The following is a 66,421-nucleotide window of genomic DNA, read 5'->3' as shown; positions in this document are numbered from 1 at the left end:
TGAAGGTTGCTAACCAGGTTAATAGGGCTGTTAAGAAGGCATATGGTGTGTTAGCTTTTATTAGTAGGGGGGTCGAGTTTCGGAGCCACGAGGTCATGCTGCAGCTGTACAAAACTCTGGTGAGACCGCACCTGGAGTATTGCGTGCAGTTCTGGTCACCGCATTATAGGAAGGATGTGGAAGCTATGGAAAGGGTGCAGAGGAGATTTACTAGGATGTTGCCTGGTATGGAGGGAAGGTCTTACGAGGAAAGGCTGAGGGACTTGAGGTTGTTTTCGTTGGAGAGAAGGAGGAGGAGAGGTGACTTAATAGAGACATATAAGATAATCAGAGGGTTCGATAGGGTGGATAGTGAGCGTCTTTTTCCTCGGATGGTGATGGCAAACACGAGGGGACATAGCTTCAAGTTGAGGGGTGATAGATATCGGACAGATGTGAGAGGTAGTTTCTTTACTCAGAGAGTAGTAAGGGCGTGGAACGCCCTGCCTGCAGCAGTAGTAGATTCGCCAACTTTAAGGGCATTTAAGTGGACATTGGATAGACACATGGATGAAAATGGAATAGTGTAGGTCAGATGGTTTCACAGGGCGGCGCAACATCGAGGGCCGAAGGGCCTGTACAGCGCTGTAATGTTCTAAAATTCTAAAGAGAGTGTCAGAGAGTTTCAGAGAGTGTCACAGAGTGGCAGAGAGTTTCAGAGAGCTTCAGAGAGTGTCAGAGAGTGTCAGAGAGTGTCAGACAGTTTCAGAGAGTTTCAGAGAGTGTCAGAGAGTTTCACAGACTTTCTGAGAGTGTCAGAGAGTGCCAGAGAGTTTCTGAGATTTTCTGAGTGTGTCGGAGTGTGTCTGAGAGATTCAGAAAGTGTCAGATAGTGTCAGAGAGTTTCAGAAAGTGTCAGAGAGTGTCAGAGAGTGTCCGAGAGATTCGGAAAGTGTCAGATAGTGTCAGAGAGTTTCAGAAAGTGTCAGAGAGTGTCTGAGAGTGTCACAGAGTGTCAGAGAGTGTCAGAGAGTTTCAGAGACTTTCTGAGAGAGTCAGAGAGTGCCTGAGAGTTTCTGACAGTTTATGATGTGTCGGAGAGTGTCAGAGAGTGCCAGAGTGTTTCAGAGAGTGTCAGAGAGTGCTAGAGAATTTCAGAGAGTGTCACAGAGTGTCAGTGAGCTTCAGAGAGATACAGAGAGTGTCAGGGAGTGTCAGAGAGTGTCACAGAGTGTCAGAGAGCTTCAGAGAGATACAGAGAGTGTCAGGGAGTGTCAGAGAGTGTCAGAGAATTTCAGAGAGTTTCAGAGATCTTCAGAGAGTGTCAGAGAGTGCCAGAAAGTTTCAGAGAGTGTCACAGAGTGTCAGAGAGCTTCAGAGAGATTCAGAGTGTGTCAGGGAGTGTCAGAGAGTGTCAGAGAATTTCAGAGAGTGTCAGAGAGTTTCAGAGAGTGTCACAGAGTGTCAGAGAGCTTCAGAGAGATACAGAGAGTGTCAGGGAGTGTCAGAGAGTGTCAGAGAATTTCAGAGAGTTTCAGAGATCTTCAGAGAGTGTCAGAGAGTGCCAGAAAGTTTCAGAGAGTGTCACAGAGTGTCAGAGAGCTTCAGAGAGATTCAGAGTGTGTCAGGGATTGTCAGAGAGTGTCAGAGAATTTCAGAGAGTGTCAGAGAGTTTCAGAGAGTGTCAGACAGTATCTGAGAGTGTCAGAGAGTGTCGAAGAGTTTCAGAGTGTGTCAGAGAGTGTCAGAGAGTGCCAGAGAGTTTCAGAGAGTGTCACAGAGTGTCAGTGAGAGTCAGAGAGTGTCAGAGAGTGTCAGAGAGTGTCAGACAGTTTCAGAGAGTGTCACAGAGTGTCCGTGAGAGTCTGAGAGTTTCAGAGAGTGTCGGAGAGTGTCAGAGAGTTTCAGAGAGTGTCACAGAGTGTCCGTGAGAGTCTGAGAGTTTCAGAGAGTGTCAGAGAGTTCCAGAGAGCTTCTGAGAGATTCTGAGTGTGTCAGAGAGTTTCAGAGAGTTTCAGAGAGTTTCTGACAGTTTCTGAGTGTGTCAGAGAGTGTCAGAGAGTGTCAGAGAGCGCCAGAGTGTGTCAGAGAGTGTCAGAGAGTGCGAGAGAGTTTCAGAGAGTGTCACAGAGTGTCAGTGAGTGTCAGACAGTTTCAGAGAGTGTCAGAGAGTGTCAGAGAGTTTCAGAGAGTATCACAGAGTGTCAGTGAGAGTCAGAGTGTTTCAGAGAGTGTCAGAGAGTGCCAGTGTGTTTCAGAGAGTGTCACAAAGTTTCAGAGAGTGTCAGAGATTTTCAGAGAGTTTCAGAGATCTTCAGAGAGTGTCAGAGAGGCCAGAAAGTTTCAGAGAGTGTCACAGAGTGCGAGAGAGCTTCAGAGAGATTCAGAGAGTGTCAGGGAGTGTCAGAGAGTGTCAGAGAGTATCTGAGAGTGTCAGAGAGTGTCGGAGAGTTTCAGAAAGTGTCAGAGAGTGTCAGAGATTGTCTGAGAGTGTCAGAGAGTGTCAGAGAGTTTCAGAAAGTGTCAGAGAGTGTCAGAGAGTGTCTGAGAGTTTCAGAGAGCTTCTGAGAGTTTTTGAGAGTGTCAGAGAGTTTCAGAGAGTTTCAGAGAGTGTCAGAAAGTTTCAGAGAGTGCCAGAGAGTTTCAGAGAGTGTCAGAGAGTGTCAGAGAGTACCAGAGAGTGTCTGAGAGATTCAGAGAGTGTCAGAGACTTTCAGAGAGTGCCAGAGAGTTTTTGAGAGTGTCAGAGAGTGTTAGAGAGTTTTGGAGATTTTCAGAGAGTGTCAGAGAGTTTCAGAGAGTTTCAGAGAGTGTCAGAAAGTTTCAGAGATTTTCAGAGAGTGTCAGAGAATTTCAGAGAGTGTCAGACAGTGTCAGAGAGTTTCAAAGAGTGTCCGAGAGTTTCAGAGACTTTCTGAGAGTGTCAGAGAGTGCCTGAGAGTTTCTGACAGTTTCTGAGTGTTTCGGAGAGTGTCAGAGAATGTCCGAGTGTTTCAGAGAGTGTCACTGAGTTTCAGAGAGCTTTAGAGAGAGATCTCAGAGAGTGTCAGGGTGTGTCAGAGCGTGTCAGGGAGTGTCAGAGTGAGTCAGAGAGTTTCAGAGAGTGTCAGACAGTATCTGAGAGTGTCAGAGAGTGTCGAAGAGTTTCAGAGAACGTCAGAGAGTTTCAGAGAGTGTCAGAGAGTTTCAGAGAGTTTCAGAGAGCTTCAGAGTGTTTCAGAGTGTTTCAGAGAGTGTCGGAAAGTTTCAAGAGAGTGTCAGAGAGTGTCGTAGACTTTTAGAGAATTTCAGAGAGAGTCACAGAATGTCAGAGAGTATCAGAGAGCTTCAGAGAGTGTCAGAGAGTGTCAGAGATAGTAGAGAGTTTCAGAGAGAGTCAGAAAGTGTCTGAGAGTGTCAGAGAGTTTCAGAGAGTGTCAGAGAGTTTCAGAGACATTCTGATAGTGTCAGAGAAGGCCTGAGAGCTTCTGACAGTTTCTGAGTGTGTCGGAGAGACTCAGAGAATGTCAGAGATTTTCAGAGAGTGTCACAGAGTGTCAGAGAGTGTCAGAGATTTTCAGAGAGTTTCAGAGATCATCAGAGAGTGTCAGAGAGAGTCAGAAAGTTTCAGAGAGTGTCACAGAGGGTCAGAGAGTTTCAGAGAGATTCAGAGAGTGTCAGGGAGTGTCAGAGAGTGTCAGAGAGTTTCAGAGAGTGTCAGACAGTATCTGAGAGTGCAGAGAGTGTCGAAGAGTTTCAGAAAGTGTCAGAGAGTGTCAGAGAGTATCACAGACCGTCAGAGAGAGTCAGAGAGTGTCAGAGATATTCAGAGAGTTTCAGAAAGTTTCAGAAAGTGCCAGATAGTGTCAGAGAGTTTCCGAATGTGTCAGAGAGTGTCAGAGAGTGTCTGAGAGTGTCAGAGAGTGTCAAAGAGATACAGAAAGTGTCCGAGAGTGTCTGAGAGTGTCAGAGAGTTTCACAGAGTTTCAGAGAGTTTCAGAGAGTGCCAGAGAGTTTCAGAGAGTGTCAGAGAGTGCCAGAGAGTGTTTGAGAGATTCAGAGAGCTTCTGAGAGTTTCTGAGAGTTTCAGAGTGTTTCAGAGAGTGTCACAGAGTGTCAGAGAGTGTCGAAGAGTTTCAGAGAGTGTCAGAGAGCATCACAGAGCGTCAGAGAGGGTCAGAGAGTGTCAGAGATATTCAGAGAGTGTCAGAAAGTTTCAGAAAGTGCCAGATAGTGTCAGAGAGTTTCCGAAAGTGTCAGAGAGTGTCAGAGATTGTCTGAGAGTGTCAGAGAGTGTCAGATAGTTTCAGAAAGTGTCAGAGAGTGTCGAAGAGTTTCAGAGAATGTCAGAGATCTTCAGAGTGTTTCAGAGTGTTTCAGAGAGTGTCGGAAAGTTTCAAGAGAGTGTCAGAGAGTGTCATAGACTTTTAGAGAATTTCAGTCAGAGTCACAGAATGTCAGAGAGTATCAGAGAGCTTCAGAGAGTGTCAGAGAGTGTCAGAGATAGTAGAGAGTTTCAGAGAGAGTCAGAAAGTGTCTGAGAATGTCAGAGAGTTTCAGAGAGTGTCAGAGAGTTTCAGAGAGTGTCACAGAGTGTCAGAGAGTGTCAGAGATTTTCAGAGAGTTTCAGAGATCTTCAGAGAGTGTCAGAGAGAGTCAGAAAGTTTCAGAGAGTGTCACAGAGGGTCAGAGAGTTTCAGAGAGATTCAGAGAGTGTCAGGGAGTGTCAGAGAGTGGCAGAGAGTTTCAGAGAGAGTCAGAGAGTTTCAGAGAGTGTCAGACAGTATCGGAGAGTGCAGAGAGTGTCGAAGAGTTTCAGAGAGTTTCAGAGACTGTCCGAGAGTATCACAGAACGTCAGAGAGAGTCAGAGAGTGTCAGAGATATTCAGAGAGTGTCAGAAAGTTTCAGAAAGTGCCAGATAGTGTCAGAGAGTTTCCGAAAGTGTCAGAGAGTGTCAGAGATTGTCTGAGAGTGTCAGAGAGTGTCAGATAGTTTCAGAAAGTGTCAGAGAGTGTCGAAGAGTTTCAGAGAATGTCAGAGAGTGTCAGAGAGTGTCAGAGAGTTTCAGAGAGTTTCAGAGATCTTCAGAGTGTTTCAGAGTGTTTCAGAGAGTGTCGGAAAGTTTCAAGAGAGTGTCAGAGAGTGTCATAGACTTTTAGAGAATTTCAGTCAGAGTCACAGAATGTCAGAGAGTATCAGAGAGCTTCAGAGAGTGTCAGAGAGTGTCAGAGATAGTAGAGAGTTTCAGAGAGAGTCAGAAAGTGTCTGAGAATGTCAGAGAGTTTCAGAGAGTGTCAGAGAGTTTCAGAGAGTGTCACAGAGTGTCAGAGAGTGTCAGAGATTTTCAGAGAGTTTCAGAGATCTTCAGAGAGTGTCAGAGAGAGTCAGAAAGTTTCAGAGAGTGTCACAGAGGGTCAGAGAGTTTCAGAGAGATTCAGAGAGTGTCAGGGAGTGTCAGAGAGTGGCAGAGAGTTTCAGAGAGAGTCAGAGAGTTTCAGAGAGTGTCAGACAGTATCGGAGAGTGCAGAGAGTGTCGAAGAGTTTCAGAGAGTTTCAGAGACTGTCCGAGAGTATCACAGAACGTCAGAGAGAGTCAGAGAGTGTCAGAGATATTCAGAGAGTGTCAGAAAGTTTCAGAAAGTGCCAGATAGTGTCAGAGAGTTTCCGAATGTGTCAGAGAGTGTCAGAGAGTGTCTGAGAGTGTCAGAGAGTGTCAGAGAGATTCAGAAGGTGTCCGAGAGTGTCTGAGAGTGTCAGAGAGTTTCACAGAGTTTCAGAGAGTTTCAGAGAGTGCCAGAGAGTTTCAGAGAGTTTCAGAGAGTGTCAGAGAGTGCCAGAGAGTGTCAGAGAGTGCCAGAGAGTGTTTGAGAGATTCAGAGAGCTTCTGAGAGTTTCTGAGAGTGTCAGACTGTTTCAGACAGTTTCAGAGAGTGTCAGAAAGTTTCAGATAGTTTCAGAGCGTGCTAGAGAGTTTTGGAGAGTGTCAGGGAGTGTCAGAGAGTGTCAGAGAGTTTCAGATAGAGTCAGACAGTGTCTGAGATTGTCAAATAGTGTCAAAGAGTTTCAGAGCGTGTCAGAGAGTTTCAGAGACTTTCCGATAGTGTCAGAGAGTGCCTGAGAGTTTCTGCCAGTTTCTGAGTGTGTCGGAGAGACTCAGAGATTGTCAGAGAGTTTCAGAAAGTGTCAGAGAGTGTCAGAGAGTGTCTGAGAGTTTCAGAGAGCTTCTGAGAGTTTTTGAGAGTGTCAGAGAGTTTCAGAGAGTTTCAGAGAGTGTCAGAAAGTTTCAGAGAGTGCCAGAGAGTTTCAGAGAGTGTCAGAGAGTGTCAGAGAGTGCCAGAGAGTGTCTGAGAGATTCAGAGAGTGTCAGAGACTTTCAGACAGCTTCTGAGAGTTTTGGAGAGTTTCAGAGAGTGTCAGAGAGTGTCAGAGAGTTTCAGAGAGTTTCAGAGAGAGTCAGAAAGTTTCAGAGATTTTCAGAGAGTGTCAGAGAATTTCAGAGAGTGTCAGAGAGTGTCAGAGAGTTTCAAAGAGTGTCCGAGAATTTCAGAGACTTTCTGAGAGTGTCAGAGAGTGCCTGAGAGTTTCTGACAGTTTCTGAGTGTTTCGGAGAGTGTCAGAGAATGTCCGAGTGTTTCAGAGAGTGTCACTGAGTTTCAGAGAGCATTAGAGAGAGATCTCAGAGAGTGTCAGGGTGTGTCAGAGCGTGTCAGGGAGTGTCAGAGTGAGTCAGAGAGTTTCAGAGAGTGTCAGACAGTATCTGAGAGTGTCAGAGAGTGTCGAAGAGTTTCAGAGAATGTCAGAGAGTGTCAGAGAGTGTCAGAGAGTTTCAGAGAGTTTCAGAGAGCTTCAGAGTGTTTCAGAGTGTTTCAGAGAGTGTCAGAAAGTTTCAAGAGAGTGTCAGAGAGTGTCATAGACTTTTAGAGAATTTCAGAGAGTGTCACAGAATGTCAGAGAGTATCAGAGAGCTTCAGAGAGTGTCAGAGAGTGTCAGAGATAGTAGAGAGTTTCAGAGAGAGTCAGTAAGTGTCTGAGATTGTCAGAGAGTTTCAGAGAGTTTCAGAGACATTCTGATAGTGTCAGAGAGTGCCTGAGAGCTTCTGACAGTTTCTGAGTGTGTCGGAGAGACTCAGAGAATGTCAGAGATGTTCAGAGAGTGTCACAGAGTGTCAGAGAGTGTCAGAGATTTTCAGAGAGTTTCAGAGATCTTCAGAGAGTGTCAGAGAGAGTCAGAAAGTTTCAGAGAGTGTCACAGAGGGTCAGAGAGTTTCAGAGAGATTCAGAGAGTGTCACAGAGTGTCAGAGAGTGTCAGAGAGTTTCGGAGGGTGTCAGACAGTATCTGAGAGTGCAGAGAGTGTCGAAGAGTGTCAGAGAGTGTCAGAGATATTCAGAGAGTGTCAGAAAGTTTCAGAAAGTGCCAGATAGTGTCAGAGAGTTTCCGAAAGTGTCAGAGAGTGTCTGAGAGTGTCAGAGAGTGTCAGAGAGTTTCACAGAGTTTCAGAGAGTTTCAGAGAGTGCCAGAGAGTTTCAGAGAGTTTCAGAGAGTGTCAGAGAGTGCCAGAGAGTGTCAGAGAGTGCCAGAGAGTGTTTGATTTTGATTTGATTTGATTTAGAGATACAGCACTGAAACAGGCCCTTCGGCCCACCGAGTCTGTGCCGACCATTAACCACCCATTTATACTAATCCTACACTAATCCCATATTCTTACCACATCCTCACCTGTCCCGATATTCCCCTACCACCTACCTATACTAGGGGCAATTTATAATGGCCAATTTACCTATCAACCTGCAAGTCCTTTGGCTGTGGGAGGAAACCAGAGCACCTGGAGGAAACCCACGCAGACACAGGGAGAACTTGCAAACTCCACACAGGCAGTACCCAGAATTGAACCCAGGTCGCTGGAGCTGTGAGGCTGCGGTGCTAACCACTGCGCCACTGTGCCGCCCATTTTTTTTTTTTTTTTTTTAAATATATTTCAGGGAATTTGTTTAATAAATTTCCAAACTTATTTAGCACAATTTGGCCAACTCCCTCTCCTCTCCTCCCCACCCCCCCTCTGTTAAAAAATACAGCAGCCAGACAGCAGAATAACCAACAGCCAGGGTGAGGTATAATCAACAAGAAATTATGCACTTTTAAACAACATTCAGTGGATCGCTTCCAAAGTTCCAGGAAATTGAACTGTACCTCCAGCAGCCTATAAGGTATAAAAGACAATTTTCTTCCTGCATTTATATTGCTGACGGGACAGGATATGAACAGAGAGCAGTGCAACAGTAATGTTAGAATGAGAGATTCAGAGAGTGTCAGAGAGTGTCAGAGAGTTTCAGAGAGCTTCTGAGAGTTTCTGAGAGTGTCAGAGTGTTTCAGAGAGTTTCAGAGAGTGTCAGAAATTTTCAGATAGTTTCAGAGCGGGCTAGAGAGTTTTGGAGAGTGTCAGGGAGTGTCAGAGAGTGTCAGAGAGTTTCAGATAGAGTCAGACAGTGTCTGAGATTGTCGAATAGTGCCAAAGAGTTTCAGAGAGTGTCAGAGAGTGTCGGAGAGTTTATGTCAGTTTCTGAGTGTGTCGGAGAGACTCAGAGATTGTCAGAGAGTTTCAGTGAGTGTCACAGAGTGTCAGAGAGTGTCAGAGATTTTCAGAGAGTTTCAGAGTGTCAGAGAGTGCCGAAGAGTTTCAGAGAGTGTCAGAGAGCATCACAGAGTGTCAGAGAGAGTCAGAAAGTTTCAGAGAGTGTCACAGAGGGTCAGAGAGTTTCAGAGAGATTCAGAGAGTGTCACAGAGTGTCAGAGAGTGTCAGAGAGTTTCGGAGGGTGTCAGACAGTATCTGAGAGTGCAGAGACTGTCGAAGAGTGTCAGAGAGTGTCAGAGATATTCAGAGAGTGTCAGAAAGTTTCAGAAAGTGCCAGATAGTGTCAGAGAGCTTCCGAAAGAATCAGAGAGTGTCTGAGAGTGTCAGAGAGTGTCAGAGAGTTTCACAGAGTTTCAGAGAGTTTCAGAGAGTGCCAGAGAGTTTCAGAGAGTTTCAGAGAGTGTCAGAGAGTGCCAGAGAGTGTCAGAGAGTGCCAGAGAGTGTTTGATTTTGATTTGATTTGATTTAGAGATACAGCACTGAAACAGGCCCTTCGGCCCACCGAGTCTGTGCCGACCATTAACCACCCATTTATACTAATCCTACACTAATCCCATATTCTTACCACATCCTCACCTGTCCCGATATTCCCCTACCACCTACCTATGCTAGGGGCAATTTATAATGGCCAATTTACCTATCAACCTGCAAGTCCTTTGGCTGTGGGAGGAAACCAGAGCACCTGGAGGAAACCCACGCAGACACAGGGAGAACTTGCAAACTCCACACAGGCAGTACCCAGAATTGAACCCAGGTCGCTGGAGCTGTGAGGCTGTGGTGCTAACCACTGCGCCACTGTGCCGCCCATTTTTTTTTTTTTTTTTAAATATATTTCAGGGAATTTGTTTAATAAATTTCCAAACTTATTTAGCACAATTTGGCCAACTCCCTCTCCTCTCCTCCCCACCCCCCCCTCTGTTAAAAAATACAGCAGCCAGACAGCAGAATAACCAACAGCCAGGGTGAGGTATAATCAACAAGAAATTATGCACTTTTAAACAACATTCAGTGGATCGCTTCCAAAGTTCCAGGAAATTGAACTGTACCTCCAGCAGCCTATAAGGTATAAAAGACAATTTTCTTCCTGCATTTATATTGCTGACGGGACAGGATATGAACAGAGAGCAGTGCAACAGTAATGTTAGAATGAGAGATTCAGAGAGTGTCAGAGAGTGTCAGAGAGTTTCAGAGAGCTTCTGAGAGTTTCTGAGAGTGTCAGAGTGTTTCAGAGAGTTTCAGAGAGTGTCAGAAATTTTCAGATAGTTTCAGAGCGGGCTAGAGAGTTTTGGAGAGTGTCAGGGAGTGTCAGAGAGTGTCAGAGAGTTTCAGATAGAGTCAGACAGTGTCTGAGATTGTCGAATAGTGCCAAAGAGTTTCAGAGAGTGTCAGAGAGTGTCGGAGAGTTTATGTCAGTTTCTGAGTGTGTCGGAGAGACTCAGAGATTGTCAGAGAGTTTCAGTGAGTGTCACAGAGTGTCAGAGAGTGTCAGAGATTTTCAGAGAGTTTCAGAGTGTCAGAGAGTGCCGAAGAGTTTCAGAGAGTGTCAGAGAGCATCACAGAGCGTCAGAGAGAGTCAGAGAGTGTCAGAGATATTCAGAGAGTGTCAGAAAGTTTCAGAAAGTGCCAGATAGTGTCAGAGAGTTTCCGAAAATGTCAGAGAGTGTCAGAGATTGTCTGAGAGTGTCAGAGAGTGTCAGAGAGTTTCAGAAAGTGTCAGAGAGTGTCAGAGAGTGTCTGAGAGTTTCAGAGAGCATCTGAGAGTTTTTGAGAGTGTCAGAGAGTTTCAGAGAGTTTCAGAGAGTTTCAGAGAGTGTCAGAAAGTTTCAGAGAGTGCCAGAGAGTTTCAGAGAGTGTCACAGAGTGTCAGAGAGTGCCAGACAGTGTCTGAGAGATTCAAAGAGTGTCAGAGAGTGTCAGAGAGTTTCAGAGAGCTTCTGAGAGTTTTTGAGAGTGTCAGAGATTTTCAGAGAGTGTCAGAGAGTGCCTGAGAGTTTCTGACAGTTTCTGAGTGTTTCGGAGAGTGTCAGAGAATGTCCGAGTGTTTCGGAGAGTGTCACTGAGTTTCAGAGAGCTTAAGAGAGAGATCTCAGAGAGTGTCAGGGTGTGTCAGAGCGTGTCAGGGAGTGTCAGAGTGAGTCAGAGAGTTTCAGAGAGTGTCAGACAGTATCTGAGAGTGTCAGAGAGTGTCGAAGAGTTTCAGAGAATGTCAGAGAGTGTCAGAGAGTGTCAGAGAGTTTCAGAGAGTTTCAGAGAGCTTCAGAGTGTTTCAGAGTGTTTCAGAGAGTGTCAGAAAGTTTCAAGAGAGTGTCAGAGAGTGTCATAGACTTTTAGAGAATTTCAGAGAGTGTCACAGAATGTCAGAGAGTATCAGAGAGCTTCAGAGAGTGTCAGAGAGTGTCAGAGATAGTAGAGAGTTTCAGAGAGAGTCAGAAAGTGTCTGAAATTGTCAGAGATTTTCAGAGAGTGTCAGAGAGTTTCAGAGACATTCTGATAGTGTCAGAGAAGGCCTGAGAGCTTCTTACAGTTTCTGAGTGTGTCGGAGAGACTCAGAGAATCTCAGAGATTTTCAGAGAGTGTCACAGAGTGTCAGAGAGTGTCAGAGATTTTCAGAGAGTTTCAGAGATCTTCAGAGAGTGTCAGGGAGTGTCAGAGAGTGGCAGAGAGTTTCAGAGAGTGTCAGAGAGTTTCGGAGGGTGTCAGACAGTATCTGAGAGTGCAGAGAGTGCCGAAGAGTTTCAGAGAGTGTCAGAGAGTTTCAGAGAGTGTCAGAGATTTTCAGAGAGTGCCAGTGATCTTCAGAGAGTGTCAGAGAGTGCCAGAAAGTTTCAGAGAGTGTCACAGACTGTCGGAGAGTTTCAGAGAGATTCAGAGAGTGTCCGAGAGATTCAGAAAGTGTCAGATAGTGTCAGAGAGTTTCAGAAAGTATCACGGAGTGTCAGAAAGTTTCAGAAAGTGCCAGATAGTGTCAGAGAGTTTCCGAAAGTGTCAGAGAGTGTCTGAGAGTGTCAGAGAGTGTCAGAGAGATTCAGAAAGTGTCCGTGAGTGTCAGAGAGTGTCTGAGAGTGTCAGAGAGTTTCACAGAGTTTCAGAGAGTGCCAGAGAATTTCAGAGAGTTTCAGAGAGTGTCAGAGAGTGCCAGAGAGTGTCAGAGAGTGCCAGAGAGTGTTTGAGAGATTCAGAGAGTGTCAGAGAGTGTCAGAGAGTTTCAGAGAGCTTCTGAGAGTTTCTGAGAGTGTCAGAGTGTTTCAGAGAGTTTCAGAGAGTGTCAGAAATTTTCAGATAGTTTCAGAGCGGACTAGAGAGTTTTGGAGAGTGTCAGGGAGTGTCAGAGAGTGTCAGAGAGTTTCAGATAGAGTCAGACAGAGTCTGAGATTGTCGAATAGTGCCAAAGAGTTTCAGAGAGTGTCAGAGAGTGTCAGAGAGTTTCTGTCAGTTTCTGAGTGTGTCGGAGAGACTCAGAGATTGTCAGAGAGTTTCAGTGAGTGTCACAGAGTGTCAGAGAGTGTCAGAGATTTTCAGAGAGTTTCAGAGAGTGTCAGAGAGTGTCGAAGAGTTTCAGAGTGTCAGAGAGCATCACAGAGCGTCAGAGAGAGTCAGAGAGTGTCAGAGATATTCAGAGAGTGTCAGAAAGTTTCAGAAAGTGCCAGATAGTGTCAGAGAGTTTCCGAAAATGTCAGAGAGTGTCAGAGATTATCTGAGAGTGTCAGAGAGTGTCAGAGAGTTTCAAAAAGTGTCAGAGAGTGTCAGAGAGCTTCTGAGAGTTTTTGAGAGTGTCAGAGAGTTTCAGAGAGTTTCAGAGAGTGTCAGAAAGTTTCAGAGAGTGCCAGAGAGTTTCAGAGAGTGTCAGAGAGTGTCAGAGAGTGCCAGAGAGTGTCTGAGAGATTCAGAGAGTGTCAGAGAGTGTCAGAGAGTTTCAGAGAGCTTCTGAGAGTTTTTGAGAGTGTCAGAGAGTGTTAGAGAGTTTTGGAGAGTTTCAGAGAGTGTCAGAGATTTTCAGAGAGTGTCAGAGAATTTCAGAGAGTGTCAGAGAGTGTCAGAGAGTTTCAAAGGGTGTCCGAGAGTTTCAGTGACTTTCTGAGAGTGTCCGAGAGTGCCTGAGAGTTTCTGACAGTTTCTGAGTGTTTCGGAGAATGTCAGAGAATGTCCGAGTGTTTCAGAGAGTGTCACTGAGTTTCAGAGAGCTTCAGAGAGAGATCTCAGAGAGTGTCAGGGAGTGTCAGAGCGTGTCAGGGAGTGTCAGAGTGAGTCAGAGTGTTTCAGAGAGTGTCAGACAGTATCTGAGAGTGTCGGAGATTGTCGAAGAGTTTCAGAGAATGTCAGAGAGTGTCAGCGAGTGTCAGAGAGTTTCAGAGAGTGTCACAGAGTGTCAGTGAGTGTCAGAGAGTTTCAGAGAGTGTCAGAGAGTGTCAGGGAGCGTCAGAGAGTTTCAGAGAGTGTCACAGAGTGTCAGTGAGTGTCAGAGAGTTTCAGAGTGTGTCAGATAGTGACAGTGAGTGTTGGAGAGTATCAGAGATTGGCAGCGAGAGTCAGAGAGTGTCAGCGAGTGTCAGAGAGTGTCAGAGACATTCAGAGAGTGTCACAGAGTGTCAGTGAGTGTCAGAGAGTTTCAGAGATTGTCAGATAGTGTCAGTGATTGTCAGAGAGTATCAGAGAGTGTCAGCGAGAGTCAGAGAGAGTCAGCGAGTGTCAGAGAGTGTCAGAGAGTGTCAGAGAGTTTCAGAGAGTTTTTGAGTTTGTCGGAGAGTTTCAGAGAGTTTCAGAGAGCTTCAGAGTGTTTCAGAGAGTGTCAGAAAGTTTCAGAGAGTGTCATAGACTTTTAGAGAATTTCAGAGAGTGTCACAGAGTGTCAGAGAGTATCAGAGAGCTTCAGAGAGTGTCAGAGAATGACAGAGAGAGTAGAGAGTTTCACAGAGATTCAGACAGTGTCTGAGAGTGTCAAAGAGTGTCAAAGTGTTTCAGAGAGTGTCAGAGAGTTTCAGAGACTTTCTGAGAGTGTCAGAGAGTGCCTGAGAGTTTCTGCCAGTTTCTGAGTGTGTCGGAGAGAGTCAGAGAGTGTCAGAGAGTTTCAGAGAGTGTCACAGAGTGTCAGAGAGTGTCAGAGATTTTCAGAGAGTTTCAGAGATCTTCAGAGAGTGTCAGAGAGTGCCAGAAAGTGTCAGAGAGTGTCACAGAGTGTCAGAGAGCTTCAGAGAGACATCTCAGAGAGCGTCAGGGAGTGTCAGAGCGTGTCAGGGAGTTTCAGAGTGAGTCAGAGAGTTTGGGAGAGTGTCAGACAGTATCTGAGAGTGTCAGAGAGTGTCGAAGAGTTTCAGAGAATGTCAGAGAGTGTCAGAGAGTGTCAGAGAGTTTCAGAGAGTGTCACAGAGTGTCAGAGAGTTTCAGAGACTTTCTGAGAGTGTCAGAGAGTGCCTGAGAGTTTCTGCCAGTTTCTGAGTGTGTCGGAGAGAGTCAGAGAGTGTCAGAGAGTTTCAGAGAGTGTCACAGAGTGTCAGAGAGTGTCAGGGATTTTCAGAAAATTTCAGAGATCTTCAGAGAGTGTCAGAGAGTGTCAGAAAGTTTCAGAGAGTGTCACAGAGGGTCAGAGAGTTTCAGAGAGATTCAGAGAGTGTCAGGGAGTGTCAGAGAGTTTCAGAGAGTGTCAGAGAGTTTCAGAGAGTGTCAGAAAGTATCTGAGAGTGTCTGAGAGTTTCAGAGATTGTCGGAGAGTGTCAGAGAGTATCACATAGCGTCAGAGAGAGTCAGAGAGTGTCAGAGATATTCAGAGAGTGTCAGAAAGTTTCAGAAAGTGTCAGATGGTGTCATAGAGTTTCCGAAAGTGTCAGAGTGTGTCGGAGCGAGTCAGAGAGTGTCAGAGAGCTTCAGAGAGTGTCACAGAGTGTCAGAGAGTGTCAGAGATTTTCAGAAAGTTTCAGAGATCTTCAGAGAGTTTCAGAGAGTGTCAGAAAGTTTCAGAGAGTGTCACAGAGGGTCAGAGAGTTTCAGAGAGATTCAGAGAGTGTCAGGGAGTGTCAGAGAGTTTCAGAGAGTGTCAGAGAGTTTCAGAGATTGTCAGAGAGTATCACATAGCGTCAGAGAGAGTCAGAGAGTGTCAGAGATATTCAGAGAGTGTCAGAAAGTTTCAGAAAGTGTCAGAGAGTTTCCGAAAGTGTCAGAGAGTGTCTGAGAGTGTCAGAGAGTGTCAGAGAGTTTCAGAAAGTGTCAGAGAGTGTCAGAGAGTGTCAGAGAGTGCCAGAGAGTGTCTGAGAGATTCACAGAGTGTCAGAGAGTGTCAGAGAGTTTCAGAGAGTGTCCGAGAGTTTCTGAGAGTTTGTGAGTTTCTCAGAGAGTGTCAGAGATTGTCAGCGAATTTCAGAGAGTGTCACAGAGTGTCAGAGAGTTTCAGAGAGTTTCAGAGAGTGTCAGAGAGTTTCAGAGAGTGTCTGAGAGTTTCAGAGTCTGTCAGAGAGTTTCTGAGACTTTCTGAGTTTGTCAGAGAGTGTCAGAGATTGTCAGAGAATTTCAGAGAGTGTCGCAGAGTGTCAGAGAGAGTCAGAGAGTTTCAGAGAGTTCCTGAGTGTTTCTGAGAGTGTCAGAGAGTTTCAGAAAGTTTCAGAAAGCTTCAGAGAGTTTCAGAGAGTGTCCGATAGATTCAGAGAGTGTCAGAGAGTTTCAGAGAGTGTCACAGAGTGTCAGAGTGCTTCAGAGAGATTCAAAGAGTGTCAGAGATTGTCACAGAGTGTCAGAGAGTTTCAGAGAGTGTCAGAGATAGTCAGTGAGTTTCAGAAAGTGTCAGAGCGTGTCAGAGAGTTTCAGAGAGTTTCAGAGAGTGTCAGAGAGTATCAGAGAGTTTCAGAGAGTCTCAGAGAGTGTCAGAGAGTGTCAGAGAGTTTCAGAGAGTTTCTGAGTGTTTCTGAGAGAGTCAGAGAGTTTCAGAGAGTGTCAGAACGTTTCAGAGAGTGTCAGAGAGCTTCAGAGAGTGTCACAGAGTGTCAGAGTGCTTCAGAGAGATTCAGAGAGTGTCAGAGATTGCCACAGAGTGTCAGACAATTTCAGAGAGTTTCAGTGAGTGTCAGAGAGTTTCAGAGAGAGTCAGACAGTGTCTGAGAGTGTCAAAGAGTGTCACAGAGTTTCAGAGAGTGTCAGAGAGTGTCAGAGAGTTTCAGAGTGTGCCAGAGAGTTTCAGAGACTTTCTGAGAGTGTCAGAGAGTTCCAGGGAGTTTCTGAGAGTTTCTGCGTGTGTCGGAATGTGTCTGAGAGAGTCAGAGAGTATCTGAGAGTGTCACAGAGTGTCAGAGAGTGTCAGAGATTTTCAGAGAGTTTCAGAGATATTCAGAGAGTGTCAGAGATTGTCAGAAAGTTTCAGAGAGAGTCAGAGAGTGTCAGGGAGTTTCATAGAGATTCAGTGAGTGTCACAGAGCGTCAGAGCGTTTCAGAGAGATTCAGAGAGTGTCAGAGTTTGTCACAGAGTGTCACAGAGTTGCAGAGTGTGTCAGAGATTGTCCGAGAGTTTCAGAAAGAGTCAGATAGTGTCAGAGAGTTTCAGAAAGTGTCAGAGAGTGTCAGAGAGTGTCTGAGAGTGTCAGAGAGTGTTGGAGTGTTTCAGAGAGCGTCACAGAGTTTCAGAGAGTGTCAGAGATCTTCAGAGAGTGTCAGAGAGTGCCAGAAAGTTTCAGAGAGTGTCACAGAGCGTCAGAGAGTGTCTGAGAGTGTCAGAGAGTGTCAGAGAGTTTCAGAGAGTGTCAGAGAGTGTCAGAGAGTATCAGAGAGTTTCAGAGAGTGTCAGAGATTTTCAGAGAGTCGCAGATAGTGTCAGTGAGTGTCAGAGAGTGTCAGAGAGTGTCAGAGAGTTTCAGAGTGCTTCTGAGAGTTTCAGAGAGTGTCAGAGAGTTGCAGAGAGTTTCAGAGAGTTTCAGAGAGTTTCAGAGAGTGTCAGAAAGTTTAAGAGATTGTCAGAGAGTCTCAGAGGGTGTCACAGAGTGTCAGAGAGTTTCAGAAAGCTTCAGAGAATGTCAGTGAGTGTCAGAGAGTATCAGAGAGTGTCAGCGAGAGTCAGAGAATGTCAGCGAGTGTCAGAGAGTGTCAGAGAGTTTCAGAGAGTCTCTGAGTTTGTCGGAGAGTGTCAGAGAGTGTCAGAGAGTTTCTGAGAGTTTCTGAGATTGTCAGAGAGTTTCAGAGAGTTTCAGAGAGCTTCAGAGTGTTTCAGAGAGTGTCAGAAAGTTTCAGAGAGTGTCATAGACTTTTAGAGAATTTCAGAGAGTGTCACAGAGTGTCAGAGAGTATCAGAGAGTGTCAGAGAGTGTCAGAGAGTGTCAGAGAGTTTCAGAGTGTGTCAGAGAGTTTCAGAGACTTTCTGAGAATGTCAGAGAGTTCCAGGGAGTTTCTGAGAGTTTCTGAGTGTGTCGGAGTGTGTCTGAGAGAGTCAGAGAGTATCAGAGAGTGTCAGAGAGTGTCAGAGAGTATCAGAGAGTTTCAGAGAGTGTCAGCGATTTTCAGAGAGTCGCAGATAGTGTCAGTGAGTGTCAGGGAGTGTCGGAGAGTGTCAGAGAGTGTCAGAGAGTGTCAGAGAGTGTCAGAGAGTTTCAGAGAGTGTCAGAGAGTGTCAGAGAGTGTCAGAGAGTATCAGAGAGTTTCAGAGAGTGTCAGAGATTTTCAGAGAGTCGCAGATAGTGTCAGTGAGTGTCAGGGAGTGTCGGAGAGTGTCAGAGAGTGTCAGAGAGTTTCTGAGAGTTTCTGAGATTGTCAGAGAGTTTCAGAGAGTTTCAGAGAGCTTCAGCGTGTTTCAGAGAGTGTCAGAAAGTTTCAGAGAGTTTCATAGACTTTTAGAGAATTTCAGAGAGTGTCACAGAGTGTCAGAGAGTATCAGAGAGCTTCAGAGAGTGTCAGAGAATGTCAGAGAGAGTAGAGAGTTTCACAGAGATTCAGACAGTGTCTGAGAGCGTCAAAGAGTGTCAAAGAGTTTCAGAGAGTGTCAGAAAGATTCAGAGACATTCTGAGAGTGTCAGAGAGTGCCTGAGAGTTTCTGCCAGTTTCTGAGTGTGTCGGAGAGAGTCAGAGAGTGTCAGAGAGTTTCAGAGAGTGTCACAGAGTGTCAGAGATTTTCAGAGAGTTTCAGAGATCTTCAGAGAGTGTCAGAGAGTGCCAGAAAGTTTCAGAGAGTGTCACAGAGTGTCAGAGAGCTTCAGAGAGAGATCTCAGAGAGTGTCAGGGAGTGTCAGAGCGTGTCAGGGAGTGTCAGAGTGAGTCAGAGAGTTTCAGAGAGTGTCAGACAGTATCTGAGAGTGTCAGAGAGTGTCTGAGAGTGTCGGAGTGTTTCAGAGAGTGTCACAGAGTTTCAGAGAGTGTCAGAGATCTTCAGAGAGTGTCAGAGAGTGCCAGAAAGTTTCAGAGAGTGTCACAGAGTGTCGGAGAGTTTCAGAGAGATTCAGAAAGTGTCAGATAGTGTCGGAGAGTTTCAGAAAGTGTCACAGAGCGTCAGAGAGTGTCTGAGTGTGTCAGAGAGTGTCAGAGAGTTTCAGAGAGTGTCAGAGAGTGTCAGAGAGTATCAGAGAGTTTCAGAGAGTGTCAGAGATTTTCAGAGAGTCGCAGATAGTGTCAGTGAGTGTCAGGGAGTGTCAGAGAGTGTCAGAGAGTTTCAGAGAGCTTCTGAGAGTTTCTGAGAGTGTCAGAGAGTTGCAGAGAGTTTCAGAGAGTTTCAGAGAGTTTCAGAGAGTGTCAGAAAGTTTAAGAGATTGTCAGAGAGTTTCAGAGAGTCTCAGAGGGTGTCACAGAGTGTCAGAGAGTTTCAGAAAGCTTCAGAGAATGTCAGTGAGTGTCAGAGAGTGTCAGAGAGTATCAGAGAGTGTCAGCGAGTGTCAGAGAGTTTCAGAGAGTGTCACAGAGTGTCAGTGAGTGTCAGAGAGTTTCAGAGAGTGTCAGAGAGTGTCAGGGAGCGTCAGAGAGTTTCAGAGAGTGTCACAGAGTGTCAGTGAGTGTCAGAGAGTTTCAGAGTGTGTCAGATAGTGACAGTGAGTGTTGGAGAGTATCAGAGATTGGCAGCGAGAGTCAGAGAGTGTCAGAGACATTCAGAGAGTGTCAGAGTGTCAGTGAGTGTCAGAGAGTTTCAGAGATTGTCAGATAGTGTCAGTGATTGTCAGAGAGTATCAGAGAGTGTCAGCGAGAGTCAGAGAGAGTCAGCGAGTGTCAGAGAGTGTCAGAGAGTGTCAGAGAGTTTCAGAGAGTTTTTGAGTTTGTCGGAGAGTTTCAGAGAGTTTCAGAGAGCTTCAGAGTGTTTCAGAGAGTGTCAGAAAGTTTCAGAGAGTGTCATAGACTTTTAGAGAATTTCAGAGAGTGTCACAGAGTGTCAGAGAGTATCAGAGAGCTTCAGAGAGTGTCAGAGAATGACAGAGAGAGTAGAGAGTTTCACAGAGATTCAGACAGTGTCTGAGAGTGTCAAAGAGTGTCAAAGTGTTTCAGAGAGTGTCAGAGAGTTTCAGAGACTTTCTGAGAGTGTCAGAGAGTGCCTGAGAGTTTCTGCCAGTTTCTGAGTGTGTCGGAGAGAGTCAGAGAGTGTCAGAGAGTTTCAGAGAGTGTCACAGAGTGTCAGAGAGTGTCAGAGATTTTCAGAGAGTTTCAGAGATCTTCAGAGAGTGTCAGAGAGTGCCAGAAAGTGTCAGAGAGTGTCACAGAGTGTCAGAGAGCTTCAGAGAGACATCTCAGAGAGCGTCAGGGAGTGTCAGAGCGTGTCAGGGAGTTTCAGAGTGAGTCAGAGAGTTTGGGAGAGTGTCAGACAGTATCTGAGAGTGTCAGAGAGTGTCGAAGAGTTTCAGAGAATGTCAGAGAGTGTCAGAGAGTGTCAGAGAGTTTCAGAGAGTGTCACAGAGTGTCAGAGAGTTTCAGAGACTTTCTGAGAGTGTCCGAGAGTGCCTGAGAGTTTCTGCCAGTTTCTGAGTGTGTCGGAGAGAGTCAGAGAGTGTCAGAGAGTTTCAGAGAGTGTCACAGAGTGTCAGAGAGTGTCAGGGATTTTCAGAAAATTTCAGAGATCTTCAGAGAGTGTCAGAGAGTGTCAGAAAGTTTCAGAGAGTGTCACAGAGGGTCAGAGAGTTTCAGAGAGATTCAGAGAGTGTCAGGGAGTGTCAGAGAGTTTCAGAGAGTGTCAGAGAGTTTCAGAGAGTGCCAGAAAGTTTCAGAGAGTGTCACAGAGTGTCGGAGAGTTTCAGAGAGATTCAGAAAGTGTCAGATAGTGTCGGAGAGTTTCAGAAAGTGTCACAGAGCGTCAGAGAGTGTCTGAGTGTGTCAGAGAGTGTCAGAGAGTTTCAGAGAGTGTCAGAGAGTGTCAGAGAGTATCAGAGAGTTTCAGAGAGTGTCAGAGATTTTCAGAGAGTCGCAGATAGTGTCAGTGAGTGTCAGGGAGTGTCAGAGAGTGTCAGAGAGTTTCAGAGAGCTTCTGAGAGTTTCTGAGAGTGTCAGAGAGTTGCAGAGAGTTTCAGAGAGTTTCAGAGAGTTTCAGAGAGTGTCAGAAAGTTTAAGAGATTGTCAGAGAGTTTCAGAGAGTCTCAGAGGGTGTCACAGAGTGTCAGAGAGTTTCAGAAAGCTTCAGAGAATGTCAGTGAGTGTCAGAGAGTGTCAGAGAGTATCAGAGAGTGTCAGCGAGTGTCAGAGAGTTTCAGAGAGTGTCACAGAGTGTCAGTGAGTGTCAGAGAGTTTCAGAGAGTGTCAGAGAGTGTCAGGGAGCGTCAGAGAGTTTCAGAGAGTGTCACAGAGTGTCAGTGAGTGTCAGAGAGTTTCAGAGTGTGTCAGATAGTGACAGTGAGTGTTGGAGAGTATCAGAGATTGGCAGCGAGAGTCAGAGAGTGTCAGAGACATTCAGAGAGTGTCAGAGTGTCAGTGAGTGTCAGAGAGTTTCAGAGATTGTCAGATAGTGTCAGTGATTGTCAGAGAGTATCAGAGAGTGTCAGCGAGAGTCAGAGAGAGTCAGCGAGTGTCAGAGAGTGTCAGAGAGTGTCAGAGAGTTTCAGAGAGTTTTTGAGTTTGTCGGAGAGTTTCAGAGAGTTTCAGAGAGCTTCAGAGTGTTTCAGAGAGTGTCAGAAAGTTTCAGAGAGTGTCATAGACTTTTAGAGAATTTCAGAGAGTGTCACAGAGTGTCAGAGAGTATCAGAGAGCTTCAGAGAGTGTCAGAGAATGACAGAGAGAGTAGAGAGTTTCACAGAGATTCAGACAGTGTCTGAGAGTGTCAAAGAGTGTCAAAGTGTTTCAGAGAGTGTCAGAGAGTTTCAGAGACTTTCTGAGAGTGTCAGAGAGTGCCTGAGAGTTTCTGCCAGTTTCTGAGTGTGTCGGAGAGAGTCAGAGAGTGTCAGAGAGTTTCAGAGAGTGTCACAGAGTGTCAGAGAGTGTCAGAGATTTTCAGAGAGTTTCAGAGATCTTCAGAGAGTGTCAGAGAGTGCCAGAAAGTGTCAGAGAGTGTCACAGAGTGTCAGAGAGCTTCAGAGAGACATCTCAGAGAGCGTCAGGGAGTGTCAGAGCGTGTCAGGGAGTTTCAGAGTGAGTCAGAGAGTTTGGGAGAGTGTCAGACAGTATCTGAGAGTGTCAGAGAGTGTCGAAGAGTTTCAGAGAATGTCAGAGAGTGTCAGAGAGTGTCAGAGAGTTTCAGAGAGTGTCACAGAGTGTCAGAGAGTTTCAGAGACTTTCTGAGAGTGTCCGAGAGTGCCTGAGAGTTTCTGCCAGTTTCTGAGTGTGTCGGAGAGAGTCAGAGAGTGTCAGAGAGTTTCAGAGAGTGTCACAGAGTGTCAGAGAGTGTCAGGGATTTTCAGAAAATTTCAGAGATCTTCAGAGAGTGTCAGAGAGTGTCAGAAAGTTTCAGAGAGTGTCACAGAGGGTCAGAGAGTTTCAGAGAGATTCAGAGAGTGTCAGGGAGTGTCAGAGAGTTTCAGAGAGTGTCAGAGAGTTTCAGAGAGTGTCAGAAAGTATCTGAGAGTGTCTGAGAGTTTCAGAGATTGTCGGAGAGTGTCAGAGAGTATCACATAGCGTCAGAGAGAGTCAGAGAGTGTCAGAGATATTCAGAGAGTGTCAGAAAGTTTCAGAAAGTGTCAGATGGTGTCATAGAGTTTCCGAAAGTGTCAGAGTGTGTCGGAGCGAGTCAGAGAGTGTCAGAGAGCTTCAGAGAGTGCCACAGAGTGTCAGAGAGTGTCAGAGATTTTCAGAAAGTTTCAGAGATCTTCAGAGAGTTTCAGAGAGTGTCAGAAAGTTTCAGAGAGTGTCACAGAGGGTCAGAGAGTTTCAGAGAGATTCAGAGAGTGTCAGGGAGTGTCAGAGAGTTTCAGAGAGTGTCAGAGAGTTTCAGAGATTGTCAGAGAGTATCACATAGCGTCAGAGAGAGTCAGAGAGTGTCAGAGATATTCAGAGAGTGTCAGAAAGTTTCAGAAAGTGTCAGAGAGTTTCCGAAAGTGTCAGAGAGTGTCTGAGAGTGTCAGAGAGTGTCAGAGAGTTTCAGAAAGTGTCAGAGAGTGTCAGAGAGTGTCTGAGAGTGACAGAGAGTGTCAGAGAGTTTCAGAGAGTTTCAGAGAGTGTCAGAGAGTGTCAGAGAGTGCCAGAGAGTGTCTGAGAGATTCACAGAGTGTCAGAGAGTGTCAGAGAGTTTCAGAGAATGTCCGAGAGTTTCTGAGAGTTTGTGAGTTTCTCAGAGAGTGTCAGAGATTGTCAGCGAATTTCAGAGAGTGTCACAGAGTGTCAGAGAGTTTCAGAGAGTTTCAGAGAGTGTCAGAGAGTTTCAGAGAGTGTCTGAGAGTTTCAGAGTCTGTCAGAGAGTTTCTGAGACTTTCTGAGTTTGTCAGAGAGTGTCAGAGATTGTCAGAGAATTTCAGAGAGTGTCGCAGAGTGTCAGAGAGAGTCAGAGAGTTTCAGAGAGTTCCTGAGTGTTTCTGAGAGTGTCAGAGAGTTTCAGAAAGTTTCAGAAAGCTTCAGAGAGTTTCAGAGAGTGTCAGATAGATTCAGAGAGTGTCAGAGAGTTTCAGAGAGTGTCACAGAGTGTCAGAGTGCTTCAGAGAGATTCAAAGAGTGTCAGAGATTGTCACAGAGTGTCAGAGAGTTTCAGAGAGTGTCAGAGATAGTCAGTGAGTTTCAGAAAGTGTCAGAGCGTGTCAGAGAGTTTCAGAGAGTTTCAGAGAGTGTCAGAGAGTATCAGAGAGTTTCAGAGAGTCTCAGAGAGTGTCAGAGAGTGTCAGAGAGTTTCAGAGAGTTTCTGAGTGTTTCTGAGAGAGTCAGAGAGTTTCAGAGAGTGTCAGAACGTTTCAGAGAGTGTCAGAGAGTTTCAGAGAGTGTCACAGAGTGTCAGAGTGCTTCAGAGAGATTCAGAGAGTGTCAGAGATTGCCACAGAGTGTCAGACAATTTCAGAGAGTTTCAGTGAGTGTCAGAGAGTTTCAGAGAGAGTCAGACAGTGTCTGAGAGTGTCAAAGAGTGTCACAGAGTTTCAGAGAGTGTCAGAGAGTGTCAGAGAGTTTCAGAGTGTGCCAGAGAGTTTCAGAGACTTTCTGAGAGTGTCAGAGAGTTCCAGGGAGTTTCTGAGAGTTTCTGCGTGTGTCGGAATGTGTCTGAGAGAGTCAGAGAGTATCTGAGAGTGTCACAGAGTGTCAGAGAGTGTCAGAGATTTTCAGAGAGTTTCAGAGATATTCAGAGAGTGTCAGAGATTGTCAGAAAGTTTCAGAGAGAGTCAGAGAGTGTCAGGGAGTTTCATAGAGATTCAGTGAGTGTCACAGAGCGTCAGAGCGTTTCAGAGAGATTCAGAGAGTGTCAGAGTTTGTCACAGAGTGTCACAGAGTTGCAGAGTGTGTCAGAGATTGTCCGAGAGTTTCAGAAAGAGTCAGATAGTGTCAGAGAGTTTCAGAAAGTGTCAGAGAGTGTCAGAGAGTGTCTGAGAGTGTCAGAGAGTGTTGGAGTGTTTCAGAGAGTGTCACAGAGTTTCAGAGAGTGTCAGAGATCTTCAGAGAGTGTCAGAGAGTGCCAGAAAGTTTCAGAGAGTGTCACAGAGCGTCAGAGAGTGTCTGAGAGTGTCAGAGAGTGTCAGAGAGTTTCAGAGAGTGTCAGAGAGTTTCAGAGAGTATCAGAGAGTTTCAGAGATTTTCAGAGAGTCGCAGATAGTGTCAGTGAGTGTCAGGGAGTGTCAGAGAGTGTCAGAGAGTTTCAGAGAGCTTCTGAGAGTTTCTGAGAGTGTCAGAGAGTTGCAGAGAGTTTCAGAGAGTTTCAGAGAGTGTCAGAAAGTTTAAGAGATTGTCAGAGAGTTTCAGAGAGTCTCAGAGGGTGTCACAGAGTGTCAGAGAGTTTCAGAAAGCTTCAGAGAATGTCAGTGAGTGTCAGAGAGTGTCAGAGAGTATCAGAGAGTGTCAGCGAGAGTCAGAGAGAGTCAGCGAGTGTCAGAGAATGTCAGAGAGTTTCAGAGAGTCTCTGAGTTTGTCGGAGAGTGTCAGAGAGTGTCAGAGAGTTTCTGAGAGTTTCTGAGATTGTCAGAGAGTTTCAGAGAGTTTCAGAGAGCTTCAGAGTGTTTCAGAGAGTGTCAGAAAGTTTCAGAGAGTGTCATAGACTTTTAGAGAATTTCAGAGAGTGTCACAGAGTGTCAGAGAGTATCAGAGAGCTTCAGAGAGTGTCAGAGAATGTCAGAGAGAGTAGAGAGTTTCACAGAGATTCAGACAGTGTCTGAGAGCGTCAAAGAGTGTCAAAGAGTATCAGAGAGTGTTAGAGAGTTTCAGAGACTTTCTGAGTGTCAGAGAGTGCCTGAGAGTTTCTGCCAGTTTCTGAGTGTGTCGGAGAGAGTCAGAGAGTGTCAGAGAGTTTCAGAGATTGTCAGAGAGTTTCAGAGAGTGTCACAGAGTGTCAGAGAGCTTCAGAGAGAGATCTCAGGGAGTGTCAGGGAGTGTCAGAGCTTGTCAGGGAGTGTCAGAGTGAGTCAGAGAGTTTCAGAGAGTGTCAGACAGTATCTGAGAGTGTCAGAGAGTGTCGAAGAGTTTCAGAGAATGTCAGAGAGTGTCAGAGAGTTTCAGAGAGTTTCAGAGAGTGTCACAGAGTGTCAGTGAGTGTCAGAGAGTTTCTGAGAGTGTCAGAGAGATTCAGGGAGTGTCAGAGAGTTTCAGAAAGAGTCAGATAGTGTCAGAGAGTTTCAGAAAGTGTCAGAGAGTGTCAGAGAGTTTCTGAGAGTGTCAGAGAGTGTCGGAGTGTTTCAGAGAGTGTCACAGAGTTTCAGAGAGTGTCAGAGATCTTCAGAGAGTGTCAGAGAGTGCCAGAAAGTTTCGGAGAGTGTCACAGAGTGTCGGAGAGTTTCAGAGAGATTCAGAGAGTGTCCGAGAGATTCAGAAAGTGTCAGATAGTGTCAGAGAGTTTCAGAAAGTGTCACAGAGCGTCAGAGAGTGTCTGAGAGTGTCAGAGAGTGTCAGAGAGTGTCAGAGAGTTTCAGAGAGTGTCAGAGAGTCAGAGAGTATCAGAGAGTTTCAGAGAGTGTCAGAGATTTTCAAAGAGTCGCAGATAGTGTCAGTGAGTGTCAGAGAGTGTCAGAGAGTGTCAGAGAGTTTCAGAGAGCTTCTGAGAGTTTCTGAGAGTGTCAGAGAGTTGCAGAGAGTTTCAGAGAGTTTCAGAGAGTTTCAGAGAGTGTCAGAAAGTTTAAGAAATTGTCAGAGAGTTTCAGAGAGTCTCAGAGGGTGTCACAGACTGTCAGAGAGTTTCAGAAAGCTTCAGAGAATGTCAGTGAGTGTCAGAGAGTGTCAGAGAGTATCAGAGAGTGTCTGAGAGAGTCAGAGAGAGTCAGCGAGTGTCAGAGAGTGTCAGAGAGTTTCAGAGAGTCTCTGAGTTTGTCGGAGAGTGTCAGAGAGTGTCAGAGAGTTTCTGAGAGTTTCTGAGATTGTCAGAGAGTTTCAGAGAGTTTCAGAGAGCTTCAGAGTGTTTCAGAGAGTGTCAGAAAGTTTCAGAGAGTGTCATAGACTTTTAGAGAATTTCAGAGAGTGTCACAGAGTGTCAGAGAGTATCAGAGAGCTTCAGAGAGTGTCAGAGAATGTCAGAGATAGTAGAGAGTTTCACAGAGATTCAGACAGTGTCTGAGAGCGTCAAAGAGTGTCAAAGAGTTTCAGAGAGTGTCAGAGAGTTTCAGAGACTTTCTGAGAGTGTCAGAGAGTGCCTGAGAGTTTCTGCCAGTTTCTGAGTGTGTCGGAGAGAGTCAGAGAGTGTCAGAGAGTTTCAGAGAGTGTCACAGAGTGTCAGAGATTTTCAGAGAGTTTCAGAGATCTTCAGAGAGTTTGAGAGAGTGCCAGAAAGTTTCAGAGAGTGTCACAGAGTGTCAGAGAGCTTCAGAGAGAGATCTCGGAGAGTGTCAGGGAGTGTCAGAGCGTGTCAGGGAGTGTCAGAGTGAGTCAGAGAGTTTCAGAGAGTGTCAGACAGTTTCTGAGAGTGTCAGAGAGTGTCGAAGAGTTTCAGAGAATGTCAGAGAGTGTCAGAGAGTTTCAGAGAGTTTCAGAGAGTGTTACAGAGTGTCAGTGAGGGTCAGAGAGTTTCAGAGAGTGTCAGCGAGTGTCAGAGAGTGTCAGAGAGTTTCAGAGAGTGTCACAGAGTGTCAGTGTGTGTCAGAGAGTTTCAGAGATTGTCAGATAGTGTCAGTGATTGTCAGAGAGTATCAGCGAGTGTCAGCGAGAGTCAGAGAGAGTCAGCGAGTGTCAGAGAGTGTCAGAGAGTTTCAGAGAGTTTCTGAGTTTGTCCGAGAGTGTCAGAGAGTGTCAGAGAGTTTCAGAGAGTTTCAGAGAGTTTCTGAGTGTTTCTGAGAGAGTCAGAGAGTTTCAGAGAATGTCCGAGAGTTTCTGAGAGTTTGTGAGTTTCTCAGAGAGTGTCAGAGATTGTCAGCGAATTTCGGAGAGTGTCACAGTGTGTCAGAGAGTGTCAGAGAGTTTCAGAGAGTGTCTGAGAGTTTTAGGTTCTGTCAGAGAGTTTCTGAGACTTTCTGAGTTTGTCAGAGAGTGTCAGAGATTGTCAGAGAATTTCAGAGAGTGTCGCAGAGTGTCAGAGAGTGTCAGAGAGTTTCAGAGAGTTCCTGAGTGTTTCTGAGAGTTTCAGAGTGTGTCAGAGAGTTTCAGAGAGTGTCAGAGAGTTTCAGAGAGTGTCACAGAGTGTCAGAGTGCTTCAGAGAGATTCAGAGTGTGTCAGAGATTGTCACAGAGTGTCAGACAGTTTCAGAAAGCTTCAGAGAATGTCAGTGAGTGTCAGAGAGTGTCAGAGAGTATCAGAGAGTGTCAGCGAGAGTCAGAGAGAGTCAGCGAGTGTCAGAGAGTGTCAGAGAGTTTCAGAGAGTCTCTGAGTTTGTCGGAGAGTGTCAGAGTGTCAGAGAGTTTCTGAGAGTTTCTGAGATTGTCAGAGAGTTTCAGAGAGTTTCAGAGAGCTTCAGAGTGTTTCAGAGAGTGTCAGAAAGTTTCAGAGAGTGTCATAGACTTTTAGAGAATTTCAGAGAGTGTCACAGAGTGTCAGAGAGTATCAGAGAGCTTCAGAGAGTGTCAGAGAATGACAGAGAGAGTAGAGAGTTTCACAGAGATTCAGACAGTGTCTGAGAGTGTCAAAGAGTGTCAAAGTGTTTCAGAGAGTGTCAGAGAGTTTCAGAGACTTTCTGAGAGTGTCAGAGAGTGCCTGAGAGTTTCTGCCAGTTTCTGAGTGTGTCGGAGAGAGTCAGAGAGTGTCAGAGAGTTTCAGAGAGTGTCACAGAGTGTCAGAGAGTGTCAGAGATTTTCAGAGAGTTTCAGAGATCTTCAGAGAGTGTCAGAGAGTGCCAGAAAGTGTCAGAGAGTGTCACAGAGTGTCAGAGAGCTTCAGAGAGACATCTCAGAGAGCGTCAGGGAGTGTCAGAGCGTGTCAGGGAGTTTCAGAGTGAGTCAGAGAGTTTGGGAGAGTGTCAGACAGTATCTGAGAGTGTCAGAGAGTGTCGAAGAGTTTCAGAGAATGTCAGAGAGTGTCAGAGAGTGTCAGAGAGTTTCAGAGAGTGTCACAGAGTGTCAGAGAGTTTCAGAGACTTTCTGAGAGTGTCAGAGAGTGCCTGAGAGTTTCTGCCAGTTTCTGAGTGTGTCGGAGAGAGTCAGAGAGTGTCAGAGAGTGTCTGAGAGTTTCAGAGAGTGTCAGAGAGTTACAAAGAGTTTCAGAGAGTTTCAGAGAGTGTCAGAAAGTTTCAGAGAGTGTCCGAGAGTTTCAGAGAGTTTCAGAGGGTGTCACAGAGTGTCAGAGAGTTTCAGAAAGCTTCAGAGAGTGTCAGGGAGTGTCAGAGAGTGTCAGAGAGTTTTAGAGAGTTTCAGAGAGTTTCAGAGAGAGTCAGACAGTGTCTGAGAGTGTCAAAGAGTGTCAAAGAGTTTCTGAGAGTGTCAGAGAGTGTCAGAGGGTTTCAGACAGTTTCTGAGTGTGCCGGAGAGTGTCAGAGAGTGTCAGAGTGTTTCAGAGAGTGTCACAGAGTTTCAGAGGGTGTCAGAGATTTTCAGAGAGTTTCGGAGATCTTCAGAGAGTGTCAGTGAGTGCCACAGAGTTTCAGTGAGTGTCAGAGAGTTCCAGAGAGTGTCAGATATTTTCAGAGCGTTTCAGAGATCTTCAGAGAGTGTCAGAGAGTGCCAGAAAGTTTCAGAGAGTGTCACAGAGTGTCGGCGAGTTTCAGAGAGATTCAGAGAGTGTCCGAGAGATTCAGAAAGTGTCAGATAGTGTCAGAGAGTTTCGGAATGTGTCAGAGAGTGTCAGAGAGTGTCTGAGAGTGTCAGAGGTTGTCAGAGAGTTTCAGAGAGTGTCAGAGAGTGTCAGAGAGTTTCAGAGAGTTTCAGAGAGTGTCAGAGAGTGTCAGTGAGCTTCAGACAGTGTCAGCGAGTGTGAGAGATTGTCAGAGAGTTTCAGATAGAGTCAGACAGTGTCTGAGATTGTCAAAGAGTGTCAAAGAGTTTCAGAGAGTGTCAGAGAGTGTCAGGGAGTGTCAGAGAGTGTCAGAGAGTGTCAGAAAGTTTCAGAGAGAGTCAGAGAGTGTCAGGGAGTTTCAGAGAGTGTCACAGAGTGTCAGAGCTTTTCAGAGAGATTCAGAGCGTGTCAGAGAGTGTCACAGAGTGTCATAGAGTTGCAGAGTGTGTCAGAGAGTGTCCGAGAGTTTCAGAAAGAGTCAGATAGTGTCAGAGAGTTTCAGAAAGTGTCAGAGAGTGTCAGAGTGTGTCTGAGAGTGTGAGAGGGTGTCAGAGTCTTTCAGAGAGTGTCACAGAGTTTCAGAGAGTGTCAGAGATTTTCAGAGAGTGCCAGAAAGTTTCAGAGAGTGTCACAGAGTGTCGGAGTGTTTCAGAGAGATTCAGAGAGTGTCCGAGAGACTCAGAAAGTGTCAGATAGTGTCAGAGAGTTTCAGAATGTGTCACAGAATGTCAGAGAGTGTCTGAGAGTGTCAGAGAGTGTCAGAGAGTTTCAGAGAGTGTCAGAGAGTGTCAGAGAGTTTCAGAGAGTTTCAGAGAGTGTCAGAGAGGTTCAGAGAGTCTCAGATAGTGTCAGAGAGTGTCAGAGAGTGTCAGAGAGTGTCTGAGAGTTTCAGAGAGTGTCAGAGAGTGTCAGAGAGTTTCAGAGAGCTTCTGAGAGTTTCTGAGAGTGTCAGAGAGTTACAAAGAGTTTCAGAGAGTTTCAGAGAGTGTCAGAAAGTTTCAGAGAGTGTCCGAGAGTTTCAGAGAGTTTCAGAGGGTGTCCCAGAGTGTCAGAGAGTTTCAGAAAGCTTCAGAGAGTGTCAGGGAGTGTCAGAGAGTGTCAGAGAGTTTCAGAGAGTTTCAGAGAGAGTCAGACAGTGTCTGAGAGTGTCAAAGAGTGTCAAAGAGTTTCAGATTGTGTCAGAGAGTGTCAGAGGGTTTCAGACAGTTTCTGAGTGTGCCGGAGAGTGTCAGAGAGTGTCAGAGTGTTTCAGAGAGTGTCACAGAGTTTCAGAGAGTGTCAGAGATTTTCAGAGAGTTTCAGAGATCTTCAGAGAGTGTCAGTGAGTGCCACAGAGTGTCAGTGAGTGTCAGAGAGTTCCAGAGAGTGTCAGAGATTTTCAGAGAGTTTCAGAGATCTTCAGAGAGTGTCAGAGAGTGCCAGAAAGTTTCAGAGAGTGTCACAGAGTGACGGCGAGTTTAAGAGAGATTCAGAGAGTGTCCGAGAGATTCAGAAAGTGTCAGAGAATTTCAGAATGTTTCAGAGAGTGTCAGAGAGTGTCTGAGAGTGTCAGAGATTGTCAGAGAGTTTCAGAGAGTGTCAGAGAGTGTCAGAGAGTTTCAGAGAGTGTCAGAGAGTGTCAGTGAGCTTCTGACAGTGTCAGGGATTGTCAGAGAGTTTCAGAGAGAGTCAGACAGTGTCTGAGAGTGTCAAAGAGTGTCAAAGAGTTTCAGATAGTGTCAGAGAGTGTCAGAGAGTTTCAGAGCGTGTCAGGGAGTGTCAGAGAGTGTCAGAGAGTTTCAGAGAGAGTCAGACAGTGTCTGAGAGAGTCAAAGAGTGTCAAAGAGTTTCAGAGGGTGTCAGAGAGTGTCAGAGAGTGTCAGAGAGTTTCAGAGAGTGTCAAAGATTTTCAGAGAGTTTCTGAGAGTGTCAGAGAGTGCCAGAGAGTTTCTGAGAGTTTCTGAGTGTGTCGAAGTGTGTCTGCGGGTGTCGGAGAGTATCTGAGAGTGTCGCAGAGTGTCAGAGAGTGTCAGAGATTTTCAGAGAGTTTCAGAGATGTTCAGAGAGTGTCAGAGAGTGTCAGAATGTTTCAGAGAGTGTCGGAGAGTTTCAGGGAGTTTCAGAGAGTTACAGAGTGTCACAGAGTGTCAGAGAGTTTCAGAGAGATTCAGAGAGTGTCAGAGAGTGTCAGAGAGTTTCACAGAGTGACACAGAGTTGCAGAGTGTGTCAGAGAGTGTCGGAGAGTTTCAGTAAGTGTCAGATACTGTCAGAGAGTTTCAGAAAGTGTCAGACGGTGTCAGAGAGTGTCTGAGAATGTCAGAGAGTGTCAGAGTGTTTCAGAGAGTTTCACAGAGTTTCAGAGAGTGTCAGAGATTTTCAGAGATCTTCAGAGAGTGTCAGAGAGTGCGAGAAAGTTTCAGAGAGTGTCGGAGAGTTTCAGAGAGATTCAGAGAGTGTCCGAGAGATTCAGAAAGTGTCAGATAGTGTCAGAGAGTTTCAGAGATCTTCAGAGAGTGTCTGAGAGTGTCTGAGAGTGCCAGAGATTGTCAGAGAGTTTCAGAGAGTGTCAGAGAGTGTCAGAGAGTTTCAGAGAGTTTCAGAGAGCTTCAGAGAGTTTCAGAGAGTGTCAGAAAGTTTCAGAGAGTGTCAGAGAGTTTCAGAGAGTGTCAAAGAGTGTCAGAGTGATTCAGAGAGATTCAGAGAGTGTCAGAGATTGTCAGAGAGTTTCAGACAGTTTCAGAGAGTTTCAGAGAGTGTCAGAGAGAGTCAGAGAGTTTCGGACAGTGTCAGGGAGTGTCAGAGATTGTCAGAGAGTTTCAGATAGAGTCAGACAGTGTCTGAGATTGTCAAAGAGTGTCAAAGAGTTTCCGAGAGTGTCAGAGAGTGTCAGAGAGTTTCAGAGAGTGTCAGGGAGAGTCAGAGAGTGTCAGAGAGTGTCAGAAAGTTTCAGAGAGAGTCAGAGAGTGTCAGGGAGTTTCAGAGAGTTTCAGAGAGTTTCACAGAGTTTCAGAGATTTTCAGAGAGATTCAGAGAGTGTCAGAGAGTGTCACAGAGTGTCATAGAGTGTCACAGAGTGTCTGAGAGTGTGAGAGAGTGTCCGAGTCTTTCAGAGAGTGTCACAGAGTTTCAGAGAGTGTCAGAGCTTTTCAGAGAGTGCCAGAGATCTTCAGAGAGTGTCAGAGAGTGCCAGAAAGTTTCAGAGAGTGTCACAGAGTGTCGGAGTGCTTCAGAGAGATTCAGAGAGTGTCCGAAAGATTCAGAAAGTGTCAGCTAGTGTCAGAGAGTTTCAGAAAGTGTCACAGAGTGTCAGAGAGTGTCTGAGAGTGTCAGAGAGTGTCAGAGAGTTACAGAGAGTGTCAGAGAGTGTCAGAGAGTTTCAGACAGTTTCAGAGAGTGTCAGAGAGTTTCAGAGAGTCTCAGATAGTGTCAGAGAGTGTCAGAGAGTGTCAGAGAGTGTCTGAGAGTTTCAGAGAGTGTCAGAGAGTTTCAGAGATCTTCTGAGAGTTTCTGAGAGTGTCAGAGAGTTACAAAGAGTTTCAGAGAGTTTCAGAGAGTGTCAGAAAGTTTCAGAGAGTGTCCGAGAGTTTCAGAGAGTTTCAGAGGGTGTCACAGAGTGTCAGAGAGTTTCAGAAAGCTTCAGAGAGTGTCAGGGAGTGTCAGAGAGTGTCAGAGAGTTTTAGAGAGTTTCAGAGAGTTTCAGAGAGAGTCAGACAGTGTCTGAGAGTGTCAAAGAGTGTCAACGAGTTTCAGAGAGTGTCAGAGAGTGTCAGAGGGTTTCAGACAGTTTCTGAGTGTGCCGGAGAGTGTCAGAGAGTGTCAGAGTGTTTCAGAGAGTGTCACAGAGTTTCAGAGAGTGTCAGAGATTTTCAGAGAGTTTCGGAGATCTTCAGAGAGTGTCAGTGAGTGCCACAGAGTGTCAGTGAGTGTCAGAGAGTTCCAGAGAGTGTCAGATATTTTCAGAGCGTTTCAGAGATCTTCAGAGAGTGTCAGAGAATGCCAGAAAGTTTCAGAGAGTGTCACAGAGTGTCGGAGAGTTTCAGAGAGATTCAGAGAGTGTCCGAGAGATTCAGAAAGTGTCAGATAGTGTCAGAGAGTTTCAGAATGTGTCAGAGAGTGTCAGAGAGTGTCTGAGAGTGTCAGAGGTTGTCAGAAAGTTTCAGAGAGTGTCAGAGAGTGTCGGAGAGTTTCAGAGAGTTTCAGAGAGTGTCAGAGAGTGTCAGAGAGCTTCAGACAGTGTCAGGGAGTGTGAGAGATTGTCAGAGAGTTTCAGATAGAGTCAGACAGTGTCTGAGATTGTCAAAGAGTGTCAAAGAGTTTCAGAGAGTGTCAGAGAGTGTCAGAGAGTGTCAGGGAGTGTCAGAGAGTGTCAGAGAGTGTCAGAAAGTTTCAGAGAGAGTCAGAGAGTGTCAGGGAGTTTCAGAGAGTTTCAGAGAGTGTCACAGAGAGTCAGAGCTTTTCAGAGAGATTCAGAGAGTGTCAGAGAGTGTCACAGAGTGTCATAGAGTTGCAGAGTGTGTCAGAGAGTGTCCGAGAGTTTCAGAAAGAGTCAGATAGTGTCAGAGAGTTTCAGAAAGTGTCAGAGAGTGTCTGAGAGTGTGAGAGGGTGTCAGAGTCTTTCAGAGAGTGTCACAGAGTTTCAGAGAGTGTCAGAGATTTTCAGAGAGTGCCAGAAAGTTTCAGAGAGTGTCACAGAGTGTCGGAGTGTTTCAGAGAGATTCAGAGAGTGTCCGAGAGACTCAGAAAGTGTCAGATAGTGTCAGAGAGTTTCAGAATGTGTCACAGAATGTCAGAGAGTGTCTGAGAGTGTCAGAGAGTGTCAGAGAGTTTCAGAGAGTGTCAGAGAGTGTCAGAGAGTTTCAGAGAGTTTCAGAGAGTGTCAGAGAGGTTCAGAGAGTCTCAGATAGTGTCAGAGAGTGTCAGAGAGTGTCAGAGAGTGTCTGAGAGTTTCAGAGAGTGTCAGAGAGTGTCAGAGAGTTTCAGAGAGCTTCTGAGAGTTTCTGAGAGTGTCAGAGAGTTACAAAGAGTTTCAGAGAGTTTCAGAGAGTGTCAGAAAGTTTCAGAGAGTGTCCGAGAGTTTCAGAGAGTTTCAGAGAGATTCAGAGAGTGTCCGAGAGATTCAGAAAGTGTCAGATAGTGTCAGAGAGTTTCAGAATGTGTCAGAGAGTGTCAGAGAGTGTCTGAGAGTGTCAGAGATTGTCAGAGAGTTTCAGAGAGTGTCAGAGAGTGTCAGAGAGTTTCAGAAAGTGTCAGAGAGTGTCAGTGAGCTTCAGACAGTGTCAGGGAGTGTCAGAGTGTGTCAGAGCGTTTCAGATATAGTCAGACAGTGTCTGAGATTGTCAAAGAGTGTCAAAGAGTTTCAGAGAGTGTCAGAGAGTGTCAGAGAATTTCAGAGAGTGTCAGGGAGTGTCAGAGAGTGTCTGAGAGTGTGAGAGGGTGTCAGAGTCTTTCAGAGAGTGTCACAGAGTTTCAGAGAGTGACAGAGATTTTCAGAGAGTGCCAGAAAGTTTCAGAGAGTGTCACAGATTGTCGGAGTGTTTCAGAGAGATTCAGAGAGTGTCCGAGAGATTCAGAAAGTGTCAGATAGTGTCAGAGAGTTTCAGAAAGTGTCACAGAGTGTCAGAGAGTGTCTGAGAGTGTCAGAGAGTGTCAGAGAGTTTCAGAGAGTGTCAGAGAGTGTCAGAGAGTTTCAGAGAGTTTCAGAGAGTGTCAGAGAGTTTCAGAGAGTCTCAGATAGTGTCAGAGAGTGTCAGAGAGTGTCAGAGAGTGTCAGAGAGTTTCAGAGAGTGTCAGAGAGTGTCAGAGAGTTTCAGAGAGTTTCAGAGAGTGTCAGAGAGTTTCAGAGAGTCTCAGATAGTGTCAGAGAGTGTCAGAGAGTGTCAGAGAGTTTCAGAGAGCTTCTGAGAGTTTCTGAGAGTGTCAGAGAGTTACAAAGAGTTTCAGAGAGTTTCAGAGTGTGTCAGAAAGTTTCAGAGAGTGTCCGAGAGTTTCAGAGAGTTTCAGAGGGTGTCCCAGAGTGTCAGAGAGTTTCAGAAAGCTTCAGAGAGTGTCAGGGAGTGTCAGAGAGTGTCAGAGAGTTTCAGAGAGTTTCAGAGAGAGTCAGACAGTGTCTGAGAGTGTCAAAGAGTGTCAAAGAGTTTCAGAGTGTGTCAGAGAGTGTCAGAGGGTTTCAGACAGTTTCTGAGTGTGCCGGAGAGTGTCAGAGAGTGTCAGAGTGTTTCAGAGAGTGTCACAGAGTTTCAGAGAGTGTCAGAGAGTGTCAAAGAGTGTCAAAGAGTTTCAGAGAGTGTCAGAGAGTGTCAGAGAGTTTCAGAAAGTGTCAGTGAGTGTCAGAGAGTGTCTGAGAGTGTGAGAGGGTGTCAGAGACTTTCAGAGAGTGTCACAGAGTTTCAGAGAGTGTCAGAATTTTCAGAGATTGCCAGAGATCTTCAGAGAGTGTCAGAGAGTGCCAGAAAGTTTCAGAGAGTGTCACAGAGTGTCGGAGTGTTTCAGAGAGATTCAGAGAGTGTCCGAGAGATTCAGAAAGTGTCAGATAGTGTCAGAGAGTTTCAGGCAGTGTCACAGAGTGTCAGAGAGTGTCTGAGAGTGTCAGAGAGTGTCAGAGAGTGTCAGATAGTTTCAGAGAGTTTCAGAGAGTGTCAGAGAGTTTCAGAGAGTCTCAGATAGTGTCAGAGAGTGTCAGAGAGTGTCAGAGAGTGTCTGAGAGTTTCAGAGAGTGTCAGAGAGTTACAAAGAGTTTCAGAGAGTTTCAGACAGTTTCACAGAGTTTCAGAGAGTTTCAGAAAGCTTCAGAGAGTGTCAGACAGTGTCTGAGAGTGTCAAAGAGTGTCAAAGAGTTTCAGAGAGTGTCAGTGAGTGTCAGAGGGTTTCAGACAGTTTCTGAGTGTGCCGGAGAGTGTCAGAGAGTGTCAGAGTGTTTCAGAGAGTGTCACAGAGTTTCAGAGAGAGTCCGAGAGTTTCAGAGAGTTTCAGAGGGTGTCACAGAGTGTCAGAGAGTTTCAGAAAGCTTCAGAGAGTGTCAGGGAGTGTCAGAGAGTGTCAGAGAGTTTCAGAGAGTTTCAGAGAGATTCAGACAGTGTCTGAGAGTGTCAAAGAGTGTCAAAGAGTTTCAGAGAGTGTCAGAGAGTGTCAGACTGTTTCAGACAGTTTCTGAGTGTGCCGGAGAGTGTCAGAGAGTGTCAGAGTGTTTCAGAGAGTGTCACAGAGTTTCAGAGAGTGTCAGAGATTTTCAGAGAGTTTCAGAGATCTTCAGAGAGTGTCAGAGAGTGCCAGAAAGTTTCAGAGAGTGTCACAGAGTGTCGGCGAGTTTCAGAGAGATTCAGAGAGTGTCCGAGAGATTCAGAAAGTGTCAGATAGTGTCAGAGAGTTTCCGAATGTGTCAGAGAGTGTCAGAGAGTGTCTGAGAGTGTCAGAGATTGTCAGAGAGTTTCAGAGAGTGTCAGAGAGTGTCAGAGAGTTTCAGAGAGTGTCAGAGAGTGTCAGTGAGCTTCAGACAGTGTCAGGGAGTGTCAGAGAGTGTCAGAGAGTTTCAGAGAGAGTCAGACAGTGTCTGAGAGTGTCAAAGAGTGTCAAAGAGTTTCAGATAGTGTCAGAGAGTGTCAGAGAGTTTCAGAGAGTGTCAGGGAGAGTCTGCGAGTGTCAGAGAGTTTCAGAGAGAGTCAGACAGTGTCTGAGAGTGTCAAAGAGTGTCAAAGAGTTTCAGAGGGTGTCAGAGAGTGTCAGAGAGTGTCAGAGAGTTTCAGAGAGTGTCAAAGATTTTCAGAGAGTTTCTGAGAGTGTCAGAGAGTGCCAGAGAGTTTCTGAGAGTTTCTGAGTGTGTCGAAGTGTGTCTGCGGGTGTCGGAGAGTATCTGAGAGTGTCGCAGAGTGTCAGAGAGTGTCAGAGATATTCAGAGAGTTTCAGAGATGTTCAGAGAGTGTCAGAGAGTGTCAGAAAGTTTCAGAGAGTGTCAGAGAGTGTCAGGGAGTTTCAGAGAGTTACAGAGTGTCACAGAGTGTCAGAGAGTTTCAGAGAGATTCAGAGAGTGTCAGAGAGTGTCAGAGAGTTTCACAGAGTGACACAGAGTTGCAGAATGTGTCAGAGAGTGTCGGAGAGTTTCAGTAAGTGTCAGATACTGTCAGAGAGTTTCAGAAAGTGTCAGACGGTGTCAGAGAGTGTCATAGACTTTTAGAGAATTTCAGAGAGTGTCACAGAGTGTCAGAGAGTATCAGAGAGCTTCAGAGAGTGTCAGAGAATGTCAGATAGAGTAGAGAGTTTCACAGAGATTCAGACAGTGTCTGAGAGCGTCAAAGAGTGTCAAAGAGTATCAGAGAGTGTCAGAGAGTTTCAGAGACTTTCTGAGAGTGTCAGAGAGTGCCTGAGAGTTTCTGCCAGTTTCTGAGTGTGTCGGAGAGAGTCAGAGAGTGTCAGAGAGTTTCAGAGAGTGTCACAGAGTGTCAGGGATTTTCAGAGAGTTTCAGAGATCTTCAGAGAGTTTGAGAGAGTGCCAGAAAGTTTCAGAGAGTGTCACAGAGTGTCGGAGAGTTTCAGAGAGATTCAGAGAGTGTCCGAGAGATTCAGAAAGTGTCAGATAGTGTCAGAGAGTTTCAGAAAGTGTCACAGAGCGTCAGAGAGTGTCTGAGAGTGTCAGAGAGTGTCAGAGAGTTTCAGAGAGTGTCAGAGAGTTTCAGAGAGTATCAGAGAGTTTCAGAGATTTTCAGAGAGTCGCAGATAGTGTCAGTGAGTGTCAGGGAGTGTCAGAGAGTGTCAGAGAGTTTCAGAGAGCTTCTGAGAGTTTCTGAGAGTGTCAGAGAGTTGCAGAGAGTTTCAGAGAGTTTCAGAGAGTGTCAGAAAGTTTAAGAGATTGTCAGAGAGTTTCAGAGAGTCTCAGAGGGTGTCACAGAGTGTCAGAGAGTTTCAGAAAGCTTCAGAGAATGTCAGTGAGTGTCAGAGAGTGTCAGAGAGTATCAGAGAGTGTCAGCGAGAGTCAGAGAGAGTCAGCGAGTGTCAGAGAATGTCAGAGAGTTTCAGAGAGTCTCTGAGTTTGTCGGAGAGTGTCAGAGAGTGTCAGAGAGTTTCTGAGAGTTTCTGAGATTGTCAGAGAGTTTCAGAGAGTTTCAGAGAGCTTCAGAGTGTTTCAGAGAGTGTCAGAAAGTTTCAGAGAGTGTCATAGACTTTTAGAGAATTTCAGAGAGTGTCACAGAGTGTCAGAGAGTATCAGAGAGCTTCAGAGAGTGTCAGAGAATGTCAGAGAGAGTAGAGAGTTTCACAGAGATTCAGACAGTGTCTGAGAGCGTCAAAGAGTGTCAAAGAGTATCAGAGAGTGTCAGAGAGTTTCAGAGACTTTCTGAGTGTCAGAGAGTGCCTGAGAGTTTCTGCCAGTTTCTGAGTGTGTCGGAGAGAGTCAGAGAGTGTCAGAGAGTTTCAGAGATTGTCAGAGAGTTTCAGAGAGTGTCACAGAGTGTCAGAGAGCTTCAGAGAGAGATCTCAGGGAGTGTCAGGGAGTGTCAGAGCTTGTCAGGGAGTGTCAGAGTGAGTCAGAGAGTTTCAGAGAGTGTCAGACAGTATCTGAGAGTGTCAGAGAGTGTCGAAGAGTTTCAGAGAATGTCAGAGAGTGTCAGAGAGTTTCAGAGAGTTTCAGAGAGTGTCACAGAGTGTCAGTGAGTGTCAGAGAGTTTCTGAGAGTGTCAGAGAGATTCAGGGAGTGTCAGAGAGTTTCAGAAAGAGTCAGATAGTGTCAGAGAGTTTCAGAAAGTGTCAGAGAGTGTCAGAGAGTTTCTGAGAGTGTCAGAGAGTGTCGGAGTGTTTCAGAGAGTGTCACAGAGTTTCAGAGAGTGTCAGAGATCTTCAGAGAGTGTCAGAGAGTGCCAGAAAGTTTCGGAGAGTGTCACAGAGTGTCGGAGAGTTTCAGAGAGATTCAGAGAGTGTCCGAGAGATTCAGAAAGTGTCAGATAGTGTCAGAGAGTTTCAGAAAGTGTCACAGAGCGTCAGAGAGTGTCTGAGAGTGTCAGAGAGTGTCAGAGAGTGTCAGAGAGTTTCAGAGAGTGTCAGAGAGTCAGAGAGTATCAGAGAGTTTCAGAGAGTGTCAGAGATTTTCAAAGAGTCGCAGATAGTGTCAGTGAGTGTCAGAGAGTGTCAGAGAGTGTCAGAGAGTTTCAGAGAGCTTCTGAGAGTTTCTGAGAGTGTCAGAGAGTTGCAGAGAGTTTCAGAGAGTTTCAGAGAGTTTCAGAGAGTGTCAGAAAGTTTAAGAGATTGTCAGAGAGTTTCAGAGAGTCTCAGAGGGTGTCACAGACTGTCAGAGAGTTTCAGAAAGCTTCAGAGAATGTCAGTGAGTGTCAGAGAGTGTCAGAGAGTATCAGAGAGTGTCTGAGAGAGTCAGAGAGAGTCAGCGAGTGTCAGAGAGTGTCAGAGAGTTTCAGAGAGTCTCTGAGTTTGTCGGAGAGTGTCAGAGAGTGTCAGAGAGTTTCTGAGAGTTTCTGAGATTGTCAGAGAGTTTCAGAGAGTTTCAGAGAGCTTCAGAGTGTTTCAGAGAGTGTCAGAAAGTTTCAGAGAGTGTCATAGACTTTTAGAGAATTTCAGAGAGTGTCACAGAGTGTCAGAGAGTATCAGAGAGCTTCAGAGAGTGTCAGAGAATGTCAGAGAGAGTAGAGAGTTTCACAGAGATTCAGACAGTGTCTGAGAGCGTCAAAGAGTGTCAAAGAGTTTCAGAGAGTGTCAGAGAGTTTCAGAGACATTCTGAGAGTGTCAGAGAGTGCCTGAGAGTTTCTGCCAGTTTCTGAGTGTGTCGGAGAGAGTCAGAGAGTGTCAGAGAGTTTCAGAGAGTGTCACAGAGTGTCAGAGATTTTCAGAGAGTTTCAGAGATCTTCAGAGAGTTTGAGAGAGTGCCAGAAAGTTTCAGAGAGTGTCACAGAGTGTCAGAGAGCTTCAGAGAGAGATCTCGGAGAGTGTCAGGGAGTGTCAGAGCGTGTCAGGGAGTGTCAGAGTGAGTCAGAGAGTTTCAGAGAGTGTCAGACAGTTTCTGAGAGTGTCAGAGAGTGTCGAAGAGTTTCAGAGAATGTCAGAGAGTGTCAGAGAGTTTCAGAGAGAGTCAGACAGTGTCTGAGAGTGTCAAAGAGTGTCAAAGAGTTTCAGATAGTGTCAGAGAGTGTCAGAGAGTTTCAGAGAGTGTCAGGGAGAGTCTGCGAGTGTCAGAGAGTTTCAGAGAGAGTCAGACAGTGTCTGAGAGTGTCAAAGAGTGTCAAAGAGTTTCAGAGGGTGTCAGAGAGTGTCAGAGAGTGTCAGAGAGTTTCAGAGAGTGTCAAAGATTTTCAGAGAGTTTCTGAGAGTGTCAGAGAGTGCCAGAGAGTTTCTGAGAGTTTCTGAGTGTGTCGAAGTGTGTCTGCGGGTGTCGGAGAGTATCTGAGAGTGTCGCAGAGTGTCAGAGAGTGTCAGAGATATTCAGAGAGTTTCAGAGATGTTCAGAGAGTGTCAGAGAGTGTCAGAAAGTTTCAGAGAGTGTCAGAGAGTGTCAGGGAGTTTCAGAGAGTTACAGAGTGTCACAGAGTGTCAGAGAGTTTCAGAGAGATTCAGAGAGTGTCAGAGAGTGTCAGAGAGTTTCACAGAGTGACACAGAGTTGCAGAATGTGTCAGAGAGTGTCGGAGAGTTTCAGTAAGTGTCAGATACTGTCAGAGAGTTTCAGAAAGTGTCAGACGGTGTCAGAGAGTGTCATAGACTTTTAGAGAATTTCAGAGAGTGTCACAGAGTGTCAGAGAGTATCAGAGAGCTTCAGAGAGTGTCAGAGAATGTCAGATAGAGTAGAGAGTTTCACAGAGATTCAGACAGTGTCTGAGAGCGTCAAAGAGTGTCAAAGAGTATCAGAGAGTGTCAGAGAGTTTCAGAGACTTTCTGAGAGTGTCAGAGAGTGCCTGAGAGTTTCTGCCAGTTTCTGAGTGTGTCGGAGAGAGTCAGAGAGTGTCAGAGAGTTTCAGAGAGTGTCACAGAGTGTCAGGGATTTTCAGAGAGTTTCAGAGATCTTCAGAGAGTTTGAGAGAGTGCCAGAAAGTTTCAGAGAGTGTCACAGAGTGTCGGAGAGTTTCAGAGAGATTCAGAGAGTGTCCGAGAGATTCAGAAAGTGTCAGATAGTGTCAGAGAGTTTCAGAAAGTGTCACAGAGCGTCAGAGAGTGTCTGAGAGTGTCAGAGAGTGTCAGAGAGTTTCAGAGAGTGTCAGAGAGTTTCAGAGAGTATCAGAGAGTTTCAGAGATTTTCAGAGAGTTGCAGATAGTGTCAGTGAGTGTCAGGGAGTGTCAGAGAGTGTCAGAGAGTTTCAGAGAGCTTCTGAGAGTTTCTGAGAGTGTCAGAGAGTTGCAGAGAGTTTCAGAGAGTTTCAGAGAGTGTCAGAAAGTTTAAGAGATTGTCAGAGAGTTTCAGAGAGTCTCAGAGGGTGTCACAGAGTGTCAGAGAGTTTCAGAAAGCTTCAGAGAATGTCAGTGAGTGTCAGAGAGTGTCAGAGAGTATCAGAGAGTGTCAGCGAGAGTCAGAGAGAGTCAGCGAGTGTCAGAGAATGTCAGAGAGTTTCAGAGAGTCTCTGAGTTTGTCGGAGAGTGTCAGAGAGTGTCAGAGAGTTTCTGAGAGTTTCTGAGATTGTCAGAGAGTTTCAGAGAGTTTCAGAGAGCTTCAGAGTGTTTCAGAGAGTGTCAGAAAGTTTCAGAGAGTGTCATAGACTTTTAGAGAATTTCAGAGAGTGTCACAGAGTGTCAGAGAGTATCAGAGAGCTTCAGAGAGTGTCAGAGAATGTCAGAGAGAGTAGAGAGTTTCACAGAGATTCAGACAGTGTCTGAGAGCGTCAAAGAGTGTCAAAGAGTATCAGAGAGTGTCAGAGAGTTTCAGAGACTTTCTGAGTGTCAGAGAGTGCCTGAGAGTTTCTGCCAGTTTCTGAGTGTGTCGGAGAGAGTCAGAGAGTGTCAGAGAGTTTCAGAGATTGTCAGAGAGTTTCAGAGAGTGTCACAGAGTGTCAGAGAGCTTCAGAGAGAGATCTCAGGGAGTGTCAGGGAGTGTCAGAGCTTGTCAGGGAGTGTCAGAGTGAGTCAGAGAGTTTCAGAGAGTGTCAGACAGTATCTGAGAGTGTCAGAGAGTGTCGAAGAGTTTCAGAGAATGTCAGAGAGTGTCAGAGAGTTTCAGAGAGTTTCAGAGAGTGTCACAGAGTGTCAGTGAGTGTCAGAGAGTTTCTGAGAGTGTCAGAGAGATTCAGGGAGTGTCAGAGAGTTTCAGAAAGAGTCAGATAGTGTCAGAGAGTTTCAGAAAGTGTCAGAGAGTGTCAGAGAGTTTCTGAGAGTGTCAGAGAGTGTCGGAGTGTTTCAGAGAGTGTCACAGAGTTTCAGAGAGTGTCAGAGATCTTCAGAGAGTGTCAGAGAGTGCCAGAAAGTTTCGGAGAGTGTCACAGAGTGTCGGAGAGTTTCAGAGAGATTCAGAGAGTGTCCGAGAGATTCAGAAAGTGTCAGATAGTGTCAGAGAGTTTCAGAAAGTGTCACAGAGCGTCAGAGAGTGTCTGAGAGTGTCAGAGAGTGTCAGAGAGTGTCAGAGAGTTTCAGAGAGTGTCAGAGAGTCAGAGAGTATCAGAGAGTTTCAGAGAGTGTCAGAGATTTTCAAAGAGTCGCAGATAGTGTCAGTGAGTGTCAGAGAGTGTCAGAGAGTGTCAGAGAGTTTCAGAGAGCTTCTGAGAGTTTCTGAGAGTGTCAGAGAGTTGCAGAGAGTTTCAGAGAGTTTCAGAGAGTTTCAGAGAGTGTCAGAAAGTTTAAGAGATTGTCAGAGAGTTTCAGAGAGTCTCAGAGGGTGTCACAGACTGTCAGAGAGTTTCAGAAAGCTTCAGAGAATGTCAGTGAGTGTCAGAGAGTGTCAGAGAGTATCAGAGAGTGTCTGAGAGAGTCAGAGAGAGTCAGCGAGTGTCAGAGAGTGTCAGAGAGTTTCAGAGAGTCTCTGAGTTTGTCGGAGAGTGTCAGAGAGTGTCAGAGAGTTTCTGAGAGTTTCTGAGATTGTCAGAGAGTTTCAGAGAGTTTCAGAGAGCTTCAGAGTGTTTCAGAGAGTGTCAGAAAGTTTCAGAGAGTGTCATAGACTTTTAGAGAATTTCAGAGAGTGTCACAGAGTGTCAGAGAGTATCAGAGAGCTTCAGAGAGTGTCAGAGAATGTCAGAGAGAGTAGAGAGTTTCACAGAGATTCAGACAGTGTCTGAGAGCGTCAAAGAGTGTCAAAGAGTTTCAGAGAGTGTCAGAGAGTTTCAGAGACATTCTGAGAGTGTCAGAGAGTGCCTGAGAGTTTCTGCCAGTTTCTGAGTGTGTCGGAGAGAGTCAGAGAGTGTCAGAGAGTTTCAGAGAGTGTCACAGAGTGTCAGAGATTTTCAGAGAGTTTCAGAGATCTTCAGAGAGTTTGAGAGAGTGCCAGAAAGTTTCAGAGAGTGTCACAGAGTGTCAGAGAGCTTCAGAGAGAGATCTCGGAGAGTGTCAGGGAGTGTCAGAGCGTGTCAGGGAGTGTCAGAGTGAGTCAGAGAGTTTCAGAGAGTGTCAGACAGTTTCTGAGAGTGTCAGAGAGTGTCGAAGAGTTTCAGAGAATGTCAGAGAGTGTCAGAGAGTTTCAGAGAGTTTCAGAGAGTGTCACAGAGTGTCAGTGAGGGTCAGAGAGTTTCAGAGAGTGTCAGCGAGTGTCAGAGAGTGTCAGAGAGTTTCAGAGAGTGTCACAGAGTGTCAGTGTGTGTCAGAGAGTTTCAGAGATTGTCAGATAGTGTCAGTGATTGTCAGAGAGTATCAGCGAGTGTCAGCGAGAGTCAGAGAGAGTCAGCGAGTGTCAGAGAGTGTCAGAGAGTTTCAGAGAGTTTCTGAGTTTGTCCGAGAGTGTCAGAGAGTGTCAGAGAGTTTCAGAGAGTTTCAGAGAGTTTCTGAGTGTTTCTGAGAGAGTCAGAGAGTTTCAGAGAATGTCCGAGAGTTTCTGAGAGTTTGTGAGTTTCTCAGAGAGTGTCAGAGATTGTCAGCGAATTTCGGAGAGTGTCACAGTGTGTCAGAGAGTGTCAGAGAGTTTCAGAGAGTGTCTGAGAGTTTTAGGTTCTGTCAGAGAGTTTCTGAGACTTTCTGAGTTTGTCAGAGAGTGTCAGAGATTGTCAGAGAATTTCAGAGAGTGTCGCAGAGTGTCAGAGAGTGTCAGAGAGTTTCAGAGAGTTCCTGAGTGTTTCTGAGAGTTTCAGAGTGTGTCAGATAGTTTCAGAGAGTGTCAGAGAGTTTCAGAGAGTGTCACAGAGTGTCAGAGTGCTTCAGAGAGATTCAGAGTGTGTCAGAGATTGTCACAGAGTGTCAGACAGTTTCAGAAAGCTTCAGAGAATGTCAGTGAGTGTCAGAGAGTGTCAGAGAGTATCAGAGAGTGTCAGCGAGAGTCAGAGAGAGTCAGCGAGTGTCAGAGAGTGTCAGAGAGTTTCAGAGAGTCTCTGAGTTTGTCGGAGAGTGTCAGAGTGTCAGAGAGTTTCTGAGAGTTTCTGAGATTGTCAGAGAGTTTCAGAGAGTTTCAGAGAGCTTCAGAGTGTTTCAGAGAGTGTCAGAAAGTTTCAGAGAGTGTCATAGACTTTTAGAGAATTTCAGAGAGTGTCACAGAGTGTCAGAGAGTATCAGAGAGCTTCAGAGAGTGTCAGAGAATGTCAGAGAGAGTAGAGAGTTTCACAGAGATTCAGACAGTGTCTGAGAGCGTCAAAGAGTGTCAAAGAGTTTCAGAGAGTGTCAGAGAGTTTCAGAGACATTCTGAGAGTGTCAGAGAGTGCCTGAGAGTTTCTGCCAGTTTCTGAATGTGTCGGAGAGAGTCAGAGAGTGTCAGAGAGTTTCAGAGAGTGTCACAGAGTGTCAGAGATTTTCAGAGAGTTTCAGAGATCTTCAGAGAGTTTGAGAGAGTGCCAGAAAGTTTCAGAGAGTGTCACAGAGTGTCAGAGAGCTTCAGAGAGAGATCTCGGAGAGTGTCAGGGAGTGTCAGAGCGTGTCAGGGAGTGTCAGAGTGAGTCAGAGAGTTTCAGAGAGTGTCAGACAGTTTCTGAGAGTGTCAGAGAGTGTCGAAGAGTTTCTGAGAATGTCAGAGAGTGTCAGAGAGTTTCAGAGAGTTTCAGAGAGTGTCACAGAGTGTCAGTGAGTGTCAGAGAGTTTCAGAGAGTGTCAGCGAGTGTCAGAGCTTTTCAGAGAGATTCAGAGAGTGTCACAGAGTGTCACAGAGTGTCATAGAGTTGCAGAGTGTGTCAGACAGTGGCCGAGAGTTTCAGAAAGAGTCAGATAGTGTCAGAGAGTTTCAGAAAGCGTCAGAGAGTGTCAGAGAGTGTCAGAGAGTGTCAGAGTCTTTCAGAGAGTGTCACAGAGTTTCAGAGAGTGTCAGAGATTTTCAGAGAGTGCCAGAGATCTTCAGAGAGTGTCAGAGTGCCAGAAAGTTTCAGAGATTGTCACAGAGTGTCGGAGAGTTTCAGAGAGATTCAGAGAGTGTCTGAGAGATTCAGAAAGTGTCAGATAGTGTCAGAGAGTTTCAGAAAGTGTCAGAGAGTGTCAGAGAGTGTCTGAGAGTGTCAGAGAGTGTCAGAGAGAGTCAGAGAGTGTCAGGGAGTTTCAGAGAGTTTCAGAGAGTGTCACAGAGTGTCAGAGCTTTTCAGAGAGATTCAGAGAATGTCAGAGAGTGTCACAGAATGCCATAGAGTTGCAGAGTGTGTCAGAGAGTGTCCGAGAGTTTCAGAAAGAGTCAGATAGTGTCAGAGAGTTTCAGAAAGTGTCAGAGAGTGTCTGAGAGTGTGAGAGAGTGTCAGAGTCTTTCAGAGAGTGTCACAGAGTTTCAGAGAGTGTCAGAGATTTTCAGAGAGTGCCAGAGATCTTCAGAGAGTGTCAGAGAGTGCCAGAAAGTTTCAGGCAGTGTCACACAGTGTCGGAGAGTTTCAGAGAGATTCAGAGAGAGTCAGAGAGTGTCAGAGAGAGTCCGAGAGATTCAGAAAGTGTCAGATAGTGTCAGAGAGTTTCAGAAAGTGTCACAGAGTGTCAGAGAGTGTCTGAGAGTGTCAGAGAGTGTCAGAGAGTTTCAGAGAGTGTCAGAGAGTGTCAGAGAGTTTCAGAGAGTTTCAGAGAGTGTCAGAGAGTTTCAGAGAGTCTCAGATAGTCACAGAGAGTGTCAGATAGTGTCAGAGATTGTCAGAGAGTTTCACAGAGCTTCTGAGAGTTTCTGAGAGTGTCAGAGCGTTACAAAGAGTTTCAGAGAGTTTCAGAGAGTGTCAGAAAGTTTCAGAGATTGTCCGAGAGTTTCAGAGAGCTTCAGAGGGTGTCACAGAGTGTCAGAGAGTTTCAGAAAGCTTCAGAGAGTGTCAGGGAGTGTCAGAGAGTTTCAGAGAGTTTCAGAGAGAGTCAGACATAGTCTGAGAGTGTCAAAGAGTGTCAAAGAGTTTCAGAGAGTGTCAGAGAGTGTCAGAGGGTTTCAGAGAGTGTCAGAGAGTTTCAGAGAATTTCTGAGAGTGTCAGAGAGTGCCTGAGAGTTTCTGACAGTTTCTGAGTGTGCCGGAGAGTGTCAAAGAGTTTCAGAGAGCTTCAGAGAGTTTCAGAGAGTGTCAGAAAGTTTCAGAGAGTGTCAGAGAGTTTCAGAGAGTGTCACAGTTTGTCAGAGTGATTCAGAGAGATTCAGAGAGTGTCAGAGATTGTCAGAGAGTTTCAGACAGTTTCAGAGAGTTTCAGAGAGTGTCAGAAAGTGTCAGAGAGTGTCAGTGAGTGTCAGAGTGTGTCAAAGAGTGTCACAGAGTTTCAGAGAGTGTCAGAGAGCGTCAGACGTGTCACAGAGTTTCAGAGAGTGTCAGAGAGTTTCAGAGACTTTCCGAGAGTGTCAGAGAGTTCCAGAGAGTTTCTGAGAGTTTCTCAGTGTGTCAGAGTGTGTCTGAGAGAGTCAGAGAGTTTCTGAGAGTGTCACAGAGTGTCAGAGAGTGTCAGAAGGTGTCAGAGAGAGTCAGAGAGTGTCAGGGAGTTTCAGAGAGTTTCAGAGAGTGTCACAGAGTGTCAGAGCTTTTCAGAGAGATTCAGAGAGTGTCAGAGAGTGTCACAGACTGTCATAGAGTTGCAGAGTGTGTCAGAGAGTGGCCGAGAGTTTCAGAAAGAGTCAGATAGTGTCAGAGAGTTTCAGAAAGCGTCAGAGAGTGTCAGAGAGTGTCTGAGAGTGTCAGAGAGTGTCAGAGAGTGTCAGAGTCTTTCAGAGAGTGTCACAGAGTTTCAGAGAGTGTCAGAGATTTTCAGAGAGTGCCAGAGATCTTCAGAGAGTGTCAGAGAGTGCCAGAAAGTTTCAGAGAGTGTCACAGAGTGTCGGAGAGTTTCAGAGAGTGTCAGAGAGTTCCAGAGAGTTTCTGAGAGTTTCTCAGTGTGTCAGAGTGTGTCTGAGAGAGTCAGAGAGTTTCTGAGAGTGTCACAGAGTGTCAGAGAGTGTCAGAAGGTTTCAGAGAGAGTCAGAGAGTGTCAGGGAGTTTCAGAGAGTTTCAGAGAGTGTCACAGAGTGTCAGAGCTTTTCAGAGAGATTCAGAGAGTGTCAGAGAGTGTCACAGACTGTCATAGAGTTGCAGAGTTTGTCAGAGAGTGGCCGAGAGTTTCAGAAAGAGTCATATAGTGTCAGAGAGTTTCAGAAAGTGTCAGAGAGTGTCAGAGAGTGTCTGAGAGTGTGAGAGAGTGTCAGAGTCTTTCAGAGAGTGTCACAGAGTTTCAGAGAGTGTCAGAGATTTTCAGAGAGTGCCAGAGATCTTCAGAGAGTGTCAGAGAGTGCCAGAAAGTTTCAGAGAGTGTCACAGAGTGTCGGAGAGTTTCAGAGAGATTCAGAGATTGTCCGAGAGATTCAGAAAGTGTCAGATAGTGTCAGAGAGTTTCAGAAAGTGTCACAGAGTGTCAGAGAGTGTCTGAGAGTGTCAGAGAGTGTCAGAGAGTTTCAGAGAGTGTCAGAGAGTGTCAGAGAGTTTCAGAGAGTTTCAGAGAGTGTCAGAGAGTTTCAGAGAGTCTCAGATAGTGTCAGAGAGTGTCAGATAGTGTCAGAGAGTGTCAGAGAGTTTCACAGAGCTTCTGAGAGTTTCTGAGAGTGTCAGAGAGTTACAAAGAGTTTCAGAGAGTTTCAGAGAGTGTCAGAAAGTTTCAGAGAGTGTCCGAGAGTTTCAGAGAGTTTCAGAGGGTGTCACAGAGTGTCAGAGAGTTTCAGAAAGCTTCAGAGAGTGTCAGGGAGTGTCAGAGAGTTTCAGAGAGTTTCAGAGAGAGTCAGACATAGTCTGAGAGTGTCAAAGAGTGTCAAAGAGTTTCAGAGAGTGTCAGAGAGTGTCAGAGAGTGTCAGAGAGTGTCAGAGGGTTTCAGAGAGTTTCAGAGAGTTTCAGAGAATTTCTGAGAGTGTCAGAGAGTGCCTGAGAGTTTCTGACAGTTTCTGAGTGTGCCGGAGAGTGTCAGAGAGTTTCAGAGAGTTTCTGAGAGCTTCAGAGAGTTTCAGAGAGTGTCAGAAAGTTTCAGAGATTGTCAGAGAGTTTCAGAGAGTTTCAGAGAGTGTCACAGATTGTCAGAGTGATTCAGAGAGATTCAGAGAGTGTCAGAGATTGTCAGAGAGTTTCAGACAGTTTCAGAGAGTTTCAGAGAGTGTCAGAAAGTGTCAGAGAGTGTCAGTGAGTGTCAGAGAGTGTCAAAGAGTGTCACAGAGTTTCAGAGAGTGTCAGAGAGCGTCAGAGAGTGTCAGAGAGCTTCAGAGATTGTCAGAGAGTTTCAGAGACTTTCTGAGAGTGTCAGAGAGTTCCAGAGAGTTTCTGAGAGTTTCTGAGTGTGTCAGAGTGTGTCTGAGAGAGTCAGAGAGTTTCTGAGAGTGTCACAGAGTGTCAGAGAGTGTCAGAAAGTTTCAGAGAGAGTCAGAGAGTGTCAGGGAGTTTCAGAGAGTTTCAGAGAGTGTCACAGAGTGTCAGAGCTTTTCAGAGAGATTCAGAGAGTGTCAGAGAGTGTCACAGAGTGTCATAGACTAGCAGAGTGTGTCAGAGAGTGGTCGAGAGTTTCAGAAAGAGTCAGATAGTGTCAGAGAGTTTCAGAAAGCGTCAGAGAGTGTCAGAGAGTGTCTGAGAGTGTCAGAGAGTGTCAGAGTCTTTCAGAGAGTGTCACAGAGTTTCAGAGAGTGTCACAGAGTGTCGGAGAGTTTCAGAGAGATTCAGAGAGTGTCTGAGAGATTCAGAAAGTGACAGATAGTGTCAGAGAGTTTCAGAAAGTGTCAGAGAGTGTCAGAGAGTTTCTGAGAGATTCAGAAAGTTTCAGAGAGAGTCAGAGAGTGTCAGGGAGTTTCAGAGAGTTTCAGAGAGTGTCACAGAGTGTCAGAGCTTTTCAGAGAGATTCAGAGAGTGTCAGAGAGTGTCACAGACTGTCATAGAGTTGCAGAGTGTGTCAGAGAGTGGCCGAGAGTTTCAGAAAGAGTCAGATAGTGTCAGAGAGTTTCTGAAAGCGTCAGAGAGTGTCAGAGAGTGTCTGAGAGTGTCAGAGAGTGTCAGAGAGTGTCAGAGTCTTTCAGAGAGTGTCACAGAGTTTCAGAGAGTGTCAGAGATTTTCAGAGAGTGCCAGAGATCTTCAGAGAGTGTCAGAGAGTGCCAGAAAGTTTCAGAGAGTGTCACAGAGTGTCGGAGAGTTTCAGAGAGATTCAGAGAGTGTCTGAGAGATTCAGAAAGTGTCAGATAGTGTCAGAGAGTTTCAGAAAGTGTCAGAGAGTGTCAGAGAGTGTCTGAGAGTGTCAGAGAGTGTCAGAGAGAGTCAGAGAGTGTCAGAGAGTGTCTGAGAGTTTCAGAGAGTGTCACAGCGTGTCAGAGCTTTTCAGAGAGATTCAGAGAGTGTCAGAGAGTGTCACAGAATGTCATAGAGTTGCAGAGTGTGTCAGAGAGTGTCCGAGAGTTTCAGAAAGAGTCAGATAGTGTCAGAGAGTTTCAGAAAGTGTCAGAGAGTGTCAGATAGTGTCTGAGAGTGTGAGAGAGTGTCAGAGTCTTTCAGAGAGTGTCACAGAGTTTCAGAGAGTGTCAGAGATTTTCAGAGAGTGCCAGAGAACTTCAGAGAGTGTCAGAGAGTGCCAGAACGTTTCAGGGAGTGTCACACAGTGTCGGAGAGTTTCAGAGAGTGCCAGAGATTGTCCGAGAGATTCAGAAATTGTCAGATAGTGTCAGAGAGTTTCAGAAAGTGTCACAGAGTGTCAGAGAGTGTCTGAGAGTGTCAGAGAGTGTCAGAGAGTTTCAGAGAGTGTCAGAGAGTTTCAGAGAGTGTCAGAGAGTTTCAGAGAGTCTCAGATAGTGTCAGAGAGTGTCAGATAGTGTCAGAGAGTGTCAGAGAGTTTCACAGAGCTTCTGAGAGTTTCTGAGAGTGTCAGAGAGTTACAAAGAGTTTCAGAGAGTTTCAGAGAGTGTCAGAAAGTTTCAGAGAGTGTCCGAGAGTTTCAGAGAGTTTCAGAGGGTGTCACAGAGTGTCAGAGAGTTTCAGAAAGCTTCAGAGAGTGTCAGGGAGTGTCAGAGAGTTTCAGAGAGTTTCAGAGAGAGTCAGACATAGTCTGAGAGTGTCAAAGTGTGTCAAAGAGTTTCAGAGAGTGTCAGAGAGTGTCAGAGAGTGTCAGAGGGTTTCAGAGAGTGTCAGAGAGTTTCAGAGAATTTCTGAGAGTGTCAGAGAGTGCCTGAGAGTTTCTGACAGTTTCTGAGTGTGCCGGAGAGTGTCAGAGAGCTTCAGAGAGTTTCTGAGAGCTTCAGAGAGTTTCAGAGAGTGTCAGAAAGTTTCAGAGAGTGTCAGAGAGTTTCAGAGAGTGTCACAGATTGTCAGAGTGATTCAGAGAGATTCAGAGAGTGTCAGAGATTGTCAGAGAGTTTCAGACAGTTTCAGAGAGTTTCAGAGATTGTCAGAAAGTGTCAGAGAGTGTCAGTGAGTGTCAGAGAGTGTCAAAGAGTGTCACAGAGTTTCAGAGAGTGTCAGAGAGCGTCAGAGAGTGTCAGAGAGTTTCAGAGAGTGTCAGAGAGTTTCAGAGACTTTCTGAGAGTGTCAGAGAGTTCCAGAGAGTTTCTGAGAGTTTCTGAGTGTGTCAGAGTGTGTCTGAGAGAGTCAGAGAGTTTCTGAGAGTGTCACAGAGTGTCAGAGAGTGTCAGAAAGTTTCAGAGAGAGTCAGAGAGTGTCAGAGAGTTTCAGAGAGTTTCAGAGAGTGTCACAGAGTGTCAGAGCTTTTCAGAGAGATTCAGAGAGTGTCCGAGAGTGTCACAGAGTGTCATAGACTTGCAGAGTGTGTCAGAGAGTGGCCGAGAGTTTCAGAAAGAGTCAGATAGTGTCAGAGAGTTTCAGAAAGCGTCAGAGAGTGTCAGAGAGTGTCTGAGAGTGTCAGAGAGTGTCAGAGTCTTTCAGAGAGTTTCAGAGAGTGTCAGAGATTTTCAGAGAGTGCCAGAGATCTTCAGAGAGTGTCAGAGAGTGGCAGAAAGATTCAGAGAGTGTCACAGAGTGTCGGACAGTTTCAGAGAGATTCAGAGAGTGTCTGAGAGTTTCAGAAAGTGTCAGAGAGTGTCAGAGAGTGTCTGAGAGTGTCAGAGAGTGTCAGAGAGAGTCAGAGAGTGTCAGGGAGTTTCAGAGAGTTTCAGAGAGTGTCACAGAGTGTCAGACCTTTTCAGAGAGATTCAGAGAGTGTCAGAGTGTCACAGAATGTCATAGAGTTGCAGAGTGTGTCAGAGAGTGTCCGAGAGTTTCAGAAAGAGTCAGATAGTGTCAGAGAGTTTCAGAAAGTGTCAGAGAGTGTCAGAGAGTGTCTGAGAGTGTGAGAGAGTGTCAGAGTCTTTCAGAGAGTGTCACAGAGTTTCAGAGAGTGTCAGAGATTTTCAGAGAGTGCCAGAGATCTTCAGAGAGTGTCAGAGAGTGCCAGAAAGTTTCAGGGAGTGTCACACAGTGTCGGAGAGTTTCAGAGAGATTCAGAGATTGTCCGAGAGATTCAGAAAGTGTCAGATAGTGTCAGAGAGTTTCAGAAAGTGTCAGATAGTGTCAGAGAGTTTCAGAGAGTGTCAGAGAGTGTCAGAGAGTTTCAGAGAGTTTCAGAGAGTGTCAGAGAGTTTCAGAGAGTCTCAGATAGTGTCAGAGATTGTCAGATAGTGTCAGAGAGTGTCAGAGAGTTTCACAGAGCTTCTGAGAGTTTCTGAGAGTGTCAGAGAGTTACAAAGAGTTTCAGAGAGTTTCAGAGAGTGTCAGAAAGTTTCAGAGAGTGTCCGAGAGTTTCAGAGAGTTTCAGAGGGTGTCACAGAGTGTCAGAGAGTTTCAGAAAGCTTCAGAGAGTGTCAGGGAGTGTCAGAGAGTGTCAGAGCTTTTCAGAGAGATTCAGAGAGTGTCAGAGTGTCACAGAATGTCATAGAGTTGCAGAATGTGTTAGAGAGTGTCCGAGAGTTTCAGAAAGAGTCAGATAGTGTCAGAGAGTTTCAGAAAGTGTCAGAGAGTGTCAGAGAGTGTCTGAGAGTGTCAGAGAGTGTCAGAGAGTTTCAGAGAGTGTCAGAGAGTGTCAGAGAGTGTCTGAGAGTTTCAGAGAGTGTCAGAGAGTTACAAAGAGTTTCAGAGAGTTTCAGAGAGTGTCAGAAAGTTTCAGAGAGTGTCCGAGAGTTTCAGAGAGTTTCAGAGGGTGTCACAGAGTGTCAGACAGTTTCAGAAAGCTTCAGAGAGTGTCAGGGAGTGTCAGAGAGTGTCAGAGAGTTTTAGAGAGTTTCAGAGAGTTTCAGAGAGAGTCAGACAGTGTCTGAGAGTGTCAAAGAGTGTCAAAGAGTTTCAGAGAGTGTCAGAGAGTGTCAGAGGGTTTCAGACAGTTTCTGAGTGTGCCGGAGAGTGTCAGAGAGTGTCAGAGTGTTTCAGAGAGTGTCACAGAGTTTCAGAGGGTGTCAGAGATTTTCAGAGAGTTTCGGAGATCTTCAGAGAGTGTCAGTGAGTGCCACAGAGTGTCAGTGAGTGTCAGAGAGTTCCAGAGAGTGTCAGATATTTTCAGAGCGTTTCAGAGATCTTCAGAGAGTGTCAGAGAGTGCCAGAAAGTTTCAGAGAGTGTCACAGAGTGTCGGCGAGTTTCAGAGAGATTCAGAGAGTGTCCGAGAGATTCAGAAAGTGTCAGATAGTGTCAGAGAGTTTCAGAATGTGTCAGAGAGTGTCAGAGAGTGTCTGAGAGTGTCAGAGGTTGTCAGAGAGTTTCAGAGAGTGTCAGAGAGTGTCAGAGAGTTTCAGAGAGTTTCAGAGAGTGTCAGAGAGTGTCAGTGAGCTTCAGACAGTGTCAGCGAGTGTGAGAGATTGTCAGAGAGTTTCAGATAGAGTCAGACAGTGTCTGAGATTGTCAAAGAGTGTCAAAGAGTTTCAGAGAGTGTCAGAGAGTGTCAGGGAGTGTCAGAGAGTGTCAGAGAGTGTCAGAAAGTTTCAGAGAGAGTCAGAGAGTGTCAGGGAGTTTCAGAGAGTGTCACAGAGTGTCAGAGCTTTTCAGAGAGATTCAGAGAGTGTCAGAGAGTGTCACAGAGTGTCATAGAGTTGCAGAGTGTGTCAGAGAGTGTCCGAGAGTTTCAGAAAGAGTCAGATAGTGTCAGAGAGTTTCAGAAAGTGTCAGAGAGTGTCAGAGTGTGTCTGAGATTGTGAGAGGGTGTCAGAGTCTTTCAGAGAGTGTCACAGAGTTTCAGAGAGTGTCAGAGATTTTCAGAGAGTGCCAGAAAGTTTCAGAGAGTGTCACAGAGTGTCGGAGTGTTTCAGAGAGATTCAGAGAGTGTCCGAGAGACTCAGAAAGTGTCAGATAGTGTCAGAGAGTTTCAGAATGTGTCACAGAATGTCAGAGAGTGTCTGAGAGTGTCAGAGAGTGTCAGAGAGTTTCAGAGAGTGTCAGAGAGTGTCAGAGAGTTTCAGAGAGTTTCAGAGAGTGTCAGAGAGGTTCAGAGAGTCTCAGATAGTGTCAGAGAGTGTCAGAGAGTGTCAGAGAGTGTCTGAGAGTTTCAGAGAGTGTCAGAGAGTGTCAGAGAGTTTCAGAGAGCTTCTGAGAGTTTCTGAGAGTGTCAGAGAGTTACAAAGAGTTTCAGAGAGTTTCAGAGAGTGTCTGAAAGTTTCAGAGAGTGTCCGAGAGTTTCAGAGAGTTTCAGAGGGTGTCCCAGAGTGTCAGAGAGTTTCAGAAAGCTTCAGAGAGTGTCAGGGAGTGTCAGAGAGTGTCAGAGAGTTTCAGAGAGTTTCAGAGAGAGTCAGACAGTGTCTGAGAGTGTCAAAGAGTGTCAAAGAGTGTCAAAGAGTTTCAGATTGTGTCAGAGAGTGTCAGAGGGTTTCAGACAGTTTCTGAGTGTGCTGGAGAGTGTCAGAGAGTGTCAGAGTGTTTCAGAGAGTGTCACAGAGTTTCAGAGAGTGTCAGAGATTTTCAGAGAGTTTCAGAGATCTTCAGAGAGTGTCAGTGAGTGCCACAGAGTGTCAGTGAGTGTCAGAGAGTTCCAGAGAGTGTCAGAGATTTTCAGAGAGTTTCAGAGATCTTCAGAGAGTGTCAGAGAGTGCCAGAAAGTTTCAGAGAGTGTCACAGAGTGTCGGCGAGTTTAAGAGAGATTCAGAAAGTGTCCGAGAGATTCAGAAAGTGTCAGAGAATTTCAGAATGTTTCAGAGAGTGTCAGAGAGTGTCTGAGAGTGTCAGAGATTGTCAGAGAGTTTCAGAGAGTGTCAGAGAGTGTCAGAGAGTTTCAGAGAGTGTCAGAGAGTGTCAGTGAGCTTCAGACAGTGTCTGAGAGTGTCAAAGAGTGTCAAAGAGTTTCAGATAGTGTCAGAGAGTGTCAGAGAGTTTCAGAGAGTGTCAGGGAGTGTCAGAGAGTGTCAGAGAGTTTCAGAGAGAGTCAGACAGTGTCTGAGAGAGTCAAAGAGTGTCAAAGAGTTTCAGAGGGTGTCAGAGAGTGTCAGAGAGTTTCAGAGAGTGTCAAAGATTTTCAGAGAGTTTCTGAGAGTGTCAGAGAGTGCCAGAGAGTTTCTGAGAGTTTCTGAGTGTGTCGAAGTGTGTCTGCGGGTGTCGGAGAGTATCTGAGAGTGTCGCAGAGTGTCAGAGAGTGTCAGAGATTTTCAGAGAGTTTCAGAGATGTTCAGAGAGTGTCAGAGAGTGTCAGAATGTTTCAGAGAGTGTCGGAGAGTTTCAGGGAGTTTCAGAGAGTTACAGAGTGTCACAGAGTGTCAGAGAGTTTCAGAGAGATTCAGAGAGTGTCAGAGAGTGTCAGAGAGTTTCACAGAGTGACACAGAGTTGCAGAGTGTGTCAGAGAGTGTCGGAGAGTTTCAGTAAGTGTCAGATACTGTCAGAGAGTTTCAGAAAGTGTCAGACGGTGTCAGAGAGTGTCTGAGAATGTCAGAGAGTGTCAGAGTGTTTCAGAGAGTTTCACAGAGTTTCAGAGCGTGTCAGAGATTTTCAGAGATCTTCAGAGATCTTCAGAGAGTGACAGAGAGTGCGAGAAAGTTTCAGAGAGTGTCGGAGAGTTTCAGAGAGATTCAGAGAGTGTCCGAGAGATTCAGAAAGTGTCAGATAGTGTCAGAGAGTTTCAGAGATCTTCAGAGAGTGTCTGAGAGTGTCTGAGAGTGCCAGAGATTGTCAGAGAGTTTCAGAGAGTGTCAGAGAGTGTCAGAGAGTTTCAGAGAGTTTCAGAGAGCTTCAGAGAGTTTCAGAGAGTGTCAGAAAGTTTCAGAGAGTGTCAGAGAGTTTCAGAGAGTGTCAAAGAGTGTCAGAGTGATTCAGAGAGATTCAGAGAGTGTCAGAGATTGTCAGAGAGTTTCAGACAGTTTCAGAGAGTTTCAGAGAGTGTCAGAGAGAGTCAGAGAGTTTCGGACAGTGTCAGGGAGTGTCAGAGATTGTCAGAGAGTTTCAGATAGAGTCAGACAGTGTCTGAGATTGTCAAAGAGTGTCAAAGAGTTTCCGAGAGTGTCAGAGAGTGTCAGAGAGTTTCAGAGAGTGTCAGGGAGAGTCAGAGAGTGTCAGAGAGTGTCAGAAAGTTTCAGAGAGAGTCAGAGAGTGTCAGGGAGTTTCAGAGAGTTTCAGAGAGTTTCACAGAGTTTCAGAGATTTTCAGAGAGATTCAGAGAGTGTCAGAGAGTGTCACAGAGTGTCATAGTGTGTCAGAGAGTGTCTGAGAGTGTGAGAGAGTGTCCGAGTCTTTCAGAGAGTGTCACAGAGTTTCAGAGAGTGTCAGAGCTTTTCAGAGAGTGCCAGAGATCTTCAGAGAGTGTCAGAGAGTGCCAGAAAGTTTCAGAGAGTGTCACAGAGTGTCGGAGTGCTTCAGAGAGATTCAGAGAGTGTCCGAAAGATTCAGAAAGTGTCAGATAGTGTCAGAGAGTTTCAGAAAGTGTCACAGAGTGTCAGAGAGTGTCTGAGAGTGTCAGAGAGTGTCAGAGAGTTACAGAGAGTGTCAGAGAGTGTCAGAGAGTTTCAGACAGTTTCAGAGAGTGTCAGAGAGTTTCAGAGAGTCTCAGATAGTGTCAGAGAGTGTCAGAGAGTGTCAGAGAGTGTCTGAGAGTTTCAGAGAGTGTCAGAGAGTTTCAGAGATCTTCTGAGAGTTTCTGAGAGTGTCAGAGAGTTACAAAGAGTTTCAGAGAGTTTCAGAGAGGGTCAGAAAGTTTCAGAGAGTGTCCGAGAGTTTCAGAGAGTTTCAGAGGGTGTCACAGAGTGTCAGAGAGTTTCAGAAAGCTTCAGAGAGTGTCAGGGAGTGTCAGAGAGTGTCAGAGAGTTTTAGAGAGTTTCAGAGAGTTTCAGAGAGAGTCAGACAGTGTCTGAGAGTGTCAAAGAGTGTCAACGAGTTTCAGAGAGTGTCAGAGAGTGTCAGAGGGTTTCAGACAGTTTCTGAGTGTGCCGGAGAGTGTCAGAGAGTGTCAGAGTGTTTCAGAGAGTGTCACAGAGTTTCAGAGAGTGTCAGAGATTTTCAGAGAGTTTCGGAGATCTTCAGAGAGTGTCAGTGAGTGCCACAGAGTGTCAGTGAGTGTCAGAGAGTTCCAGAGAGTGTCAGATATTTTCAGAGCGTTTCAGAGATCTTCAGAGAGTGTCAGAGAATGCCAGAAAGTTTCAGAGAGTGTCACAGAGTGTCGGAGAGTTTCAGAGAGATTCAGAGAGTGTCCGAGAGATTCAGAAAGTGTCAGATAGTGTCAGAGAGTTTCAGAATGTGTCAGAGAGTGTCAGAGAGTGTCTGAGAGTGTCAGAGGTTGTCAGAAAGTTTCAGAGAGTGTCAGAGAGTGTCAGAGAGTTTCAGAGAGTTTCAGAGAGTGTCAGAGAGTGTCAGAGAGCTTCAGACAGTGTCAGGGAGTGTGAGAGATTGTCAGAGAGTTTCAGATAGAGTCAGACAGTGTCTGAGATTGTCAAAGAGTGTCAAAGAGTTTCAGAGAGTGTCAGAGAGTGTCAGAGAGTGTCAGGGAGTGTCAGAGAGTGTCAGAGAGTGTCAGAAAGTTTCAGAGAGAGTCAGAGAGTGTCAGGGAGTTTCAGAGAGTTTCAGAGAGTGTCACAGAGAGTCAGAGCTTTTCAGAGAGATTCAGAGAGTGTCAGAGAGTGTCACAGAGTGTCATAGAGTTGCAGAGTGTGTCAGAGAGTGTCCGAGAGTTTCAGAAAGAGTCAGATAGTGTCAGAGAGTTTCAGAAAGTGTCAGAGAGTGTCTGAGAGTGTGAGAGGGTGTCAGAGTCTTTCAGAGAGTGTCACAGAGTTTCAGAGAGTGTCAGAGATTTTCAGAGAGTGCCAGAAAGTTTCAGAGAGTGTCACAGAGTGTCGGAGTGTTTCAGAGAGATTCAGAGAGTGTCCGAGAGACTCAGAAAGTGTCAGATAGTGTCAGAGAGTTTCAGAATGTGTCACAGAATGTCAGAGAGTGTCTGAGAGTGTCAGAGAGTGTCAGAGAGTTTCAGAGAGTGTCAGAGAGTGTCAGAGAGTTTCAGAGAGTGTCAGAGAGGTTCAGAGAGTCTCAGATAGTGTCCGAGAGTGTCAGAGAGTGTCAGAGAGTTTCAGAGAGTTTCAGAGAGTGTCAGAGAGTGTCAGAGAGTTTCAGAGAGCTTCTGAGAGTTTCTGAGAGTGTCAGAGAGTTACAAAGAGTTTCAGAGAGTTTCAGAGAGTGTCAGAAAGTTTCAGAGAGTGTCCGAGAGTTTCAGAGAGTTTCAGAGAGATTCAGAGAGTGTCCGAGAGATTCAGAAAGTGTCAGATAGTGTCAGAGAGTTTCAGAATGTGTCAGAGAGTGTCAGAGAGTGTCTGAGAGTGTCAGAGATTGTCAGAGAGTTTCAGAGAGTGTCAGAGAGTGTCAGAGAGTTTCAGAAAGTGTCAGAGAGTGTCAGTGAGCTTCAGACAGTGTCAGGGAGTGTCAGAGTGTGTCAGAGCGTTTCAGATATAGTCAGACAGTGTCTGAGATTGTCAAAGAGTGTCAAAGAGTTTCAGAGAGTGTCAGAGAGTGTCAGAGAATTTCAGAGAGTGTCAGGGAGTGTCAGAGAGTGTCTGAGAGTGTGAGAGGGTGTCAGAGTCTTTCAGAGAGTGTCACAGAGTTTCAGAGAGTGACAGAGATTTTCAGAGAGTGCCAGAAAGTTTCAGAGAGTGTCACAGATTGTCGGAGTGTTTCAGAGAGATTCAGAGAGTGTCCGAGAGATTCAGAAAGTGTCAGATAGTGTCAGAGAGTTTCAGAAAGTGTCACAGAGTGTCAGAGAGTGTCTGAGAGTGTCAGAGAGTGTCAGAGAGTTTCAGAGAGTGTCAGAGAGTGTCAGAGAGTTTCAGAGAGTTTCAGAGAGTGTCAGAGAGTTTCAGAGAGTCTCAGATAGTGTCAGAGAGTGTCAGAGAGTGTCAGAGAGTGTCAGAGAGTTTCAGAGAGTGTCAGAGAGTGTCAGAGAGTTTCAGAGAGTTTCAGAGAGTGTCAGAGAGTTTCAGAGAGTCTCAGATAGTGTCAGAGAGTGTCAGAGAGTGTCAGAGAGTTTCAGAGAGCTTCTGAGAGTTTCTGAGAGTGTCAGAGAGTTACAAAGAGTTTCAGAGAGTTTCAGAGTGTGTCAGAAAGTTTCAGAGAGTGTCCGAGAGTTTCAGAGAGTTTCAGAGGGTGTCCCAGAGTGTCAGAGAGTTTCAGAAAGCTTCAGAGAGTGTCAGGGAGTGTCAGAGAGTGTCAGAGAGTTTCAGAGAGTTTCAGAGAGAGTCAGACAGTGTCTGAGAGTGTCAAAGAGTGTCAAAGAGTTTCAGAGTGTGTCAGAGAGTGTCAGAGGGTTTCAGACAGTTTCTGAGTGTGCCGGAGAGTGTCAGAGAGTGTCAGAGTGTTTCAGAGAGTGTCACAGAGTTTCAGAGAGTGTCAGAGAGTGTCAAAGAGTGTCAAAGAGTTTCAGAGAGTGTCAGAGAGTGTCAGAGAGTTTCAGAAAGTGTCAGTGAGTGTCAGAGAGTGTCTGAGAGTGTGAGAGGGTGTCAGAGACTTTCAGAGAGTGTCACAGAGTTTCAGAGAGTGTCAGAATTTTCAGAGATTGCCAGAGATCTTCAGAGAGTGTCAGAGAGTGCCAGAAAGTTTCAGAGAGTGTCACAGAGTGTCGGAGTGTTTCAGAGAGATTCAGAGAGTGTCCGAGAGATTCAGAAAGTGTCAGATAGTGTCAGAGAGTTTCAGGCAGTGTCACAGAGTGTCAGAGAGTGTCTGAGAGTGTCAGAGAGTGTCAGAGAGTGTCAGATAGTTTCAGAGAGTTTCAGAGAGTGTCAGAGAGTTTCAGAGAGTCTCAGATAGTGTCAGAGAGTGTCAGAGAGTGTCAGAGAGTGTCTGAGAGTTTCAGAGAGTGTCAGAGAGTGTCAGAGAGTTTCAGAGAGCTTCATGAGAGTTTCTGAGAGTGTCAGAGAGTTACAAAGAGTTTCAGAGAGTTTCAGACAGTTTCACAGAGTTTCAGAGAGTTTCAGAAAGCTTCAGAGAGTGTCAGACAGTGTCTGAGAGTGTCAAAGAGTGTCAAAGAGTTTCAGAGAGTGTCAGTGAGTGTCAGAGGGTTTCAGACAGTTTCTGAGTGTGCCGGAGAGTGTCAGAGAGTGTCAGAGTGTTTCAGAGAGTGTCACAGAGTTTCAGAGAGTGTCCGAGAGTTTCAGAGAGTTTCAGAGGGTGTCACAGAGTGTCAGAGAGTTTCAGAAAGCTTCAGAGAGTGTCAGGGAGTGTCAGAGAGTGTCAGAGAGTTTCAGAGAGTTTCAGAGAGATTCAGACAGTGTCTGAGAGTGTCAAAGAGTGTCAAAGAGTTTCAGAGAGTGTCAGAGAGTGTCAGACTGTTTCAGACAGTTTCTGAGTGTGCCGGAGAGTGTCAGAGAGTGTCAGAGTGTTTCAGAGAGTGTCACAGAGTTTCAGAGAGTGTCAGAGATTTTCAGAGAGTTTCAGAGATCTTCAGAGAGTGTCAGAGAGTGCCAGAAAGTTTCAGAGAGTGTCACAGAGTGTCGGCGAGTTTCAGAGAGATTCAGAGAGTGTCCGAGAGATTCAGAAAGTGTCAGATAGTGTCAGAGAGTTTCCGAATGTGTCAGAGAGTGTCAGAGAGTGTCTGAGAGTGTCAGAGATTGTCAGAGAGTTTCAGAGAGTGTCAGAGAGTGTCAGAGAGTTTCAGAGAGTGTCAGAGAGTGTCAGTGAGCTTCAGACAGTGTCAGGGAGTGTCAGAGAGTGTCAGAGAGTTTCAGAGAGAGTCAGACAGTGTCTGAGAGTGTCAAAGAGTGTCAAAGAGTTTCAGATAGTGTCAGAGAGTGTCAGAGAGTTTCAGAGAGTGTCAGGGAGAGTCAGCGAGTGTCAGAGAGTTTCAGAGAGAGTCAGACAGTGTCTGAGAGTGTCAAAGAGTGTCAAAGAGTTTCAGAGGGTGTCAGAGAGTGTCAGAGAGTGTCAGAGAGTTTCAGAGAGTGTCAAAGATTTTCAGAGAGTTTCTGAGAGTGTCAGAGAGTGCCAGAGAGTTTCTGAGAGTTTCTGAGTGTGTCGAAGTGTGTCTGCGGGTGTCGGAGAGTATCTGAGAGTGTCGCAGAGTGTCAGAGAGTGTCAGAGATTTTCAGAGAGTTTCAGAGATGTTCAGAGAGTGTCAGAGAATGTCAGAAAGTTTCAGAGAGTGTCAGAGAGTGTCAGGGAGTTTCAGAGAGTTACAGAGTGTCACAGAGTGTCAGAGAGTTTCAGAGAGATTCAGAGAGTGTCAGAGAGTGTCAGAGAGTTTCACAGAGTGACACAGAGTTGCAGAATGTGTCAGAGAGTGTCGGAGAGTTTCAGTAAGTGTCAGATACTGTCAGAGAGTTTCAGAAAGTGTCAGACGGTGTCAGAGAGTGTCTGAGAATGTCAGAGAGTGTCAGAGTGTGCGAGAAAGTTTCACAGAGTTTCAGACAGTGTCAGAGATTTTCAGAGATCTTCAGAGAGTGTCAGAGAGTGCGAGAAAGTTTCAGAGAGTGTCGGAGAGTTTCAGAGAGATTCAGAGAGTGTCCGAGAGATTCAGAAAGTGTCAGATAGTGTCAGAGAGTTTCAGAGATCTTCAGAGAGTGTCTGAGAGTGTCTGAGAGTGCCAGAGATTGTCAGAGAGTTTCAGAGAGTGTCAGAGAGTGTCAGAGAGTTTCAGAGAGTTTCAGAGAGCTTCAGAGAGTTTCAGAGAGTGTCAGAAAGTTTCAGAGCGTGTCAGAGAGTTTCAGAGAGTGTCAAAGAGTGTCAGAGTGATTCAGAGAGATTCAGAGAGTGTCAGAGATTGTCAGAGAGTTTCAGACAGTTTCAGAGAGTTTCAGAGAGTGTCAGAGAGAGTCAGAGAGCTTCAGACAGTGTCAGGGAGTGTCAGAGATTGTCAGAGAGTTTCAGATAGAGTCAGACAGTGTCTGAGATTGTCAAAGAGTGTCAAAGAGTTTCCGAGAGTGTCAGAGAGTTTCAGAGAGTGTCAGGGAGAGTCAGAGAGTGTCAGAGAGTGTGAGAGGGTGTCAGAGACTTTCAGAGAGTGTCACAGAGTTTCAGAGAGTGTCAGAATTTTCAGAGATTGCCAGAGATCTTCAGAGAGTGTCAGAGAGTGCCAGAAAGTTTCAGAGAGTGTCACAGAGTGTCGGAGTGTTTCAGAGAGATTCAGAGAGTGTCCGAGAGATTCAGAAAGTGTCAGATAGTGTCAGAGAGTTTCAGGCAGTGTCACAGAGTGTCAGAGAGTGTCTGAGAGTTTCAGAGAGTTTCAGAGAGTTTCAGAGATCTTCAGAGAGTGTCAGTGAGTGCCACAGAGTGTCAGTGAGTGTCAGAGAGTTCCAGAGAGTGTCAGAGATTTTCAGAGAGTTTCAGAGATCTTCAGAGAGTGTCAGAGAGTGCCAGAAAGTTTCAGAGAGTGTCACAGAGTGTCGGCGAGTTTCAGAGAGATTCAGAGAGTGTCCGAGAGATTCAGAAAGTGTCAGAGAGTGTCTGAGAGTGTCTGAGAGTGCCAGAGATTGTCAGAGAGTTTCAGAGAGTGTCAGAGAGTGTCAGAGAGTTTCAGAGAGTTTCAGAGATCTTCAGAGAGTGTCAGTGAGTGCCACAGAGTGTCAGTGAGTGTCAGAGAGTTCCAGAGAGTGTCAGAGATTTTCAGAGAGTTTCAGAGATCTTCAGAGAGTGTCAGAGAGTGCCAGAAAGTTTCAGAGAGTGTCACAGAGTGTCGGCGAGTTTCAGAGAGATTCAGAGAGTGTCCGAGAGATTCAGAAAGTGTCAGATAGTGTCAGAGAGTTTCCGAATGTGTCAGAGAGTGTCAGAGAGTGTCTGAGAGTGTCAGAGATTGTCAGAGAGTTTCAGAGAGTGTCAGAGAGTGTCAGAGAGTTTCAGAGAGTGTCAGAGAGTGTCAGTGAGCTTCAGACAGTGTCAGGGAGTGTCAGAGAGTGTCAGAGAGTTTCAGAGAGAGTCAGACAGTGTCTGAGAGTGTCAAAGAGTGTCAAAGAGTTTCAGATAGTGTCAGAGAGTGTCAGAGAGTTTCAGAGAGTGTCAGGGAGAGTCAGCGAGTGTCAGAGAGTTTCAGAGAGAGTCAGACAGTGTCTGAGAGTGTCAAAGAGTGTCAAAGAGTTTCAGAGGGTGTCAGAGAGTGTCAGAGAGTGTCAGAGAGTTTCAGAGAGTGTCAAAGATTTTCAGAGAGTTTCTGAGAGTGTCAGAGTGTGCCAGAGAGTTTCTGAGAGTTTCTGAGTGTGTCGAAGTGTGTCTGCGGGTGTCGGAGAGTATCTGAGAGTGTCGCAGAGTGTCAGAGAGTGTCAGAGATTTTCAGAGAGTTTCAGAGATGTTCAGAGAGTGTCAGAGAGTGTCAGAAAGTTTCAGAGAGTGTCAGAGAGTGTCAGGGAGTTTCAGAGAGTTACAGAGTGTCACAAAGTGTCAGAGTTTCAGAGAGATTCAGAGAGTGTCAGAGAGTGTCAGAGAGTTTCACAGAGTGACACAGAGTTGCAGAATGTGTCAGAGAGTGTCGGAGAGTTTCAGAGAGATTCAGAGAGTGTCCGAGAGATTCAGAAAGTGTCAGATAGTGTCAGAGAGTTTCAGAGATCTTCAGAGAGTGTCTGAGAGTGTCTGAGAGTGCCAGAGATTGTCAGAGAGTTTCAGAGAGTGTCAGAGAGTGTCAGAGATTTTCAGAGAGTTTCAGAGATCTTCAGAGAGTGTCAGAGAGTGCCAGAAAGTTTCAGAGCGTGTCAGAGAGTTTCAGAGAGTGTCAAAGAGTGTCAGAGTGATTCAGAGAGATTCAGAGAGTGTCAGAGATTGTCAGAGAGTTTCAGACAGTTTCAGAGAGTTTCAGAGAGTGTCAGAGAGAGTCAGAGAGCTTCAGACAGTGTCAGGGAGTGTCAGAGATTGTCAGAGAGTTTCAGATAGAGTCAGACAGTGTCTGAGATTGTCAAAGAGTGTCAAAGAGTTTCCGAGAGTGTCAGAGAGTTTCAGAGAGTGTCAGGGAGAGTCAGAGAGTGTCAGAGAGTGTCAGAAAGATTCAGAGAGAGTCAGAGAGTGTCAGGGAGTTTCAGAGAGTTTCAGAGAGTGTCACAGAGTGTCATAGAGTGTCAGAGAGTGTCTGAGAGTGTGAGAGAGTGTCCGAGTCTTTCAGAGAGTGTCACAGAGTTTCAGAGAGTGTCAGAGCTTTTCAGAGAGTGCCAGAGATCTTCAGAGAGTGTCAGAGAGTGCCAGAAAGTTTCAGAGAGTGTCACAGAGTGTCGGAGTGTTTCAGAGAGATTCAGAGAGTGTCCGAGAGATTCAGAAAGTGTCAGATAGTGTCAGAGAGTTTCAGAAAGTGTCACAGAGTGTCAGAGAGTGTCTGAGAGTGTCAGAGAGTGTCAGAGAGTTTCAGAGAGTGTCAGAGAGTGTCAGAGAGTTTCAGACAGTTTCAGAGAGTGTCAGAGAGTTTCAGAGAGTCTCAGATAGTGTCAGAGAGTGTCAGAGAGTGTCAGAGAGTTTCAGAGAGCTTCTGAGAGTTTCTGAGAGTGTCAGAGAGTTACAAAGAGTTTCAGAGAGTTTCAGAGTGTGTCAGAAAGTTTCAGAGAGAGTCCGAGAGTTTCAGAGAGTTTCAGAGGGTGTCCCAGAGTGTCAGAGAGTTTCAGAAAGCTTCAGAGAGTGTCAGGGAGTGTCAGAGAGTGTCAGAGAGTTTCAGAGAGTTTCAGAGAGAGTCAGACAGTGTCTGAGAGTGTCAAAGAGTGTCAAAGAGTTTCAGAGTGTGTCAGAGAGTGTCAGAGGGTTTCAGACAGTTTCTGAGTGTGCCGGAGATTGTCAGAGAGTGTCAGAGTGTTTCAGAGAGTGTCACAGAGTTTCAGAGAGTGTCAGAGAGTGTCAAAGAGTGTCAAAGAGTTTCAGAGAGTGTCAGAGAGTGTCAGAGTGTTTCAGAAAGTGTCAGTGAGTGTCAGAGAGTGTCTGAGAGTGTGAGAGGGTGTCAGAGACTTTCATAGAGTGTCACAGAGTTTCAGAGAGTGTCAGAGATTTTCAGCGATTGCCAGAGATCTTCAGAGAGTGTCAGAGAGTGCCAGAAAGTTTCAGAGAGTGTCAGAGCTTTTCAGAGAGTGCCAGAGATCTTCAGAGAGTGTCAGAGAGTGCCAGAAAGTTTCAGAGAGTGTCACAGAGTGTCGGAGTGTTTCAGAGAGATTCAGAGAGTGTCCGAGAGATTCAGAAAGTGTCAGATAGTGTCAGAGAGTTTCAGGCAGTGTCACAGAGTGTAAGAGAGTGTCTGAGAGTGTCAGAGAGTGTCAGAGAGTTTCAGATAGTTTCAGAGAGTTTCAGAGAGTGTCAGAGAGTTTCAGAGAGTCTCAGATAGTGTCAGAGAGTGTCAGAGAGTGTCAGAGAGTGTCTGAGAGTTTCAGAGAGTGTCAGAGAGTGTCAGAGAGTTTCAGAGAGCTTCATGAGAGTTTCTGAGAGTGTCAGAGAGTTACAAAGAGTTTCAGAGAGTTTCAGAGAGTTTCACAGAGTTTCAGAGAGTTTCAGAAAGCTTCAGAGAGTGTCAGACAGTGTCTGAGAGTGTCAAAGAGTGTCAAAGAGTTTCAGAGAGTGTCAGAGAGTGTCAGAGGGTTTCAGACAGTTTCTGAGTGTGCCGGAGAGTGTCAGAGAGTGTCAGAGAGTTTCACAGAGAGACACAGAGTTGCAGAATGTGTCAGAGAGTGTCGGAGAGTTTCAGTAAGTGTCAGATACTGTCAGAGAGTTTCAGAAAGTGTCAGACGGTGTCAGAGAGTGTCTGAGAATGTCAGAGAGTGTCAGAGTGTGCGAGAAAGTTTCACAGAGTTTCAGACAGTGTCAGAGATTTTCAGAGATCTTCAGAGAGTGTCAGAGAGTGCGAGAAAGTTTCAGAGAGTGTCGGAGAGTTTCAGAGAGATTCAGAGAGTGTCCGAGAGATTCAGAAAGTGTCAGATAGTGTCAGAGAGTTTCAGAGATCTTCAGAGAGTGTCTGAGAGTGTCTGAGAGTGCCAGAGATTGTCAGAGAGTTTCAGAGAGTGTCAGAGAGTGTCAGAGAGTTTCAGAGAGTTTCAGAGAGCTTCAGAGAGTTTCAGAGAGTGTCAGAAAGTTTCAGAGCGTGTCAGAGAGTTTCAGAGAGTGTCAAAGAGTGTCAGAGTGATTCAGAGAGATTCAGAGAGTGTCAGAGATTGTCAGAGAGTTTCAGACAGTTTCAGAGAGTTTCAGAGAGTGTCAGAGAGAGTCAGACAGTGTCTGAGATTGTCAAAGAGTGTCAAAGAGTTTCCGAGAGTGTCAGAGAGTTTCAGAGAGTGTCAGGGAGAGTCAGAGAGTGTCAGAGAGTGTCAGAAAGATTCAGAGAGAGTCAGAGAGTGTCAGAGTGTTTCAGAGAGTGTCACAGAGTTTCAGAGAGTGTCAGAGATTTTCAGAGAGTTTCAGAGATCTTCAGAGAGTGTCAGTGAGTGCCACAGAGTGTCAGTGAGTGTCAGAGAGTTCCAGAGAGTGTCAGAGATTTTCAGAGAGTTTCAGAGATCTTCAGAGAGTGTCAGAGAGTGCCAGAAAGTTTCAGAGAGTGTCACAGAGTGTCGGCGAGTTTCAGAGAGATTCAGAGAGTGTCCGAGAGATTCAGAAAGTGTCAGATAGTGTCAGAGAGTTTCAGAATGTGTCAGAGAGTGTCAGAGAGTGTCTGAGAGTGTCAGAGATTGTCAGAGAGTTTCAGAGAGTGTCAGAGAGTGTCAGAGAGTTTCAGAGAGTGTCAGAGAGTGTCAGTGAGCTTCAGACAGTGTCAGGGAGTGTCAGAGAGTGTCAGAGAGTTTCAGAGAGAGTCAGACAGTGTCTGAGAGTGTCAAAGAGTGTCAAAGAGTTTCAGATAGTGTCAGAGAGTGTCAGAGAGTTTCAGAGAGTGTCAGGGAGAGTCAGCGAGTGTCAGAGAGTTTCAGAGAGAGTCAGACAGTGTCTGAGAGTGTCAAAGAGTGTCAAAGAGTTTCAGAGGGTGTCAGAGAGTGTCAGAGAGTGTCAGAGAGTTTCAGAGAGTGTCAAAGATTTTCAGAGAGTTTCTGAGAGTGTCAGAGTGTGCCAGAGAGTTTCTGAGAGTTTCTGAGTGTGTCGAAGTGTGTCTGCGGGTGTCGGAGAGTATCTGAGAGTGTCGCAGAGTGTCAGAGAGTGTCAGAGATTTTCAGAGAGTTTCAGAGATGTTCAGAGAGTGTCAGAGAGTGTCAGAAAGTTTCAGAGAGTGTCAGAGAGTGTCAGGGAGTTTCAGAGAGTTACAGAGTGTCACAAAGTGTCAGAGTTTCAGAGAGATTCAGAGAGTGTCAGAGAGTGTCAGAGAGTTTCACAGAGAGACACAGAGTTGCAGAATGTGTCAGAGAGTGTCGGAGAGTTTCAGTAAGTGTCAGATACTGTCAGAGAGTTTCAGAAAGTGTCAGACGGTGTCAGAGAGTGTCTGAGAATGTCAGAGAGTGTCAGAGTGTGCGAGAAAGTTTCACAGAGTTTCAGACAGTGTCAGAGAT

Source organism: Heterodontus francisci, chromosome 24, assembly GCF_036365525.1.
Source record: "Heterodontus francisci isolate sHetFra1 chromosome 24, sHetFra1.hap1, whole genome shotgun sequence".
NCBI classification, from domain to species: Eukaryota; Metazoa; Chordata; class Chondrichthyes; order Heterodontiformes; family Heterodontidae; genus Heterodontus; species Heterodontus francisci.
The sequence above is the reverse complement of the archived record's forward strand: the minus strand, read 5'-3'. Positions refer to the sequence as shown.